The following is a 67,094-nucleotide window of genomic DNA, read 5'->3' as shown; positions in this document are numbered from 1 at the left end:
GAAATAATTCAGTGCACACAGCTGGGAACACCAGTTCAGTATTCGGGGGGTGTAAGCGGGACAGTTACATCTCACTGGTTCCCTCCCTTCTGTTTTTCTCTGATTTTCCCCTCATAAGAGAGCACACAGCTCTGATCCAAAGTGTGGGTTAAGTCCAGCTGATCTGAGGAACTGGACTAGATTGTATACAGCAAAGTCAAGTCCAGATGGATTAAAGAGTTAAATAGAAACAATGAAATTATAGAAGTAGTTCTAGAAGAAAAGAAAAGCCTTTGCGTTCTCAAGAGCAGAAACCATAGAAGAAAAGACTGATATGTTTGACTACATATTTAAGACTTTGCTACATAAAAAACTAGAGACAGAATACTAGAGATAGAAAAGAGGGAGCTTTTCTGACACCTGTCTACCCATCGAGGTCAGTATCTCTAATATCCGAAGAGCCTGTTATTCAGGGAGCCTTCTCCCCGTTGGTCGGCTGCGCTCACACCAGCCACAGTCGAGCCCCATCTGCTTTGCCCAGAACCTGGTAGAAACCAGAATCTCAGCCCCACCCCAGGCCTGCTGACTCAGAACCTGCATTTTCACAAGAACCGTAGGTGATTGGTGGGGACCTTAGCGAAACACTTCCTCTTGTCAGTGCTGCAGGTGCTGACAGAAAGCCCAGATTTCCAGAATAACCAGGAGGGAAGCGCACGCTTTCGACACACGGTTTCCAACGCTGTCAAAGAGGTCACGGGACTCTGTTTGTTGGCCAGGTGGGTGTTGGTCATTTGAAATGATGACGTTTCTAAAAGGACTGGTTTCTATGTGATTTTTCACCGCCCCATCCATGGTATAAAGTGAGGCACACCACGTGGGGATTTGCCATTCATTATTATTTTGGAGATTCGGTTTCTTCCCCACAGACGGAGTTGGGGCTGAGCAGGGGTGGGCACAGTTTGTGCCCAAGAGTGGGCCCAAGTTTGGCTCTTACCTGACCCCCAGATCCTCCAGACACGCGGACTTCATTCCCTGGGTTGTCACACTGAGAGAGAGAAAGGGAGAGAGAGAGAGAGAGAGAGAGAGAGAGAAGGCTTTCTCTCTGTTGCCACCTGGAAACCAACCCCAGCCCCCAAACTGCAGCATGTTACCCCCAAGGCTAGCCCACACCCGCCCCCAGCAGCGCACCCCCTCTCAGCTCTGGCCGTCGCTCTCCCAACTCTCCCGTCATGCGAGGGGCCTCGGCACCCCCCGTTTTCCCTCCCATCCGGGGAAAGGAGGGAGATCTGTGCAGGTGTGCGCGCAGCGGACACTCACCTCGGGTTTATTTCCACCACCGCTTCCGCCGCCACTGCTACCCGAGGAAGAGCCAGAACCGTGTCCCTACGAGGGAAAGCAGGAGTCCATGCAGGGTCTCCGAAGCACTCAGCCAGAACCAGATCATTTCCAGGGTGTTATGTTTCTCTTTACTCCCCTGTCCCCAACCTCCATCTCTTCCCGTCTTCAGCTAGCCAGTCACCGAGGGAAGTTATTCGGAGCACAAAGGTCCGTGTGGCCAAGTGTATTTGGAAATGTGGGCCAGTTTGGGGATTCCGAGCTCTTGTCTCCTCTTCCCTCCCCCACCCCACAGGCCAGAAGTGAAGAGCCTTGACCCTGGCACCCAGGGGCTCCTGTCCTCCTGACTCTCCTCCTCCCCCCCTCTCCTGGAACCTGGAAAGGGGAAGGGACCCCTAGATCCGTAATTACCTGGGAGCCTGAGTAGCTGCTTTGATCAAAATTCCTAGAATTTTCTAAGGGACGGTCCTAGATGGGGAAGCAGGTAGTACAAGGAGCAGTAAATTACAGCAGTTAACGTGGCCTGGCTCATCCTAGTCACCTCCCTCTTGTGGCCTGACACCTTTCCCAGATATCTAAGGAAGCCGACGGTGCTCCCCACGGCAGACCCCTCCGTGGGAGAGCCCACGCTGAGCCCGTGGTCCCCTCCTGGCCCCTCACCCCTTTTGTAGGGGCCCCACGTGTCCCGTATGTATCAGTGTCATCTACACCACAGCTCCACAAATGTCCTCTCTCCATGTGTGCGACAGGCTTGCCCCTGTTCCCCGGGGAGCTTCCCAAGCAGGTGTCCTTTTTTCCCATGTCCACCCCTCTCTTTCCGTCTGCCACCCCCGTCTCTTGTCAGATCTGCCCAGTGGACACTGGCACAGCGGTGGGTGAGACGGGAGGGAAAGCACCCCACCCGCGTGGAACGGAAGACACGGGAGCCCCGTGAGCTGGCAGCAGGCAGGGCACCCCTTGTGGGGACCTAGGGGGTGTGTGTAAGGAACACCGCCTGCTGGGGCCGGGAAGGTGGGGTGCAGGGGCCGAGGGGCCCAGGACGGGGCCACAGCGACGCCAGCGTTCGGGAAGACCTTGGAGGCTGTCTCCTCCGCAGGGACCGCCGGGGTCCGGGCTGCACCTCTGCCTTCAAGGGGGAGCAGGACTCACCCAGCTGGGCCCATAATTGCTGCCACCGTTGCCACTGCTGCTGCCACCGCCGCTGCCACCGCTGCTGCCACCGCCGCTGCCACTGCTGCCACCGCCGCTGCCACCGCTGCTGCCACTGCCGCTGCCACCGCTGCTGCCACTGCCGCTGCCACTGCTGCCACCGCCGCTGCCACCGCCGCCGCCACTGCTGCCACCGCTTCCCTGAGGGGCGGGAAGAGACCAGAGTGAGAACCAGAGTCGAGAACATCAGGATCATTTGCTCCCCTCCCCCTCGCCCTCCCCCTCTTGCTCGGGCACATTCCCGGCACCGTCTCAGGGGAGCAGAGACTCCATCGTCCGCTGTGCAAAATGCCCCCAGCCGCCCAGTCGCCTGTCCCCTTACCCCGGAGTTGCCAGAGCTTCCGCCTGAGCCGGACGGCGGGGGGTTGGTGCACTGCAGGGGAGAGTTTCCAGACCTCAGTCAGAGCCCCTGCCCTCGCGGCCGGGCTCTCCCGCTTCCTGTGGCTTGGCCCCTTTCCCCACGTGTTTCTCCCCCACGCCCCGTCCCACTCCCCTCCCCTCCTCCTGGTCACCTGGCCCGGCCCGTCTCTTCCCTGTCCAAGCTGCCTTGTACCTCAGTCCGCTCCCCCCACCCCGCCCCAATCCTTCTTTCTTTCCTCTTCAATTCGCCTCCTTTCTGTCCCAGGCACCCGAACACCCTCTGCTTTGCCCACACCCGTCCCCTCACCTCTGTGTGTGAGTTGCTGCTGCCTCTCACTGAGCCGTACCCGGGCTGGACCACGGTCCCCTGCGGAGAGGGGCAGGCTGAGCCGGGGACTGATGGGGACTGACCGACAGATGAGGGAGGCGTGGGGACCGTGGGCTCGAAGGGCGGGAGGTGGCGCGCATCAGGGCTGGGGTGGTTACCGTACCTGAGCGTTGGGCCCCAAGTTCAAAGATCCTCCATTGGCTCCTTGGCCCCAGGCGCCTCCCTGAGAGTGGGTTCCGAAGCTGCCATCTGAACCTCCGGGGTATCCCTGGCCCCAAGGAGTCCCCGGGCCTCCAGGGTTGCCCTGGCTGTGACCTCCAAAGCCACCCTGGGAGCCAAAGATGCCATGGCCTCCAGATGGAGGCTGGCCATCGGTTCCCTGCAAGAGCAACGCGCCCACACTTAGTGTGCGTGACCATCCGCCTGGTGACAGGGGAGGGCGGGACAAAGCCCGAGGCAGGGGGACGGAGACCCCAAGGCGGCAGGGGAAGGCCGCATCACGTGGAGGGAAACCACCGCAGACAGCCACAAGTAAGAGACCTTCCTTCCCATGGGTCACCCTTCCAACCCACTCCAAGCCTCTCAACCCGGGGGCCCACGGCCTCCCATTTCCACACCCAGCTTCCCGCTACTCACCCAAGCACCGTTGCCGCCGGGCACGCCCTGCCAGGAGCCGTGAACCGCATCTCCTCCGCGGCGAATGATGTTCTCAGCCTGCCTGCCTGCCTCACCCCCAGGGTTCCCAAGGACGCGGGCTGCCTCCTCCACGCCACGGCTCGTGGCCCCCCTGCTTGCAGAGCCGGCGGTCCCTCCGGTCCCTTCGCCAGCAGCCTCTTCGACTCCTTGGCTGATGGCATCTCCCACCCCCTTTCCGATGGCGTCTCCCATCCCGTGTCCCACGGCCTCCTCGACACCTGTTCCCGCACCCTCCCCTTCTTTCGGCAACGGGCCGGCCCCCCCGCTGCCCAGGCACAGGGCCAGCAGGAGGCAGGCCAGGGAGCCCTGCAACCTCATCTCCGCCTCGCTCCTTCTCTCCCTCCTGCCTTCTTCCCACCCGAGTTTATTTCTCTCTGCCCTGTCTCCTCCTCCCTGCTGCGTGGCCTCCCCTGTTCTCTTCTTCCTTCGGACTTCTCCCTCCCTCTAGGTGTGCAGCCTTCTCCCTCCTTTCCCAGACTCCCCTGCCTTCCCAGAGTCCTCCTCCCTGCCTCTACTCCTTATACTGCAGCTTGGGAGAAGGTGGCAGGGCTGGGCAGCCCTGTGTCCCTCCCTCGTGACTCAGGGCCAGCCACCGATAGGGTAATGAGCTGTAATTGTGAGTCCGAGAATCTGTGTTGAAACAGAGAGGGAGCCCAAGAATCAGGGAGGGAGGGAGACATGGGATGAGGCAGGTGCAAAAGTGTTCCGATTTCCCAACCTTAGGAATCTGGGGCGCAGGGTGGGGATGGGGGCATCCGAGGAGACAGGTGGTTGGCGTCTCCTAGAGGTGGTGGGATGGAGGGGACTTAGGAGAGAGGAACCACAGGCAGGACCCAACCAGGGAGGCCAGCGTAGGAACCCAGTGGGGCAGGACCCACTAGGTGGAAGCCAGCCCGGGTCAGGGGCACCAGGATGAGAGGCAGGTGCCCTTTCTTGGCCTTGCTGCCTTGGTTTTGGTGGCCTTTGTCTCTCCCATCTGTCTTCCCGCCCATACTGTCACCTAAAGGTGACTGTCCTCACCTTCCCCCGTACCTTCCAGCCCGCAGAGGGCCTGGGAGCTGTGAGACTGCCCTCAGTGGGGACCCCGGGTGCCGGGGAAGGAAGTGGCCAGCCCCAGAGCGGTCACCAGGGCGTCTCAGCACTCGGGCTGCCCTTGGCTGAGAAAGCTGGGTGCGGAGCAGGGGAGCTGGGCGGGCCAGCCACCCCCAGGGAATGAGTGGGAGGAAGCAGCTGACCCAGGCACCCATCCTGTTTACCTGGCCCACTGGGGGCACGTGTGTGAGCTCACAGCCTCCTGGGAGGCCTGGACTGCTGCTCGCCCCACCCACCCCTGTCTCCGCCGGGCCTGGGCTGCAAGGGAGGAGGGGTCGGCGTGAGGGCCCCCCACCCCCCACATCTGGGCTCAGGACACAGAGTTTGGGCGTCTTGCCCTCTCACCCCGGTTTAGTAGCACCCGGGGCCGCCTCTCTGCTCCCAGGGCCCGGGGTCCTCCCACTTGTCCCTGGCCTTGTATCACTGGGACTCATCACCGAGTTAGGAGGGGCCGGTTTCCATCCGCCTTTCTCAATGCCTCTCAGTCAGTCTCTCTCCACCCCAGCACCCGCACCCCACCTTGTAACATCCTCTCACCGTGTAAACACGGTCCCGGTCTGTCCCGGGCAGCCCTACCTGTTGTCATTACCTCTGTTTAATGATAATCATAATGGTGGCAGTGGGAATAACAATATAATCATCACGGCAACTTCAGTTTGTCAAGGGCCTTCTATGTGCCCGGTGCCGGATTAAGCACTTCAAGGCTCACACAGCCCTGGGAGCTGGTCTCACTGTAACCCCACGTAGAGACCGAGAATCTGGGGCTCAGAGGGGAGCGGTGGGTGTGGGGTGGGTGTGGGGTAGGGCCAGAGCCAAGCCCAGGCCTGCCCTAATGCCAGCACTTTCTGTCATCATCTGTCTCAGACCTCCCCCCTTGCCTGTCAAAACCTTCATTCTCATCTGGATAGAATTGGCTGTGATTTTGCCCCGGGGCCTCGTGGGGGGGGCGGGGGGGCAGGGAGCTGGAGTAAATCTGAGGCCTCAGGATCGCTGATGGACGCCTCGGCCCCTGAGCCTGCTGCTTCCATTTCCAAGGGCAGGACCGTGGGGCTGGAGTCGGCACACTCCCTGACTCAGAGACTCCCTCCCACACTTCCCTCCTGGGACGCCACCCTCACAGTGGCATGTATCCGCCCTCCATCCTAGCTCTATTACTGATATTTTTCCTTAAGCCAGCTTACTTTCTTAAGTGTATTATATGTCGCTTCTGTAGGAGGAAAGACAGGATCGCTTACCCATAGACAGATAGTACCAGAAAACAGGGTGAGAAGCAAACAGTGGTGTTACATTGTAGCTGGCTGCAGCTCCGGTTCGTCCTTTGTTAAGAAAGGAGATCAGCGGGGCACCAGGGCGGCTCAGTCGGTTAAGCGCCCAACTCGATCTCCACTCGGGTCATGATCTCACGGTTCAGCCCTGCATCAGGCTCTGCGCTAACAGCATGGAGCCTGTTTGGGATGCCCCCCCCCTGCCCCTCCCCTGCTTTCTCTCTCTCTCTCAAAATAAATAAATAAACATTAAAAAATAAATAAAAGAGGAGATTAGCAAGTATGAGGGAGGTCGAGGAACGCCAGCACAGAAATTGAGCCTTCCTCTTTAACATAATCAGGAAGCTTCGGAGAAAAGTGAGAAAAGGGTACGTCTCTCACTGTGCGGTTCAGACTTCTTCAAGGCCATGTTCGTGAACCACCTAAATTTCTCCCATGCAGTCCCATGTTCTACCTGCTGGGGAAAACTACCTTCAGACATCTCTGGGCCAGAGAAGCCGCCTGACACCGTCTGGAGGCATATTGATGAAAGAACCTGTTGTGAACCAAATAGAAACCCAAGTGCCTCCACGTGCACAATCTCACTTACGTCTTATCACCACCGTGGGGGATGGGCATTATTCCCATTTTGCAGGTGAGGTAACTGAGGCCCAGGGCTGGTAAACACACCCCTAATAGCGTATTTGAGAAAGGACCATGGCAAAATGGGGCTGTCCGAGTTCGACCCAGGTCTGTCTGACTCCAAACAGCTTTTTCTCCTACGTCACCAAGCCTCCTTTGCTCTTGTACCTCATCACATCCGCAAATCCGACACGCCCGACCTCATGTCCAGGACCTTCTGATTGCGGGTCCTCTCTAAGTCACTACTTCATTCATTCACTAAGTCCTTATTGAGTACCTACTGTGTGTTACAGCTGTTCTAGGCGCGGGGGATTCAGGGTGGAAGGAGATCATCTAAATCTGTCTCCTCAGGGAGCTCCCATTCGTTGTGAGGAGGTGGGACAATAAACACATCGGGTGGTGAGCACCAGTGGAGGAGAATACGGTGGGGTGAGGGACTAGAGAACACAGAGGGAGCATTTCAGGAAAGGCTCTGAGAGATGTGACCTATGAGCTGACACCCAAAGGAAGTGAGAGAGCGAGCCATGAGGATGTCTGGGACTAGAGTATCCCAAGCAGAGAGACAGCAGTGCAAAGGCCCTGAGGCAGGAGCCTGCTTACTCCATTTGAGGACCATTGTGGCTAGAGCAAGGGGGAAGTGGGAAGAGTTGAAGTCAAAGAGAAACCAGCCCGGATAGTGAGGATTCGTGGACCATGGTGAGGACTTTGACTCTGAATGAGGTAGAAACAGCGGACGGTTTTGACTGAGGAAGGCTGGGGTCTGACTCGGTGTTAACGGGGTCCCTCTGGGGGACAGGGGGCAGGATGTGGGGACAGAGGCCAGGAAGGAGGCTGCGGGGGGAGGACGGAAGCTGGACTCCAGTAGAAAGAGGAGGTGAAGCCCTGGGTCTGGGTGGCGTGTCTGTGGTGTCCTGGGCCTCAGACTGGCATCTGACTGGCTCGCCTGTGCACAGCACCTATCCTGGAGACTAGCTGCAAATCCTAAGCCCGCCCCTTATTAGCCGTGATCTTCACCCACCTGTGCAGCGGTTTCCGTGTCTGGAAGAGGCGGGAACGTGAGGGTGAGGTGAATGCAATATGTGTTCTTGCTAGCGTGGGGCATGTTGATGTTGGAATACTCTCTTAGCAGTTTAACTTTGAGACACATACACAGGCACACACGCACCTCCTGAAACGGCCCAAAGCAGACACTTAATTTTAGGCGCATCTGGGTGGCTCAGTCGGCTGAGTGTCCAACTCTTAATTTCAGCTCAGGTCATGGTCCCAGGGTTGTGGGATCGAGCCCCACGTTGGGGTCCGCACTGAGCGTGAAGCCTGCTTAAGATTCTCATTCTCTCTCTCCCTCTACCCCTCTCCTCTGCTCACACCCTCTCTCCCTTTCTCTCTCTAAAAATAAAAAAAAGAGGGGTGTCTGGGTGGCTCGGTCGTTAAGTACCTGACTTCAGCTCAGATCACGATCTCATGGTTGGTGAGTGCAAGTCCCACATCAGGTGAGCTCGAGCTCCACTTTGGGTGAGCCCCACTTCTCTCCCTCTCTCTCTCTCTGCCCTTCGTGGGAGTCTCTCTCTCTCCAGTCCCCCTGCCCCTCAGTCACTTGTGCCCTCTCAAAAAAAAAGCGTCTAGCTCTTGATTTCAGCTCAGGTCATGATCTCACGGTTCAAGGATTGAGCCCCAGGTAGGGCTCTGAGCTGACAGTGTGGAGCCTGCTTGGGATTCTCTCTCTCCCTCTCTCTCTCTCTCCCTGCCCCTCCCATGCTTGCACTCTCTTCCCCTCAAAATAAACTTTAAAAAAAAAAGAGAAAAGAAAAAGAAATTTAAAAAAAGAAAGAAACTTAATTTTTAAAAGGACTTATTTTGAAGTAGTCCCCTCCTCCTCCCCAAGGGTCCCCGGGAAGCAGGCCATCTGACGAGCATCGACCACCAGCAAGGAGACGCTCTTGACTAGGAGCCGGGCCACTGCCACTTACCAGCTGGGTGGCCTCGGTCCGGGAGGGGGACCATCACGGTACCTGCCTCACGTGGCCGCTTGCGAGCGCGGGATGAATCATGTGGGTGAGCGCTCGGCACAGCCGGAGTCAGCACCCAGTAAAAGAGGGCTGTGAGGGTCCCGCCCAAGCTCCCCTCCCTGTTCTTCCCCGTCTGCAGAAACCGGCCCCTCCTCTCCTCACCCCCTAGCCTGCCTCCACCTGCCTGTCTCAGGCGCCTCGTTCCGGCCCCCACTTATTCCATGGCCGAGAGGGAAACCAAGTCTGCTCGAGGCAGTAGCCTCCCCCCTACCAGATGCCGGCCACGGGTGCCTGGGCTCCACTTCTCCTCTCGAACATGTCAGTCTGGGGGGAACGGACGTCAGACGAGTAGACATGTAATTACACACTGTGGTTACACAAGCACTATGAAGACGAGATCGGTGAGCCACGAGAGAGCGTTAACAAAGGTGGCTTGTGTGGCCGAGGTAGCTGAGACCTGAAGGGTAAGGAGGAGCCAACGCAGGGGACGGGAGGGCCACAGAGAATATTCCCAGCAGAGGGAACGGCACGCCAGGCCCCGAGGCCGAGGCCGAGGTGAGCCATGCCTCTTCGAAACCTGAGAAGCCCTTGTTTCCCAGAAGCCTCTCGGGATTGACACTCCCCACGCACATGATTATCCCATATCCCTGGCACCTTCAGGACCAATGCAAATAAGAGCAGTGAAAGCTTTGCCTTCAGGAAAGAATGATGCCCTTGAATATGCCCTTTCCAGAAGGGACTCCTCCAGTGTGTATGAAACGAGCTCCAGCACGGAGTAGACCCTCAGTAGATGTGTCATATGAACGCACGCTTCTCTGTTCCTGACTTTGAGTCTCACATCGGGCTCTCTGCTGTCAGCACGGACCCCGCTTCAGGTCCTCTGTCCCCCTCTCTCTCTGACCCTCCTCTGCTCACTTGCGCTCTGTCTCTCAAAAATAAACATTTTAAAAAATCGTATTGGGGGCGCCTGGGTGGCGCAGCTGGTTAAGCGTCCGACTTCAGCCAGGTCACGATCTCGTGGTCCGTGAGTTCGAGCCCCGCGTCGGGCTCTGGGCTGATGGCTCGGAGCCTGGAGCCTGTTTCCGATTCTGTGTCTCCCTCTCTCTCTGCCCCTCCCCCGTTCATGCTCTGTTTCTCTCTGTCCCAAAAATAAATAAAAAACGTTGAAAAAAAAATTTTTTTTAAATCGTATTGATGTGTGGCTAGATGGATAGATATGTGACAGATGGATGTGTCAGAAAGCAATCAGAGTAAAATGAATTTATGCTTTTTAAAAACTATTCTAAGTAGGCTCCACACCCGGTGTGGGGGGCCTGAACTCACAACCCCGAAATCAAGAGTCACATGCTCCACCAACCGAGCTGGCCAGGCACGTACACAGGTATTCACTATAAAATTCTTTCATCTTGGGGGCACCTGGGTGGCTCAGTTGGTTGAGCATCAGACTCGATTTTGCCTCAGGCCATGATCCCAGGGTCATGGCAACAAGCCCCACATCAGGCCCCAGCTGAGCATGAAGACTGTTTAAGATCCTCTGTGCGTATGTGTGTGTGTGTGTGCGCGTGCGCCTGGGTGGTTCAGTCAGTTGGGCATCCGACTTTGGCTCAGGTCATGATCTCACAGTTCGTGAGTTCCAGCCCTGCATCAGGCTCTGTGCTGACAGCTCAGAGCCTGGAACCTCTTCGGATTCTGTGTCTCCCTCTCTCTCTACCCCTCCTGGCTCACATTCTGTCTCCCTCTCTAAAATAAATAATAAACATTAAAAAAAATTTTTTTTTAACATTCTCTTTCCCTCTGCCGCTCTCCCCAGCTCACACTCTCTCACTCAAAAAAAAAAAAAAAAAATCTTTACATTTGAAATATTTTCAAATCAAAATATCGCCGGGGAAGGGAAGGACCCTATGTGATAAAAATGATGGTATTCTGCAAATCCGGAAAAATGCAGTTAACCAGAAGGGTCAGGAAGGTCACCATGCAGGCCCCGCCCCTCCTGGTGTGGCGTTTAGTTCTCACCGAGGCATTGCTTTGTATTTGTTTTCATATTCTGTTTATATGCCTTCTATCCCCAGGAAGCCTGTAAATTCCCCAAGGGCAATTTTTGTCTCTAATTTTTGGCCCCACAAGTGATGGAATTTTGGAGCTGGAAGCCATGTTTGCAGTCCTCCCCTGCAGATGCCCCGCCCCCCTTCATATAGAAGGAAATTCTGGCCCCTGGAAGGAAAGGAAGCTGCCCGCAGGCATCTGATCCTAAGAGGAGTGCAGGTGTCCCAGCACCCAGGCCAGTGCATTCTGGAGACTTTCCAGGCAATTTGGAAAGGTCAGGTTCTATCAATAGACAGCCAAGGCCCTGGCCCCGCTGAGCCTCCGTTTCCTCATCCACACAATGGGCATCACAAGAGGACTTCTGCCTTTGGGTTGTGAGAGGCTTAAATGGTTCTAGCTCTTCACACAGTACTGGAACCTAGTAAGTGCTTAGTAAGCAATAGCTGCTACCGCACATCCGAAAGCCAGGCCTTCCGCGTCACCGTTCCTGTCTTGTAAAGAGGCCCGCCCTCCTGTCATCGGTGTGCCTGCCACCTGAGCCTTTGGTCCTCCTCCCCGTGCAAGCATCTCCCACACGCAACTCCTCCCTCTCTCCTTTGCACGGATGCCCCCACCCCACCCCCTGACACACACGGGTGCCAAACAGGAAAAGACTATTTTCAGAACATGCTTTGTAGCTCTTGTTTCTCCTCCACTTCCTATGTGACCTTGGCCATGTTTCTTAACCTGAGGGAGCCTCCATGTGCTTCTCTAGTAAAAGGGGCCATAACAGAACCTCTTACCTAGTGAGGTCACGCACCCAGCAGGGAGCCCAGCAATGCACAATAAATACAAGTTGTCCTTGTTATTCCTTCCGGGCCACACCTCCCAATGAGGACGCCACTCCCTGGGGCTGCACTAGGTTCCCGCCACCCTCTTCCTCGTGCTTCCTCCCCCACTGCCCGCTTTTTCGGCCCGAATGCTCCTCTCAGTGCTGAGCATGCGCGATGCTGCACGCCAGCGAGGCATGGCTCCTCCCTCTGAGTGCCCTCTTGCATCTGACCAGCCCGACGACGTCTCCAGCTCAGCCCCGCTGTGTGTCACCACCGCCCCCCCCCAGCTCCTTCAGCAAAGTAGCAAGAAGAGAAAAGAGAATCCTCCCCCCTCCCCTCACCCAACCCCTCCTCGGGGAGCACGGCGGACCATGATGAGAGTAAAAGCGCGTCGTATTTATTCACAAATCCCAGTACAGACCCCTTGCGAGACTCAGGAAATCTGTCCCCCCACCCCCAGCTCCTCCAGGTCCTGTCAGCTAGTATGACAACAGGAAAGTCAGTCTGCTGAGTAAGGCCAGTGCATCAGTTTAGGGAATGATGGCGATGACGCTCTGGAAGAGAGGAGAGAGGGAGTGAATGCAGGGAACGCGGCCCTGAGGGGACCAAGGCCTCTGTCCTCAGCCCCCTAGAAAATGAGAGGGACATTGACACTAGCTTCTCTGACCTCGGACTTGCTTATGTCCTAGACTCCTAGATTCAGGAAGAATAGGGAGACAGCCCTCCCAGGCAGAGGTGCCAGGGGCCTCTGTGGGAGCCCAGGGGCCCTGTCCGTTTTGCCTCAGAGGATCCCCTGCCACCCCCACGGCCCAGGAATAAACAAGGGTGTGCCTTGGGGCTGTTCCCACCCTCATCCTATGCCCCAGTCTCTTGCAGCTCAGGTACTAATTGCAAAGAGAAGAGCTAGGACTTTGCTTTGGGCCCAGAGTAGGGAGCAGGGTCCACGGGAGCCTTTATACTGGGGGGCGAGGGGGTGCCTATCAGCCAGGCAATGGACAGAGCGGCAGGCTCCCCCCGCCTCCCACCGGCATATGGCTGTAAGGCAGCAGAGGCTGGGCAGCAGAGGGACTCACAGTGCGTTGAGGGAGGAAAGCTGGTGAGAAGTGTTGGGCACAGGGAGGGGAGGGTTTCGGCAGTGCCTCCCCCGCTGGCCCCCCGTGAGTCTGTTTTGCCAGCTTATGTCCACCTCCACGGGAGTGGAAAGCAGCCAGAAGAGGGGGCGAGGGACACAGAGCAGGCAAAGGAAGGGAAGGCCAGAGCTGGGAAACAGGTCGAATGGATGGCCTCTGCAAGGCTGAGTCTGTCCACCGTGACATTGTCCGTGAACGGGCAGTGGGAAGGGATGTGACTATGTCTCCAGAGGCCAAGAGCACAATGTAGAAGCCACGTGGGCACTCACCTGCCACAGAGCTGGAAAGTCGAGGAAGGCCTTGTTGACCGAGGCCTGGAATTCAAGGACAAGAGGGTTGGTCACCAGCACGTGCCCCACCGCCCCCCCTAGCGGGGCCTCCCCTCCCTTGTGCTACTTGGGAGACTTACTCCAGATGTTAATGTTGTGGTTGCGCCCCCTCCGTGCTGGCCGGTGGAAACGCCTGGATGAGTGCCCTGTGGATGAAGCCCAGACTGTCATTATAACCCGTCAGCCCTTGAGGGGTTCCAAGTTCATCTTCCACCACTGACCTGCTGCCCTGTAGCAGGGGCCAGGGTGGGAGGCATAGGCTAACCCCCTGTCCCCTCACTGTCCAGAAGGAAAACCCAGAGCCCATGTTGCTGTGGGAATTCTGTGAGATGAGAAGAAAAGCCTGGAAGGATGTCTGCCCCCTCCTGACTAGTCTTCCCCAATTCCCTCTTATTTCACTGAATGCATGCCCTGTTGCTGAGAAGGCCCTGACTGGAAAGGGAACCCAGAGAACCCACACAGATCCTAGTGTGACCTCAGCCCGACCTCGGCTCTACCCCCTCTGACCTGATCCCTAACTTGGGTTGATCCCTGTCCTAATTTTATCCCCAGATACTCAGCAGTGCGTCTGCTGCTGTGGTCAGCCTTGAATCCCACAACAAACCTCCCCCTCCTGACCTCCTCCCAACAAAGACTGCTGTCTGACCCAGAGCCCACCCCTCCACCCCGTATACTTTCTGCAGAGTCCCTTCCTCCCCACCCACCCCTGGGTCCCTGCCTGGCAGCCGATGTGGCTGTCGGCTTCAAGGTCGAGGTCTGGGCCAGTCCTCAAGATGGTGTCCTAAAGATTCTTCGTGGAGATTGGAGCGTGGGGAATTGAGGCAGGCAGGGGTCAGCCTTCTGGTCCCCATGCCCCCTCCTTGGTGCCCGTTCTGCTGAGTGCTAGCCACAGGACCTTGGCAAGTCCCCTGAAAACCTGTGAGCTTCCATTTCCTTATCTGAGAATCAGGGAGTCAGCACCCTCACCCTGCCTACCTCAGAGGCTTGTTATGAAAATGAAGCAGAAAAGGGCTTGTCTCCAGAAGCCATTCCCCGTGCTTCCTCTGATGCTCTGGGTTTTCTCAACACTCACTCTGTTTGCACTGCCACAGATCTTGGCCCAGTAACCACTTCCTGTTCCCCAGGAGGGGCTTCGTGTGCCTCTCTTTACACCTCCTCAACTGGGAGGGCAGCTCCCTGAAGGTGGGGCTGGGCCCCTTTCACGCTGTCTGATACAGGGCTTTGCCATGAGGTGGTTTGATCCATCTGGCCAGCTGAGCCCAGAGAGGGGGCGTGGCCGTGGAGCAGCCCAAGCTTCTTTCACCGAACCCAGGCTACATGGACCACCCAAATGTCCCAAGGGTTTAACTTTCCTCCCCCCGGCCCCTTCTCCCCAGTTCCCCACCCCTGTTCACCTACATTCAGCAGCTTGTTGGCCTCCTTGCCGGCTTGGTTGACCCCATTATGAACATTCTGCTGCAACCTGTCCACCTCCTTCCCGGCCTGGCCAGCAGCATGGTGGACACCTTGGCCAAGCTTCTCCGCTTCCTTTCCAGCCTGGCCGGCAGCGTGGTTGACCCCTTGACCAAATTTCTCTGCCTCCTTCCCGGCCTGGTTGACCCCATCGTGGACCCCTTGGACCACTTTGTCTGCCTCCTTTCCGGCCTGTTCAACGGCATGGTGAACGCCCTGGCCAAAGTGCTCCACCTCCTTCCCAGCCTGGTTGACTCCCTGGTGGACCCCTGGGACCACTTTCTCTCCCTCTTTCCCACCCTGTCCTGCAGCATAGTTGGCCTCCTGGCCAAACCTCTCTGCCTCCTTCCAGGCCTCATTAGCCCCATGGTGGACTCCCTGGCCAAACTGCTCCACCTCCTTCCCAGCCTGGTTGACTCCAGGATGGACCCCTTGGACTACTTTGTCCCCCTCTCCCCCAGCCTGCCCTGCAGCATAATGAACATCGTGACCAAATTTCTCTGCCTCCTTCCCAGCCTGGTTGACCCCATGGTGCACCCCCTGACCAAACTTCTCTGCCTCCTTCCCAGACTGGCTAACCCCATGGTGCACCCCCTGACCAAACTTCTCTGCCTCCTTCCCAGCCTGGTTGACCCCATGATGGACCCCCTGACCAAACTTCTCTGCCTCCTTCCCAGCCTGGTTGACCCCATGATGGACCCCCTGACCAAACTTCTCTGCCTCCTTCCCAGCCTGGTTGACCCCATGATGGATCCCCTGACCAAACTTCTCTGCCTCCTTCCCAGCCTGGCTAACCCCATGGTGCACCCCCTGACCAAACTTCTCTGCCTCCTTCCCAGCCTGGTTAACCCCATGATGGACCCCCTGGCCAAACTTCTCTGCCTCCTTCCCAGCCTGGTTGACCCCATGGTGCACCCCCTGACCAAACTTCTCTGCCTCCTTCCCAGCCTGGTTGACCCCATGATGGATCCCCTGACCAAACTTCTCTGCCTCCTTCCCAGCCTGGCTAACCCCATGGTGCACCCCCTGACCAAACTTCTCTGCCTCCTTCCCAGCCTGGTTGACCCCATGATGGATCCCCTGACCAAACTTCTCTGCCTCCTTCCCAGCCTGGTTGACCCCATGATGGACCCCCTGACCAAACTTCTCTGCCTCCTTCCCAGCCTGGTTGACCCCATGATGGACCCCCTGACCAAACTTCTCTGCCTCCTTCCCAGCCTGGTTGACCCCATGATGGACCCCCTGACCAAACTTCTCTGCCTCCTTCCCAGCCTGGTTGACCCCATGATGGACCCCCTGGCCAAACCTCCCCGCCTCATTCCCAGCCTGCCCAGCAGTATGGTGGACCCCCTGGCCAAACCTCCCTGCCTCGCTTCCCGCCTGGTTGACCCCATGATGGACCCCCTGAATCACTTTGTCTGCCTCCTTCCCAACCTGTCCAGCAGCGTTGTTGACCCCATGGGCAAACTTCTCTGCTTCCTTTCCTGCTTGTCCGATGCCATTGTTGATCCCATGGGCTACCTTGTCCAAGCCGTTGTTGAGCCCCTGGACGCCCTTGTCCAGCTCCTTGCCAGCTTGGCTCCCCATGTGGCTAAGTCCATTAAAAACTTTCTCCACTTCCCTTCCAGCATGAGTGATTCCATTATTGATGCCTTCCAGGGCCTTGCCCACCTCTCTCTCTGCATTGCTCAGCCCTCGGTTGATTCCTTCAATGACCTTCTCAATGGGGTCATCATTGGCCGCCCATCCAGGAAGGGCCCCCCAGAGCAGTAGGAGGGAGCAGGAGCTGAGCAAACTGGCAAGGTGCATGTTGTTGGCAGGGTGGGGAGGATGCAGAGAGGAGCCAGAGAAGCAAAGCTGCTATTTATCCTCTACCTCCCTCCCTCTTCTCCACCCCTCATGACTCAATTACCCTGTGAGGCACTGACTTGGTCCCCAGTCAGGGAGGTATTTCCCAGAGAGCTTTGAGTTGAGCAATGAAGAGGAGGAGGCAGAGAGGGTGAGTCATGAATGGAGAACACTCACGTGGCATCTTCGCCTCTTGCCCATTTCAGGCCCTCCACCCCAAAGCCCAGATGGCCTCCCTTCCAACCCCCCCCCCTTTTCATTCCTCCCCCACCGTCCAGGTCTCCTCTCTCCCAACCCCACCTTCCAGCACGCCCATCCTCACAACCCAGGCCTGGCTCTTCACTCCTCTTGGGGGACGGAAGGATCCAGTTTCCCCAGGAGTGAGAGTCTGGGGCGATGGGAGGTGCAGTCAAGGGAAGGAGAGCACTCTTAGGGAGTTGAAGGAGTCATCAGACCTTGCTCTTACTGTTCCAGTAGATGCCCCCTGCCCTACACTTACCGCGTCCCAGCCCCATGGGTCTTCTCCCTGGTCCTCAGACACACCAGGTTTATTCCTGCCTCCATGGCTTTTGCACTTGCCGTCTTCCCTGTCTGCAACGCACAACTCAGATCTTCACATGGTGGGTTCTTCCTTATTCTGCTCTTGACTCAAATGTGGCCTTCTAAAAACAAAAAATGAAACAAAACAAAACAAGAACCTTCCCACAGACTGACCAGCCACCACCTGCCCTTCCTTCTGGTGACCTTTGTCATGCCCAGGCTAGACTCCCGGCTGTTCCCCTCCAACCCCTGCCACCATGTGAACGCTGGGGGCTTTAGGCTGGGACCGAGGAGGCCCCAGGGGGAGGAGGGAAGGAAGGATGAGCCCCTGGCCTCCAGCCCAGGTTCTGGCTGTCTCTCAGTTATATTGGATGATATCATCCTTTTGTTTTTATTTTTATAAGTATTTACCATGACCCAAAATTATCTTTTATATTGTCTGCATCACCTATCAGATTGTAAACTTCCAGAGGACAGGGCTTTTGTGTTGGTCACTGCTACATCCTCAATTTTTAGAACATTGCCTGGGGTTCAGTTAATGTTTCCAGGCTAAACAAGTGGATGGATTAAAAGAAGCACTCCCCAAAAGTATGTGATGTAAGTACACATAGTATGCTTGCTAAGGGAGCCTGAGTCTCAGAGGGTGCTGGAGAGAGGGGTGCCTGGGTCCCCAGAGCAGCATAGGGCCCCTTGGGGAGGGTTACAGATTTTGGAGCCAGGACACATTCTCATAACAGAACCTTGGCTCCTGCTTCCTAGGCCTTGGGCAAGGGCAGAGGACTGATTGCCATGCGTTGGGACAGGACGCAGTGTCTCCTGAAAAGCCGGTTGAGGCAGCCACGGGGAGGGGCCGAAGACCGGGGGCAGCAAGAGAGTGTCAGCCAGAACCTGGGCTGGAGGCCAGGGGCTCATCCTTCCTTCCCTCCTCCCCCTGGGGCCTCCTCGGTCCCAGCCTAAAGCCCCCAGCGTTCACATGGTGGCAGGGGTTGGAGGGGAACAGCCGGGAGTCTAGCCTGGGCATGACAAAGGTCACCAGAAGGAAGGGCAGGTGGTGGCTGGTCGGTCTGTGGCAGCATCGTTATCTGGGGCTAGTTTAGAGGCAGGCGGAGACCAGAAGAATGAGAGCCAGTGTGTGGGTAAGTTGGGTGCAGGGGTGAAAGAGATTTGGGTTTTGATGCCAAAGGGAGAGATAGAGAGGGGGTGGAGGTGGGATTCCCGGTGGGAAGGCTCACAGGAAGGAATGTACAGGGTGTGAGTGAGCGGGGGTGGCAGAGTTATGTGCGTGGGTGCCCAGGTGTGGTGAGAATCTGCACGTGTTGTCAGCTCTGTTCAAAGGCCCACCCCCTTGGAGGACCCATGGTGCCACCCGGGGTCCTGACGCCCAGGCCCAGAGACCCAGGGGCTTCTGCCATTTCTAGGCACTCCTGTAGAGGGCGACAAACCGTGCCACGTCTCCAAGCTTGAACTCATTAAATCTGTCTCCCAGTTTCACGCTCCAGGGACAAAGCCAAATCCCTGGGCAACCTCAGGTGTGGCTCTTCTGCCCTTGTCCGGTGCCTAAATGAGGGAGTTTCCCGTGCCAGGAGATTGCAGGGTGGGGAGGGGCGGGTGGTGAACTTCAGAATCCTAATCCGCCCTGAGATTGAGAGGTGGGGTTTCTCCTTTTGAAATGCACTCCATCGTATCCTTCCACCCCTCTCTCTGCCCATCCCACCATCTCCCGGCAGCCCCAGTGCTTCTCAGTCCCGTTCCCATTTGCCACTACTTGATTCAGGACTTTGGCATCTGGCGCCATAAGAGACTGGCCTGGAGTCGTCCTTCCTTTGCCGTCCTCTGTTGGCTTTGGTCATGTGGCCCTGTTGCTTCTCTAAAGCAAGTCAAAGAGGTTTCTGTGGCCCAGCGTCACAGCAAACGGTCCCCGGGAGGGAGCGGTGGGAGCACACACACGGCCTCAGAGAGCACATGCCCTGCCCAGGGCCTCCCCGCTCTGGTTAGGATCTGCAACCATTCCTATGGGCTGGCGAACACTTGTTCCTGAGGCTTTGGCAGATCTTTTTTTAATTATTCTTATTTTTTTTAATGTTTATTTTTGAGAGAGAGAGAGAAAGAGAGAGAAACAGTGTGAGTGGGGGGAGGGGCAGAGAGAGAGAGGGAGACACAGAATCTGAAGCAGGCTCCAGGCTCTGAGCTGTCAGCACAGAGCCCGAAACAGGGCTCGAACTCACAAACCACGAGATCATGACCTGAGCTGAAGTCTGACACCTAACCGACTGAGCCACCCAGGAACCTCTGCTTTAGCAGATCTTGCTCATAAAGTCGTCTGAATCTGGGTCAGCCTTTGGGAGGATAAATCTTAACTCTGTTTCTTCTTTTATTATTGGCCGGCTCAGATTTGTCATTTCTTTTTACACCACTGTTGATCCTTTATATTTTCTTAATGTTTATATTTGAGAGAGAGCGAGAGCGAGAGAGCGAGCGAGCACCAGGGAAGAGGCAGAGAGAGAAGACACAGAATCCGAAGCAGGCTCCAGGCTCTGAGCTGTCAGCACAGAGCCCCACACGGGGCTTGAACTTGTGAACCATGAGATCATGACCTGAAGTCGGTCACAACCGACTGAGCCACCTAGGTGCCCCACCCCTTTATATTTTCTAAGAAAATTTTTAATTGCATCTAGCTTTCCACATCTGTCATTGTAAAGTTGTACAAAACTGGCCCCTCTTCAGTCCTGGTTTCATTTGGGTGATCTTCCACAGCCCCCATCATACATGTTAAGTTTGTCCCCCTTTTAATTAATACCTGTATTTTGGTCTTGAGTCATTGAAATTTCCCCATCTGTACACCCAATTTATTTTCAGTTCCCCTTCCCTGAAGCATCCAAACAGGAGAGCCTCACCTTCACCCTGTCCCATGGCAGGTGCTTGGCAAACGGAGTTCCCACGAAGGCTTGGGGAAGGAAGAGGTTGTGGTGTCATTCTGCCTCTTGTGGCTTCCATACCTCTCTCTGAGATGGTGACTCCCTCCTGACCCAAACCCCCACACTCCCTAAATCTTGGTCACAGCTGTGTGTCAGCTAGCCCTGCAGGTGAAGGCCCTTGCCTGTGAATCACAGATGTGCAAGCAAGCCCCCACCCCCAGTGCTTTAGAGGAAAGGAGCCATCTGTCCATCTGTCCCAGAAGCTGCTTTGCCCTGGCACAGTTTTAGGTGGTGGAGGCCCCATGGTGAACGACAGGGGATACGTTGAGCAAGTACATTAATAACTAGATCATGACAAACTATGTGAAAAGTCACAAGAAGAATGGGATGCTGTGAGAGGATCTGACTTGGAGGTCACTTAAATTTAAGATTGGGAGTCAGAAGAAATGTGAGGATGCAGTATTTCTGTATTCACTCTGGTATTTATTGAGTGAGCACTGTAGGTGCCAAACCTTCCTCTAGTCAGTGGGATAGAAAAGTGAAGGTAGACAAGCATTCTGCCCTCCAAGAGTCTAGGGGGCAGAGACACCCGGCAAGAAAACGAATAAACAAGATGATTTTTAGGGAGAGACATTTGCTGTGAGAAAAATAAAAATGTAGGGAGTATAACGATGGAGTTTTGCGCACTGGAACATCTAACTCAGGGAGCGAAGTCGGACAAAGCTTCCTGGGAGATAGGCGGGTTGAGGGGGTGAGGGCGATGGTCGGTAGTGATTGAGGCAGGACAGAACTTCAGATGGGAGTCAGGAGGGCCTCTCTTAAAGGGTGGCGCCGGAGGGAAACCAGGAGGCAGCCGAGCAAGGACACGGCTTTCCAGGCAAAAACAAACAAACCGCAGCTACGCAGCTAACTAACCAGAGGAGGGTCAAGGAGCAGCACACAGCCAGTGTGCCCGGGGGGGGGGGGGGGGGGGGGCGGAGAGAGAGAGAGAGACACCAGGGCTTTGGAGACCAGTGTAAAAAGCTGGATTCTATTCTAGACGTCAGTGGCGGGCGGCCTGGGGGCTGCGGTGCACGCGCGCGGACGTCACACGCTTCGCACCGCCTCCTCTGTGACGTCACAGGGCACTGTGACGTCACGGCGAGACGCTCCGACCCCACTAGCTTGGGCGCCCCGCACCGCAGTAACGTCCCGGCAGCTCCCGAAGCGACCAGGCAATGAAACCTTAGGCCATGTCGAAACGCGACATCGTCCTCACCAACGTCACCGTTGTCCAGCTACTGCGACAGCCGTGCCCGGGTGAGGGAGGCAGCGGGGCGACCCCGGGGAACGGGAGAAAGGGCGGGCCGGAGCCCCCGCAGCCCCGAGCCCCCTGCGGCGCGCGTGCCCGCCGCCCAGTGTCCACGAGAGGGGTCAGGAGGCGGGGTGCGGCGCCGCTGGCCCGCGACTCTGCCACCGCGGAGCCGCTTCCCTCCGTCCCTACCCCCTGCGCAGGTGGCCGAGTGGTTTCTATAGCGATCGCGGCGGGCCAGATAGCGGCCCCCATCGGCCGTGGCGCCGCCAGAGCTTGGTGGGAGCAAGGAAGCAGGGGCCGGGACAGGGGCGGAGCCGCGTCTACGAGGGCGCATTTCTGAGAACGGCCGCAGGTTGCTGAAGAACCTCAGCCAGCTGGGTTTCACGTAGGAGGGACGCTCTTATCGCCCAGCGCGGAAAGGCCGCATGGGGGTTGGCGGGCTTTGTCCTCCTCGGCCTGTGCACAGCGAGAGCCGCGCCAAGCACGTTACAGGCGTGCGCTCATTGGAACCTCACAAACACCCGGTGAGACCAGGGTGTTTATTGACCCCACTCAGAGCGGCAGGGAAGAGCGCGAGCCGCCTCCCTCGGTCTCTCAGCACCAGAATAGTAGCGCTGGGACTCGCAGTCCCCTGCTCCGAGCCACTGGGCAGCCAGCCCTACCGCACCCAGCCATAGGTGCACCCACACTCCAGCCGGATGAACCCAGGTCTTGCCACAGGGCAACCGGCATTCCCCCGGCTGCTTCCGCTGCCTCCGTACTGACCGCGGCCGGGGTGCCAGGGCCGGAGGCGGTGGGAGGGACCCCCGAGGAGCTGCGCGGGGCAGATCCGCTGCTGCCCGCTGCGGACCTCCCGCCTGCTCAGCGCTCGCCCCGTGACCTCGGGCCTCGGTTTCCCCTCTGAGGCGGATTTATCGCTCCTGCCTCACAGCATTCAGCGAGCAGGTGGCCGCGAGAGCTCAGCACGGCACCTAGCCCATGGCAGCACCCAGGAAATGGGAGCGTCATCTTAATTAGGAGAGCACGCGCCTGTTGCCTTTGTTTCACCTACCAGGTGATGCTTCATCACTGAAGCTCCTTCAGGCTCTTCCTTCCTAGTGCAGGAGCTTCCCTCCAGCCCACGCACCCCACCCCTGGAGTGGAGGGGAGGAGAGAGAAAGCCTGGGGGCAGGTGGGAGAGGAGAGCCACCCGAGTTTTCTCCCGAAAGGCCGCCGAGTGGTCTCAGATTCCCACTCTTAGCCCAGATGAACGAATCTCCCTTTCGTGATAGCGGAAGCAGAACCCCCAGGAATGCAAACATCCTAGGTCACCAAAGCCACAGGGTCACTGCCACCAATAAACTCTTAATACCTTCATGAACTGGTATTGCCCCTGGAGACCCACAGTCCAGACTCAGACCACATGGACTGCGGCAGCCGGTAGAGGTCAGGGAGACCCACAGGCCAGCTGGCCCACGGCTCCTAGCCCCACCACCTCCCAAGTGCCTTTGATTCTGGCGCCAAGAGCAACACCCACCTTCCTCCTCCAGGGCCTCTCCAACCTCTTCTCTCTTCCTTTCCTCACAAGTACTCTTGGTAGCAACCTCTTCCCTCCGCTGAGGTCAGCACCTACTGGGCCTGGAGATCTGAGTCTTCACAGCAGCCCCCAGGTAGAAGGTGCAGATGCAACACCAGGAAACAGGCCAGAGAGCTCATTCACTTGCTCAAGACCACGCAGGTGGCTGAGCAGGGGCTGACATTCAGGCCTGATTCCCAGCTAGAAACCCTCTGCCGGCCAGGCCCCCTGACTGCGGCCTCTACGTCTCCCCTCCTCTCCTCAAGCCCTTATCTGTAGCGCAGCTAGCACACCTCCAAACACAGGGGTTTTCAAGTGCCATATGGGAGTGGGAGCGTGTACGTTTGGAGAGGTGGAAGCTGGAGTGGGTTTCCATTCGTGTTTTGATACACCTGTATTTCCTACTACTCTGAGCATAAGAATCACCTGGAGTGCTTTTAGAATCAGGAGTCCTTGGCTTCAGTGTAGACCTATTGAATCAGATTTCCCTAGGAAGAGGCCGACCGTGGGATTCTTATCATCAGAACAGCTTGGGGACCACAGGGTTGGCACAATTATCAGACAAGTTTGGGAAATAATCTTTGAAATATTAATGTATGTGGACTGTCTCCTAGACTCCATCATAAGCATCACATATATCATCTCATTTAATCACAGTGACTCTCTAAGAGTGTACTATTATTTTCATTTTACAGAGGAGGAAACTGAGGCATAGACGGTATCACTCCAAGTGATTGTTAAAAATACATGCATAATGAGTTACAATCTCTAGGGGAGAGGCCCTGGCATGTGTATCTTTTTTTTTTTTAAGTTTATCTTCAGAGAGAGAGAGTGCATGTGAACAAGCGAGGGAGAGGCAGAAAGAGAGAGGGAGAGAATTCCAAGCAGGCTCTGCGCTGACAGCAACACAGAGCTCAAACTACAAACCATGAGATCATGACCTGGGCTGAAAACCAAGGCATCTGACACTTAACCAACTGAGCCACCCAGGCGTCCCCAGGCGTTGGTATTTTAAGTAAGCCTACCCCCTGATCATTCTATGGATCAGATGGGTTGCAGAAACAGTGGGCTAGGTGGTTGGCCACTAGGGGCCTGGAACCAGCAACAGGTTCTGGGTGGCAAAAAGGGTTCATTCTCTCCCACTATGGTGGTGCAGCTCATTGTCCCCACCCTCCTCAACAGTGACCAGAGCACCACCCCCGCCTGAGCCCAAGGTTGAGGCAGAGCCAGAGCCACAGCCCAAGCCCCAGCCTGAGCCAGAGCCTAAACCTGAGCCAGTCAAGGAGGAAGCCCCGCCTCCTGCCCCTAAGAAGGTCCCTGTGGTTCGGAAGCTGACCGTGGGCATCAATGGGTGAGTCAGGCCTGGCCCTAGCCGCTCCTGAAGGCTTAGGGCCCAGCCTTTCCTCTGGTTGCTGCCTGAGGCATCTCCCCATTTCTCACCATCAGTGCTCTCATTCTGCCCATCCTGGCTGGAGAAATACAGGGAGAAGGTACAGGGGCTCACATTCTGGTGGGAATCAGGAACACGACAGTTTAGTGACACATGACATGAACAGCATGGAATTGGGTACAGTAAGGCTGGAGAGAGTAATGGTAGCCAGTTCTGAGGTTGGGACAGCTCAGTGAGCTAACAGGCAGGAAGTCAGTGCATGAAGCACACTGGCACTGGGTGGGGAGCAAGCAAGGGAGAAAAGGAGGCAGGGAGCAGGGGAAAGCTGGTAGGGGCCTGGCAGGCCATGGTAAGCAGTCCAGATTTGGTTTTACTGACTAAGAGCCATGGAGGTTTTGCAGCCATGAGACATAATTTGACCTAAGCTCTACAAGATCCATCCAGCTACAAGATTAGGGATAGGGGGATGGGCTGAATGGGTAGCAGAAGCAGTGAAGAGGCTGAAGAGGACATCTGGGCAAGAGAGGACAGTGGCCGCACTTTGCCTTCTCTCCCCAGACTGAGTCCCACCCAGTACCCTAGAGTGCACCTCCTGTTATCCCCTTTTCTCCCGTCCCCTCCTCTGCCTGCTGGCGAGGATTCTGAGGACAACCCCCACAACCCTTGTCCCTGGACAGATTTGGACGCATCGGCCGCCTGGTGCTACGCGCCTGCATGGAGAAGGGTGTTAAGGTGGTGGCAGTGAATGATCCATTCATTGACCCAGAATATATGGTGAGCAGCAGGCCGACGGTAGACCTGGGAAAGGTGGGACTGGAGTGGGGAGGGGGCTCGGGAGAGCTCCATGGAAGGCTCCCAGATGCCGTGTGGCTCCTTCACCAGGGTGGGGACACCCTTGGGATGCTAGCTCCTCCACCCTTGACACTCAAGACTGGGAGCCATCCTGTCTCCCACAGGTGTACATGTTTAAATATGACTCCACCCATGGCCAGTACAAGGGGAACGTGGAATTCAGGAACGGACAGCTGGTCGTAGACAACCAGGAGATCAGCGTCTTCCAGTGGTAAGGGAAGCAGTGTGATGCATGCCTGCAGCAGATTAACGCAGGAGCTGTAGAGATGACCAGATGAGATTCCAGCCCCTTGTGTGGGGCCCAGAACCCCCCAAATTGTGTGTGCACGTGCCTCTGGGTACTGGGCTCGAGGGGTCTGAGAAGTCCCTGGCCCCTAAAATGGTGTAAAAACACTAATCTAGAAAGGTGACCCACTCTTTTTATTTAGCACACATTTACATGTTTTCTCACAGGCAGAGCAACTCGATGTTTAACACTCAACTTCTGATTCTCCTTCAACCCCCAAACCTACTCATCTCCCTTCCCAGGAAATGGCATCACCACCTAGCCAACCGCTTCCACTTGGTTCCTACAGAGCAGCCACAGAGGCCTTTTAAAAACATCACCTGGACGTGGTGACTCCCCTACTTAAATCTTCCAGTGGCTTCCCATTCCCCTCCTGATGGGGGCCCCCAGGACTATTAGCTCCCCCCTGCCTTTCCATGTCATCCCAGCCAAGCCGGCCATCCACCTCTTGGGACCCTAAACGAGTATCTCTTACACCTGGGCAATGCTGACTCCTTAGTACCCATTTCACGTGGTTCACGCTGACATCACTACCCTTCCTGCCACTGAAAGATATGTTTAGAATCTGTAAATCAAAAGCAGTAATGTTAGATATTTAATATGCTTTCAAATATAAACTTTCAAGATAAAAAATGTAAAAATTTATAAAAGGGGAAGCCGTAACCGTTCTTTATCTTTCTAATGTAAATTAGCAGCCACAACTGGCCCTGCTGCCGCTTGAGACAGCCGCAGCCACTCCCAGCACCTCAGTGTCTATGCGCGCGGGGCAGGAGGGCTGGTGACGAGGCACCCAGGGCTGGGTGCGAGCAGGATGAGCAGGACGGTGGGTGGAGGCGGGACTGGAGAGCCCCTGAGTATATAAGCTGCCTGAGCCAAGTTTGGAATCTTAACCCCTAACACAGTTCCGGCACAGCAGTCACTGCTCAGACATCCTGTGTCCTTTCCTTGCTCAGCCTGGCGCTCCTGCCACCTGGGGCACTCTCCCTGCCTTCCCCATCCCGTCTGTCCCCTCGGTGTGCGCCCAGCACTCAGGTGCTGCCTTCCTTGGTGACTCCAGCAGCTCTTCCCTGTCCGCCCGCTTTTGTCACTGCACTGTGGATGTTCTTCGGGCACTCGGCACCAGCCATGGGGTTTGTGTGTTTTACCCTCGCTTCACCCCTTCCTAGCTGTGTGACCTTGGGCAAGAGACTGAAATGTCCTAGCCTGTTTCCTACGGTATCTGCTGGGGACGATGATCATACCCACCACAGCAGTAGTGGGGAGTACGACCGAAGTTAACAGGTGTGGGGGGACATTGGGAAGGGTGTTTTCCCACAAAGCCACAGTCGTCTCGCAGGGAGGGCCCTCTTGCTTTGTGTCGCCATTACGGCTTTGGCACCGCAGACGCAGGCCCTAGCCCTGGGTAGACTCTACTTCCTTGAAGAATGAATGGAATCCTCAAAACAGCCCTCTGGGCAGGAGGGCAGGGCCCGTGACAGCCTAGAAAAGGAGCTGGGGTCTCCTGAGATGCCAATTCAGCAACGGCAGAGGAATATGAAGTGCTCCCCTCTCCACCGCAACTTGGAAGGCAGGAAAAAGGGGGCAGCAGAGAAGAACTAGTTGGGCCAGATGATGAAAAGTGCACCCTGACAGAACAGATGACCGGAGAGAACCATGTGTGGCGGTCCAGGGAGATGGGAAGCAGCTTGTTCATTCGCTTGTTCCATTCTCACAGTGCATCCAGGGCCAGCCCGCCTGCCCTCTCAGCCGGCTCTGCCCAGGTGCCGGCTCCTCTGAAAAATGCCAGTAACAGTGCCTACTCCTCAGGTCGCCAGGGTTAAAGGAGTTCGATAAGGTAGAGCACTCAGAACACGGGTATGTGGCAGGCGTGTATAATGGTTAACAAAAAAACCCCCACCAACACTGAAACCCTCTACAGGGTGCAGGCTCAGTGGCACAGAGTGGTCTAGAAGACAAAACAGATGCTGACAAATAACCGCAGAAGAAAATATCACTGTTGTCATAAACCCCGTGAAGAGAAAAAACCAGTATACGGTTTATTCACTTATCGCTGCTTGGCTAAAGCCAAGTAGAAGACAGCAAACACTAGGTGTCTGATGTTTAAAATACAAACATTGGCTATCAAGTGGAAATGTGAGCTTCTCAAACAGCAAACAGAATCACCTTTACTTTCTAATGTAAACCACTAGTCACCGCAGGCCCCAGGGCCACCTCAGGCTTCAGTTCTCCCCTGGGATCCGTTCTCAGGGATGTAGAGTGTCTTTAGAGACTTGCCCAGCCTCTCGCACCGGGCTCTCGGTGGAGGACAAGGGACTAGGAGGGCTGTGGGGAGGTTGTCAGGGCTGGGGACCGGAAGCGGCGGGGCAGGCCTCACCCTGCCGGGGCCCACATTTTGGGCAGCATATGTAGAATGGACCTGACCTGGCTGGGAGCAGTCAGGGATGGCCCCCCCTGGGGGCGTTGAGGCTTGAATCAGGAAGGTGGCAGCTTGGACCCAGGCATAGCAGGCGGGGTAGAGTCAAGAAAAGAGGCCCGCAAGGCGGGGTTAGTGATGAAAGGCAAAACCAGCAGGATCAAATCCACTGGGACAGCTAGATATGGGGTGGGGGGACAAGACAGTTGCAGGCCAGGCAGGAAGGTGTCTGGTCAGCCTTTTGAACAGTGCAGGCCATGACTGTGAAGGCAAGGCCATGCAGCAAAAGACTGACTCCAGCGCTGCCACCCTCCACAGCAAGCAGCCCAGAGATATCCCCTGGAAGTCTGTTGGGAGCCCCTTTGTGGTGGAGTCCACGGGTGTGTACCTGTCATTAGAGGAAACTTCGGTACGTGGGGGACAGGTGCCTGGGGCTGGCTGGGTGGGGGGGGGGGGTGACATTTGAAGCACCTCCTGACATCTGTGCTCCTTCTCTAGAACCACATTGAGGCAGGTGCCGCGCGTGTGGTAATCTGCGCACCGTCACCGGACGCGCCCATGTTTGTCATGGGGGTAAACGAGACGAACTATAACCCTGGCTCCATGAAAATTGTCAGGTAACGGGCAGCAACATTCTGAAGCGTGTGGGTGGCACCCAGAGGACGTGCCAGCCTCACCCTCTTCACCCCTACTCCCAATAGCCCCCTGGTGCTTTCACATCTCCCTTCCCAAAGCCTTAACAACCATCACATTAACATTACCCTGAGACTGTTAGAACGGCACGGCTCCTGGGGAACATGCTTGGGGAGCTTCTCTGGCCACACTTGTGGTGCCTCCTTCAGCCTGAAGGCACCCCCAGTGATCTCTCTCATCCCCATCCTGACTTTCACAAAACCAGGCCTGTGTGCATAAACTGAGAGGTGAGGGGGGTAGTGCTGGCTCTGGGCCTCACCTCACGGTGCCCTTGCACACCTGGGCCATTTCAGCAATGCATCCTGCACCACCAACTGCCTGGCCCCCCTTGCCAAGGTCATCCATGAGCGATTTGGGATCGTGGAAGGGCTGATGGTGAGTTGGAGAGGGGCTGGAGCAGGAGGGATGGCAGGGAAACTCTACACCTTCCTCCCAGGACTTGCTTAGTGTGTGGTGGTAAAAGGGAGAGACTTGTTTCGGGAGGAGGAGCCAGGTGGTAGTCTCTTAAACACCCTGCAACTTGCAGACAAGGCTGGACCCTGGCCTGCACGTGGCCCTCCTGTGGTCTCTGGTGGTGGCCACACCAGTCTCCACACCTGGGTTAGAACCTCAGGCCTGGGAAAAAGAGGCATGGGAGTTTAGGAGAAGGCCTCAACAACTCAGCCCTCTTCCTCTCCCAAGACCACAGTTCATTCCTACACTGCCACCCAGAAGACAGTGGACGGGCCATCAAAGAAGGCCTGGAGAGATGGACGGGGTGCCCACCAGAACATCATCCCAGCCTCCACAGGGGCTGCCAAGGCCGTGGGCAAAATCATCCCATCCCTCAGCGGGTATGAGGGCAGAAAGTTACAACCAGGGTCAGGGGGTGCACCCAGGAGGACTGGACTGGCCCCCAATCTTTGAGATGTCCACTGAGGGGAAAGCAGAGACAACGAGGGGTGGACAGAAAAGTCCATGGGTTCTGACTCCCACCCCTAATGTGGGATTCTCCAGGAAGCTGACAGGAATGGCGTTCCGGGTGCCAACCCCAGACGTATCTGTCGTGGACCTGACCTGCCGCCTGGCCCAGCCTACCTCATACAAGGCCATCAAAGATGCCATAAAAGCAGCAGCCAAGGGGCCCATGGCTGGCATCCTTGCCTACACCGAGGATGAGGTAGGGGCTGAGGAGGGGGACCCTCGGAGGAGCCCTCTGAGGAGGAAATGTGATTGTCCACTTGCCAAAGAGCTGCTCACAGTGTATCAAGAGAGGGACTGCGGGGCTGGGAAGGTCTGCTGTCCCTGCCTCAGGGTCTTTGCACTTGCTATTCCTGTGGTCTGGATAGCTCTTCTTCCAGGTGGCCACATAGTCGGCCCTCACCTCCGAGTCTCTACGTCAATTTCTGTCCTCAATAAGATAATCTCTTTCTGGCCCTTTCCCTTACCTGAAATTTCATTTCATAGTCACTATTGGCACTGCTAGCACGTGCACAAGAAAGCACGGACTTTGGGACTATCTTTTCACCTCCGTGGCCCCAGCCATCTTCCCGGGGCCTGGCACACAGCAGGCGCTCGATACATGCTTAGTGAACAAGACAATGGCTCCCATTTTTCAACGCTTACTTGGGACAGGCCATGGCCGGGTGGCCTCCCTGTGAAGCAAGGATGTCACCATCCCTTTGCTCCCGTCATGCCATCTCTGTACACCCACCTTTGGTGCTGCCTCTGTGCTTTAGTTCCTATAGGTCCACTCTCACACAGCCACCGGGATCTCGTTTTAAGCAAATCAGATCACATCCCCCCCACTGCTGAACACCTTCCTCTGTGGCCTTAACACCACACAAGGCCCAAGGCCTCAGGGCCTCTGTGTTGTAGCTCCTTCCATCTCAGGCACTGCTGAGGGCCTGAGTTGACCAGATGCTCCTAGACATCCAGACCCAGCCTGACCACCTCCCCTCAGAGAGGGCCTGCGTGCCGGCCCGCTCTGAGTGCCCGCATCGTTACCAGGAAGTCATGTTTACTGGTGCAGCATGAGGGTGTTTGCCTTCTTAGTCCTTTGGCCACCCCCAGCAGGCAAAGCCCCAGTATGCCGTCCTCATACCATCCCCAGAACCCGGACACAGCAGGGCTCCACCAGATATTGCAAATGAATGGATGGCCAATGTGCCTAAGAGTCGGAGCCTGGGCTCCTGGAGGTCCTTGCTCGGCGACCCACACTTTATCTTGAAATTCGAACGCCCAGGTTGTCTCCACGGACTTTGTGAGCAATACCCACTCGTCCATCTTCGATGCCAACGCCGGCATCGCGCTCAACGACAACTTCGTGAAGCTCATTTCCTGGTGAGGGGGAAGGAGTCCGAGAGATTGGGGGCGGGGGGAGAGCGGGAGTGGTCGAGAGGAATCCCCTGACCCGCCTCCTCCCTCCCCAGGTACGACAACGAATACGGCTACAGTCACCGGGTGGTGGACCTGCTCCTCTACATGTTCAGCCGAGACGGGTGAAGCAAGACGACCCATCTTCTGTTCCCCTGGGCTCCGGGGCCGGAACCCGTACCTCCCGTTGCCGCCTCCCCGAAGAAGGAAGGCGCCCAGTTGTGAAATAAAAACGCAGAGTGCTCACTGTCGCGCCCGTGTCTCTGCGCCGGTCACTACGGGGTCACGGCGCGCCCCGCACTCAAACGCGTTCCGCCGGTGCCCGCGGGGGGACCACACCTCGCCGCTCCACCTGGCTCCGCGTCGGCTCACTGGGGCCGCGCAGGCTTCCGGCGCCCGGCGCGGGCCGTGACGTAAGCGCGCCGGCGCCGGCCCGGCCTCGCTCCCAGAAGGCCGCGCGGGTCGCGGCGGAGGCAGGTGGGCGCCAGCCCCGCACTCGGGCGCCAGGCCTGCCGAGGAAGAGACCCGCGCCCCGCGGGCCCCGGCGGCCGGCGCCATGACCCTGTTCCACTTTGGGAACTGCTTCGCCCTGGCCTACTTCCCCTACTTCATCACGTACAAGTGCAGCGGCCTGTGAGTGCGGGGCAGCCGCGGGCGGGAGGGCGGGGGCCCGGGCCGAGCCTGACCGCCCGCTCCTGCAGGTCCGAGTACAACGCCTTCTGGAAGTGCGTGCAGGCTGGGGTCACCTACCTATTCGTGCAGCTGTGCAAGGTGAGGGCCCCCGGGTCCCCCTGAGAATACCCTGGAAAAAATGGGCTCTGGAAGGGGCGGAACTTGGGGCGAGGTCTCCAAACAACTTTTGTATAGCAGTTTAGTAAAATTGAGAAAACTCAGTTGTGTGGTGGAGTGTTTTGTACTTGCAGGAGCCGCGAACTAACCCCAAGGTCCACACAGTGCTGCTGACACTGCCGGGGTAGCTATAGCTAGCTCCGGCACCTCCTTGCCTAACCCGATCCCCTGTGACCACCACGGAACCCAAACTTCAGACCCCTACCCCCTTGTCTCCCCTGATCCTGTCATCTTGCCCGCCTCTTGCTCCCTTTCCACAAGGGTCCCTGAACCCCCAGAGCTCTACCCTCCACACCCACGCTAATTTCCTGCATATCCCACCTGGGTTATTCCCCTCACCTTGCAGTGATCTTTCTGTTTTCTCAGATGCTGTTCCTGGCCACTTTTTTTCCCACCTGGGAAGGCGGCATCTATGACTTCATTGGGGTGAGTGGGACAAGGGAGGGGGCAGGAGTGTAGGAGAGGGGCCCCCTGGCACCTGTGCTCACTCAAGCCTCAACCTGACCCACAGGAGTTCATGAAGGCCAGCGTGGATGTGGCAGACCTGATAGGCCTAAACCTTGTCATGTCCCGGAATGCAGGCAAGGGGGAGTACAAGATCATGGTTGCTGCCCTGGGCTGGGCCACCGCCGAGCTCATTATGTCCCGGTGTGTGCAGCAGCCTGGAGCCCAGATTCCTAAGAAAGGATACCTGGGTTCTAAGGAGGTGCTGGAGGGTGGGGGCTCAGACTCTGGGTGCTGAGGGTGCTGGAGAATCCCTCCCTTTGCCTTCCTCAGCTGCATCCCCCTCTGGGTTGGAGCCAGGGGCATTGAGTTTGACTGGAAGTACATCCAGATGAGCATCGACTCCAACATCAGTCTGGTACGAAGTCCTGTTCTCCCACACACCTTTTTGCTGGTGGCTGTACTCTTCCCAAAACCTGGTCCTGACTTCCCACCTCCCTGCAGGTCCATTACATCGTTGCATCTGCCCAGGTCTGGATGATAACACGCTACGACCTATACCACACTTTTCGGCCAGCAGTCCTCCTACTGATGTTCCTTAGCGTCTACAAGGCCTTTGTCATGGAGTGAGCTGGGTGGGGTTTGATGTTGGGTCCAAATGGGGGTGGATTATCTATTCTCCTTTCCTCATTGTGATGTTTCCTTACAGGACCTTCGTCCACCTTTGTTCCCTGGGCAGCTGGACAGCACTGCTGGCCCGAGCAGTGGTGACAGGGCTGCTGGCCCTCAGCACCCTCGCCCTCTATGTCGCTGTTGTCAACGTGCACTCCTAGGCTTGATGTCTCAGACATTCACATACCCTTTCCCTGCCTCCAGGTTTCTGTGAAGTAAACAGTATTTGGAAAGTTGTTTCTGCCTCCATCTTTCTCTCTCTCTCTCTCGCTTTCTCTCTTTGGAACTATCTACCACTACCATATTCACTGGGTTCTAGAGGCCCTTGTTCTGGCTTTGAAGCCAGGTAGGCTAGGAAACTGGCCAACACTGGTTTGTCCTGTGTTCTGCAGCAGTTCCCCGGCTCTTCCTTTTTCCAGGATAGACTGGGGGCTTGGAATAGATAATCTTTGAGCAGTGGCAGGGGAACTGGTGATAGAAGGGAGCTAGAATCGAAGAATATATTTCTCAGAGGCTTTTCCTCACAGCCTGGGCCCTTCCCTGGCTGCTTACCTCCTAGACTCTCAGCCCTAATCTCCCCTTCCAATCCACCCTTCATATGGAGGCCAAGGGGATGTATCTGAAATCCCAGTTTTATTAGTGCATCCTCCTTGCTTACAACCTTCTGGGATTCCCCATTGCATACTGAACAGTCCAAGCACCTGAATTCTGGGTTTGGCCCTTGGGTGGCAGACTTTTATGAGCTCTGAGGTGCTTTAGTTCAGTTCTGTAGCCCTCAGATCAAATCCTGGCTGGAGTCTTCTTAGTATGGAGTACAGAGACCACTGCAGCCAACTAGCACAGCAGCTGAGCCCAACTTGGCCATCGTCCTGGATGCTGCCCTCCCTACCTCTTGTTTCACAAATTCTTTGGGAACTTCTCAGGTGTAGTCGGAGACCAGCCTCATTATTCAGAGGGCAGAGAAGAAAGAGGCAGCCACTCCAGTTGGTCGGTGGCAAGTTTAATAATGGAACTTAAACATACAAGGCTTATCTTGTGGCTGCAGGATGACTGGATCTCTGCACCCACCTGCCAAATCCCAAAAGTTTATATATAGAGGTTTTAACTGGATTCAGTCACATACTATCTAATACCACATCAGTGTCAAGGCTATATCCTTGGGGTAGCATGTGGGGTGGGGTGGTGGAGGAGAATGCACATTTCAAGGACTGTGGGGGGGTGAGAAGACTCCCAGCTCACAGGTCAACCGGTCAAGTTCACGTGCTCTCCATTTCCTCCAGCACCACCCCAGGCCTTCCCTGTTCTAGTGGCCAGCCCCCTGCCCCGTTCCCTCCCCATCCCAGAGGGGATGTGTCAGAAGCAAGGCTTTAATGTCATGTTTATGTTCCACCTTGATGCAAATCCTTCCCGCCCAGGAAGGTGCTCTTCAGCGCTGGTATTCCCACAGGGATCTCCCAAGGTCTAGGATAGGGTTAGTGCCCCCTAGGCAGTCTCTTCCCTCCAGGCTGTCAAGGTCCTGCCATAATGTTGCTTAACCCCGGGCTTAAGAAAGCACTAAGCACAGCTGTGCTAGGAGTCTTGATGTCTTCAGAGGGAGCATTTACCCTCAGGTGGGGAAACCACCACCTAGCCCTGCCACCTCTTCATTGTCCCTAGTCTAGACGGTCCACAGGTGTCTTGGAGGGGTGGGGAGTGACTGATGGGTCACAGAGTATATGGGCACTCCTAGCCCAGCTGGGTAGATCTTTGATAGCATCTCTCTCCCACACCTCCATCCCAAGCCCCACCTAGCCTTTGACATGTATGGAGACGAGTGAAAGTTGCAGAAATGACTATTCAACAACTATTTGCTGAGCAGAGACTCTGATCCAGGGCCACTGTCGGTGGCCAACTATCTGTGGATAATCCCAGCTTTTATGGGGCTCGGGGAGACCAGAACGGTTGGGCTGAGATGGAGGGAGCACAGGCTAGATCAGGGGGGCCTGCTGGGGGGCCCAACCTGGGGGACAGGATGGGTTCCCTGGAAGAGAGATGTGAGCTGAGAACTGAAGGATGAGCGAATGGGGCAAGGGGAAGAAAGCAGGTGGCAAAGCCTGTGCAAAGGCCTTGAGATCAGAGAGCAGGCCTGGCTTTCCAGTGAAACGAGAATTGATTGGAATAAGATTGAGGCGGCTTGTGAGGCTGGAAGCCAGCAGGGGCAGGGAGGAACCATGGAGAATTCTTGGCCAGGGAAGGGCAGGGAGTCCAGGGCTCACTGATGGGACATGTTTGGAGGATCACTGGGCCATGTGGAGTGGGAGAACCAGAGACAGATGTGGAAGCCACTGCAGATAGAACAGGCCATGGGGGCAGCGGAGTGGGGGCTGTGGTGAGGAGGAGAAGCCTGGGGTCCTGCCAGAGAGACTCCTACTAAAGAACCAGGAAGAGAGGTGAGGAAGGGGACGGGGTGGAGGGGCGGATGTCAAGGCAGTGTCGAGCAGTTGGAGAGTTAACTTTTCAGGGGAGAGGGATGTGAGGACAAGACCTGTGACTTTAGCCTCCAGAGTCGGTCCCAGTGCAGCGGCAGAGGAGTGAGCAAGTGGAACCGGAGTGGAGACCCCTGTGAAGGGAGAGGCGGGTGTGGAACGGTGCTGCTTGAGATGGAAAAGATGTTGACACATTCTGTCAAGGTGCCAAGGGGAGAATGAGAATGCAGGCTGAGGAGAGAGACCAGAGGTGGTGTCTAGGCTAGCAGAGGGGCAAAGGCATCACTCCTGAGGGTGCCTGTCTGTGGTCATGTCCAGCTCGCCTGTAAATGCTGTCACTCTAGACAAAGGGATGGGAATTCATTCCCCCCAGGAATGTTTAGTGAGTACCTACTACACACTAGGCTGTGTCCTAGGAAATGGAGATACAGACCTGAACAAATAAATAGCTGCTGAGTTGTAGGCTTGTGGGAGGTCAAAGGAGATCACGAAAAACACTTAGGACAGTGCCCGGCACAAAATAAAAGCATAGTCAATGTGAGCTGATTTATTACTATCACGCAGCACAAGTGTGTTGGAAGAAGAGCCCCAGGCAGCCCTCTTGCCAGCCTGGCGTGCTAAGGACGGCCCCACTTCACAGGAGCCGCAAGCTCCCACTCCCTCCTGAAGCCCCCACCCCCTCAGAGGACTGGGCCCAAGGACTGCTCTGCCACGGGGGGAAGCTCTCCGCGGATGGGGAAGGGGAGTGGGGATGTCCTGCAAAGTTGGGGTGCCATGGGCTGCAGGAGCAGACACAGGCGGTGCTAGGGCTCTTGATTGCTTGATGTTCCGGTGGCTGCCCAAAGGGTCCCGTGCCCCCCACCTCTGCTGTGGGGGATGCAAGGATGGCTTGAAGGCCGCGGTCCCTCTAATAGTAGAGCTCCTGATCCCACCAGCCTGGGAGAGAGAGAAAGGAAAACAGGGAGGTGCTCAGAGGTATGGATCGGAGGTTTGATACGGAGGGTCAAGCTTTGCACAGTGGCGGTATCGTAGCCAATAAGGTTTATCCAAGGCGTGATTATTGCTGATTGATACGGAGGGTCAAGGGTTTGGAGGTCAAAGACCAGAGCAGCTGTTGTGAGAATGTTCCAGCCCCCCCAACCCCCTGGCCTCCAGTCTCCACACTCACTCCCTGGGCAACAGCGAACTCCAAGTTTCCGGATCTCGTCATAGACGAAGATGAGGAGGCCAAAGGGCATGGGGACCAGCCACCACTGGTACCTGAAGGCACAGGCGGGATGGCGAGGTGAGGGCTACCCTCAAGTCTGTGTCCCTGTGCCCATCCCTCCACTCACAGCTCACAGCCCCTCACCGAATGGGCATGAAGTTGAAGATGTTGGGCATTCCGGGGCAGTAGCACAGGAAGCAGCCGATGCAGACCTGGAACACGATGGCAATCACCAGAATCCTGTTCCTGCGGGTGGGCGGGAGGGGACGGGCTCAGAATGGCGGGTTCAGAACAAAGGCCATGGGGAGCTGGGGACCAGATGGAAAGCAGAGCACTGCAGGGTCAAAGGACGTCAGCTGGAGATGTTCCAACAGTGGACGCTGGCCCCGTCCCATCTCCCCTTTGGCTGAGGAAAGCAGAGGGGCCGGGTGAGAGGCAGGTGGCGGGAGCCAGCTATAGATAAGGAATGGTAGCGCCTGGCACCCGCACATGCGCAAATTGGTGCTGGCGTTTGCTGGCTGCAGTGAGCCCTAGTCAGGATCTGGTGGGAGCTGGAGCCAGGGCTTGGAGGGTAGGGCGGGGCAGGGGCGGGGCCGGCCGGGGACACCTGAAGAAGCCCTGCTGGAAGGCAGAGAGGCGGCGTGTCTTGCGGATGAGGACATCAGCGATCTGGCACATCTCGATGCTGATGAAGAACACGGTGTAGCAGGTGTACTGCTGGTACAGGCGCTGCCCGAACGTCTGTGGGCCAGAGGGGAGCAAAAGCAATCTGAGCCCAGAGGGAGAGGCTCTGCAGTCAGCCAGGCAGTCAGGGCCTGGGACCGTGAACCCCTGACTGCTCTTTCCCTTACATCAGAGGCTGGAGTGGGGGAGAGGACGGATACGAATCTGCCAGGTTTGCAGGACCAAAGAATGTGGGGCCTAGACATCTTGGTCTCGCAAGCCTGGATGTCAACACCTGGGCACGTGGTAGGTCAGGCAATTGCTTTCATGATGAAAGGAGGGATGTAGAACCTCCCGGACACCCACAAGAAGGCACCTGGGAAAAGAATCGGGCTCCTAGGGCAGAATTTGCAAAGTCCGGTGACTCCAGTGCCCAGGCAGATGGCAAAAATGAGTGAAGTAGGCCAGAAGAGCCTATGGGGAAGAGAGCACGTGCCCCGTTTAAAAGGGACAACCACTCTTCAGACCATTTCTTCAGTGTAACTATTTATAATACCAGCTAATTGTGTCAGGAACGCTAACTCTGCTTCAGGTACCACGCGTCTCACATGTATATGTCACTTAATCCCCCCCGGTAAGCGTAGGAGGGAGACTGGGGTGCTCACACTTCAGCATTTCTGAATCCTCAGAAAGGCTGGTTATGACAGACTTCCAGGCCCCACCCCCAGAGGCCTGGGGTGTGGACTGAGAATTTTGCATTTCAGACAAGCTCCCAGGGGATGCTGTCGGCCTGAGGACCACGCTGTGAAGTCCCTGAAGTAGATATTAGTATTATCTCCACTTACAGATGGGAAGACTGAGGCACAGAGAGGCAAAGCAACTTGCCCCATGTCACACAGCATGTGAGGAATTGTGGCAAACCATGAATCCAGGCAGTCTGGTTCCAAGGTCTGCATTCTTAACCGTGATGGCAAATGTTTAAGGGGAATATCCTGACCTCTAACACCGCAGGGCACACTAAACACACCTGCTAACCGAATCGAGCCTCTCCGGGCTCCAAACCTTCATTAAAGCCCGTCACACGTGCAAACACTCTGTGTACGTGATACTGCAGTGACAATAACAGAATAGGGGCCCGGCTCCACACCAGAGATGATGTGCTACTGGAGGGCAGGGAGGGGACATCTGCAGCTGTGACCATCAGCGGCAGGAGTTTGGAGCTCAAGACAGTGGTGGGAAAGGGCCCAGAACTGGCAGAGAGTCTGGGATGCTCTGCCTGCGCTCAATCACACATGGAGGATGGAGTGTGGGCCCACCCACAAGATAGGTGGCACTGGAAATGAGGGTGACACGGGATGGGGTGGGGCGAGGGCTCACCCACTCCTGGCCATAGCTGTCCTGCAGATCCTGTAGGTGGTGATTCTCCCAGTATGGCCGCAGTCCCACACACAGCAATGGGAACCAGCCCTCCTGGGCCATGGCCGTAAAGTAGTCAGTGAAGCCGGCAAATGATTGGATGGCACCTGGGGGAGATGCAAAGAGACACAGGGAGACAGGGATGAGACACAGACAGAGACATGGAGAGAGACAAGGACATTGAAAGGTAGGGACACAGAGAGGAACAGAGACACAAACACAGGGACACAGTGACAGACATGGAGAGACACAAAGACAAGGATCCCAAGAGAGATCAATAGGGACGTAAGAGACAAGGCACAGAGAGAGACAGAGACACACACCCAGAGACAGGGTCATGTAGAGCAGGGCCAGAGACAGAGAAGGGACACAGGGAGGGATCATGGCAGACACAGACTCAGAGAACAACAGAGACCCAGGATCGAATCCAGACCCCAGGATCTAGAACAAGCCAGAGCCCCAGTTAGAGACTCCAAGGCAGGTGAGCAGCCCTGCAGGGAGCCCCGGGCTCCCTGGCCCCACAGGCACTCACCGATCTGGAAGTAAGAGTAGGCAGCCAGGGGCTCGTTGACCAATCGGTCGCGCTTTGGGTTCCGGGGACGCAGATGCATGATGTCACTCTCTGCCTTCTCATATGCCAGGGACACAGATGGGAACTGGCCAGGAGCAGAGGGAACTGGGGTTAAGGGTTTGCCTGAGCCCCTGTCCCCTACCTGTTGGGGTCCCCCTCCCCCCCCCACCTCCTGCCAGCGGACAGAGATAGGACTGAGGTTACGAGGCTGGTGACCACACAGGCAGACCTGCCTAGACAGCACGGATCAACCAGTCCATCCAACAAAGCAATGTTTGGTCCATCCCTCCAACAAACGTGTGTTGTCTTGTCCGGTCCACATCCGTGTCCACATCTGACCTGATATCCACCTCCATCAGAACATCTGGATTTACCTCCACTATTGCATGCTCTTGTTCTCTCTCTCTCTCTCTCTCTCTCCCTCCCCCACCTTCTCTCTCCCTCTCTCTCTCCCCCTTACTGTTTCTTTTTCCCTGTCTCTGGTCTCTTTCTCTGTGACTGTCTCTGCTTTTGTATCCCTGTGTTCCTATCTCTCCTTGTCACTATCTCTGCATCTCTTCTGTCTCTGTGTCCCTGTGTCCTCCTCCCTATCCCCCACGCCATCTGTCCATCACTGCAGAATGGCAGCAGAGTATACTGATCAAGAGCAGAGTCCCTGGGGCACCTGACTACCTGGGCTCGAATCCCAGTGTGCCACTTATTAGCTGTGTGACCTGGGACAAACCGCTCGACCTGTCTATGCCTCAGTTAGCTCATCAGTAAAATGGGGGTGATAAATAAAGCCCATCCCACTGAGCGTTTGTGGGGACAAAATTAATTAACGCGTGTCTGGCCCAAAGAAGGCACTTAGGCAAGTGCTGTTGAATAAATAAGTCAACGTGGCCATGCATCTGGCTGCATGCATCCCTGTATCTGTGGTTCTTTTTCTGTCTGTCTGCCTTGGGGCCTGACAGTGTTTATCTGTCAAGGCTGTTGAAGGGTGTCTGTCTGTGATCCAACTTTCACCAGATATGTGTGTTAATGCCTGAGTCCACGTGTCTATGCCTGAGTGCCCACCTGTGTGTCCACATCTGTAGTTCTGTCTGGGACTACCTATCTGCCTGCCTGCATATCCGCATCTGCCTGTCTTTGTACACACGTCTGTATCGTTGTGTCCAAGAGTGTCTGTCCGTGGGCACTGCACGGGTGGGAGCGTTGGGGCTGTAGACTCACGATGTCAGTGCAGAGTTCTATGAAGAGGATGGTGATGCAGCCGAGGGGCAGGGGCACACTGACAGTAATGTAAATGAGGTACGGCGTCAGCTCTGGAATGTTCTTGGTCAATGTGTAGGCGATGGACTTTTTCAGGTTATCAAAGATCAGCCGGCCTGTGGGGTTACAGAAGACACCTCAGACTCCTCGCTGCCCAGTTCCTCCTGTGCCCACACTGCCTCCCCCAGTCTCCAGCCCAGCTCGGACCCTGCTCCACGCCCGTCACAATGGAGGCAAAGTTGTCATCCAGCAGGATCATGTCAGCCGCATTTTTGGCAGCATCCGAGCCAGCAATGCCCATGGCCACGCCGATGTCTGCCTTCTTCAGGGCTGGGGAGTCGTTCACGCCATCCCCTGTCACAGCCACGATTGCACCCTGCAGGGAGTGGGTGCGGGTAAGGGGTGGTCAGTGAGAGGCCAACCCAGGGCCAGCCCAGCCCATGGGCCGCCTTCCTCGGCAGAGTCGTACCAGTCGCTGGCAGCTCTCCACAATCACCAGCTTCTGCTGGGGACTGGTGCGAGCAAACACCATCTCGGGGTGAGTACGCAGTGCCTCCACCAGCTCAGACGGGTCCATGTCCTTCAGCTGCATGCCATTGATGACGCAGGCACGGGCATCCCTGGGAAGGAGGTAGGAGGGCATCACCAGGGCCTCAGTCTGCCTGGGGTCTGGAGAGAACCATGGGGGGTGGGCAGAAGGGGCTTACTTCTTATTAACTTGGTCCAGAGGCACGCGGAGGCGGGCAGCGATGTCCTCCACTGTCTCGCTGCCTTCTGAAATGATACCCACACTGGCTGCAATGGCCTTGGCTGTGATGGGGTGGTCACCTGTCACCATGATCACCTGTTGGGGAGGGGACCATCAGACCCTTGTTGCCTTCGGATCAGCCCACTCTCCTCATCCTCCCTGGTGGACATCTACTGATACACTCATTCACTTATTCAACCAGTCGTGACCACCTGCTGTGTGCCTGGAAAATGTCAGGGACAAAGCAGACAGACAACAATCTCTGTTCTTGTGGAGCTGGCACTCTAGTGTGGGAGACAGAAAATAAACAAAGTAAAGGAACGAATGATACAGCATATTAGGAGAGGGGAAAAGTTAACCTGGGTAAAGGGGATGGCAAATGTTGGGTGGAAAAAGTGGTGTCAATTTTAAGTGTGTCCAGGGAAAGCCTCATTGAGAAAGTGACATCTGAGCGGAGGTCTGAAAGAGGTGAGAGAATTGGCCACATGTAGAACTGAGGGAAGAGTGTTCGTGACAGCAGGAACAGGCAATGCAAAGACCCTGGGGTGCGAACATGCCCGAACTGTTGGAGGAGTAGAGGGAAGACCAGCATGACTGGAAAGCGGTAAACAAAGAAGTGAGGCAGGGGGGTGGCTAAGCGATAAGCTTAGAAAGGTAACAGGGCCAAGCTCTTCTAGGGACTGGGTCTTAGAGACCATGACAAGGACATGGCTGTTGCTTGCTCAGTCTTGGCTCCCCAACTCTTGATTTGTCTTTCAGGAACCATCCCCCACCCCCAGAGTGGAAGTGAGGTCTCTAGCCAAGAATGGGCAAGTAAGCCCAGACCTAGCCAACCGAGGCATCCCACCCCTAGCCACAGTGACTGGTTCAGGGAGGAACATGTGACCCAATCCGGGACAACAGCAAAAGAGGCATTCTTTTTCTGTGGGGTGGCTAAACAGGTGGGATGTCGGTTGGAGCTGCTGGGGGGTGGTCATCTTTGTCGACCAAAATGGAGGGACTGCTTGAGAATAAAGCCATCCGAGGGAGAAGTAGAACCAAGACATGGAGAAAGACAAATTCCTAATGACACTGAACTCCTAGATCCAGCTATACCTGAAGCTTCATTCCCCAGAACTTTTCAGTTTCATGAATCAATATATTCTTTTTTTGGTTCAAACCACTTTCAGGTAGTTCTCTGTCACAGGGTTTGTCACCCCCAAATACTGCTAACTTCTGTTCTCACCCCTGCCTGCTCCCCTTCCTGGTTGCATACCCGGATGCCTGCTGTGCGGCACTTGAGCACAGCATCAGGGACGGTGGCCCGGGGCGGATCTATCATGGATACAAGTCCCGCAAAGCACAGGCCACTAGTTGGAAAGTTCATGGCCTCCACATCGAAGGCGTAGCCGGGAGGGTAGTCCTTCTCACTCAGGTAGAGCTGGCAGAATCCTGACCAGAAAACAGGGGAGTCAGAGAGGGGTCCAGGAAGCCCTTCTCTAGCAAAGCCAGGTGATGAGTAAAATAACAAGGCCCCTTGTACCAAGCACCTACAGATGCCTGACCATCATCAGATGGCTGAATACTTCATTCACATGATGTGAGTCTATTATTACAACCAACCTGTGAGACTGTTAGCATGCTTATGTTGCAGATAAGGAAACTGAGGCCTAGAGAGGGGCATTTCTTGCCAGCGGTCCCACACAAGTAGGATAAATGATCCAGGATTGAACCACAGGTTTGTGTCTTCCAGGGTTGAGGCAGGGGTTAGGGAAACTTAGGAATCGGGACAAAATGTTGAGGGAGATCAGAGGTCAGGACAAGGATTGGGGAGTCTTGAGTTGAGGCAAGGATTGGAGGTCAAAGGGTCAGGAGGAGGACACTGACAGGTGGATGTGAAAGCAGGTCAAGGTTGGGGCAAGAGCTGGGAAAAATCAAGGGATGTCAGGTCAGGAATGGGAAGGTCCCAGGGAGGACAGGTGGGAAGGAGCTGGGTCAAGATAGAAACTGAGGATGGACAAGGGTCAGGACTGAGACAGGGAAAGTCAAAGATGAATGTGTGCACTTGGGCAGGTCAGCTGTGAGCCAGGGATGGGAAAGGTCATGGTCAGGGCTGGGCGGGGAAGGTTGGGCAGGGAAGATTGGGCAGGGTCTGTGCTAGCTCCTCCTCACAGATTGGTTTACCATCTACTGTGGGGGTCTCACCGAGCCCTGGGGGTCTCACCAAGCACGCGTTCACCCAGGCCTCCCAGGCTAAGGTAGGCAGTCTGGAAAGCCTCCCGCCACTGCTCGTCCAGCGGCAGCTCCTGGCCCTTGATGAGGATGGAGCTACAGCGTTCCAACACGCGCTCAGGGGCGCCCTTCATCACCAGCACGTGCCGGGGGTCCCGCGGGTCCTCCAGTGTGTGGATGGACAGCTTCGGGCAAGGAAGGGGACGGTGTTAAGGACCAGGACAAGGGGGCGGGACTTAGGAGAACGGCGGGGTTGACCGCGCTGGGGCGCAGCCGGAGGAACCTTTGGAGGGTGCAGCTTGGCTGGGGGTGAGGGGCTAGCGTGCCGGACAGGTCTTTCGTAGAGACTGAGGGTTAGGGACGCAGTAAGGAGCCTGAGCGCAGAGAATGGATAGAATTTGGGTCGGAGTTGGTCTGGGACGGAATTTGGACTGCGAGCTACCCCCACGGAAGGCCTGAGAGCTGACCGTGAGCCCCCAGCTAAGGGGCTGGGGGGGGGGGGCGGGGAGAAGTGGTTGTGGGCGGGGCTTGGCTAGGAAGGGGGCGGGAACTAAGAGAGAAACCCTGCGGTAGGCCAGCCCTGAGTGTGGGTGGGGCCTGAGATGGGCGGGGTCCTCCCTGTGGGAGGGGGTCTGGGCGGGACCGGGCGCACACCTGGAACTTGTTGGTGGAGTTGAAGGGGATCTCGCAGACTTTGGGGAAGCGCTCACGGTAGCCCATGGCGTTGCCTAGGGTCAGCTCCGAGAACTTGAGCAGCGCAGTCTCGGACGCGTCCCCGATCACGATGCGCTGGAAGCGGCGGCGGGTGTCAGGGGCGAGCCTGGCTGCACCAGGCTCCCGGGATCCCCCGGAGTACCCTATGGTCTCACCTTGGGCACCGGCACCGCGTCCTGGCCCGACTTGAAGGCAGCGCGGTTGCACAGCGTTAGCACGCGGCATAGCGCCCGCCACGTCTCCGAGGACTGGTCAAACGTCTGCCCTGCAGGCCAGGCGTCCAGGCTGGGGCCGCGAGGGGACTCCTCGCGGGCCCCAGACCCGGCGCAGCGCTCTCCCATACCAGAACCGAGTCCCTCTCTCTAGATTCAGGACAGGGTCACCTCCCAGACCTGGGTGGGACCCAAACCCCTCCTCATAGCCCAGGACAGAGCCTTCTCTCCAGACCCAGTACTGAGTTTCCTAGGAGACCCAATACCAAGCCCCTTTGCAGACCTAAAGCTTCACAGACCCTTGTCCCGATCGGGATGGAGCCCCACTCCATTAATGCAGATCCCTCCCCAGACTCCCTTCAGTAACCTCAGAGCTCCCTTCCAGGTCTCAAGCGTCTACCAGATCCTGCCCCAGCCCCGTCTCGTTCCACCCCCACACCTGACTGGTCTTCCGTAGTGTCAGCCGAATGGATGTGGTTGTCAAACCAGAGATGGGACACAGTCATGCGGTTCTGAGTGAGGGTCCCTGTCTTGTCAGAGCAGATCACTGATGTGGAACCCAGTGTCTCCACTGCTTCCAGGTTCTTGACGACACAGTTCTTGCTGGCCAGTCGCTTGGCTGTCAGGGACAGGCAGACCTGGGAGAAGGGGTGAGAAGCGCAGGTAGGGAGCCCCATCCTTGCTTCTAGTCCTTCCCTTCTCTCACAGCACGGGGAGCCTGCATCCCAGCCACAGTACTGTGTACACAGCATTCCCCGGCAAAACCCATGCTTCTCCTGCCTCTGTTTTTTCCATCCTGTGCTTTCTTCCACTTGGGACACCTCCCCAATCTGCCCAGACAGACATAACTAGGCCCCTATCTAAGCTGCCCAGGCTGAGGTTCTGTAGGTTCTCTTATCAACACAACCAAACTGAGAAAACAGACATCCTCTGAACCTCCTCTGGGGCTGGTCTTGGACTGGGTGCTAACTGTTGAGGGCTGCCCACACTGGACCTCAGCCTCCTCCTGTCAAGGATGTGTCCTGTTCATCTGTGAGTCCTCAGTGTTTGGTATAGGGTATGGCCCAGACTAGCGTTGGTGAGTGTTTGCTGAATGGATGGATAGATGGAGAGACAGGGGGTGGGGAGGATGGTTGATGGGAAGGTGTGTGGGTGGGAAGTGAGGGGGTGGTAGGACAAATAGGGAGACGATGGAGGCAACCCTGGATGAATGAACACACAGATGGACGAGCCTCTCAGCTCTCTGCACCTCTTTTCTGTCTCCCCAACTCACCGTGACAGTGGCCAGCAGCCCCTCGGGCACGTAGGCTACCACAATGGCCATGAAGAAGACCATGGCCCGCAGGAAGGTGTAGCCAATGCACATGGCCACCACAAAAAATGTGGCGCCGAAGAGGATGGCCAGGCCTGCGATGATGTCCACGAAATGTTCGATTTCAATAGCGATGGGGGTCTTCTCATTTTCTACTCCCGATGCCAGCGATGCAATGCGCCCAATGATGGTGCGGTCACCTGTGTTCACCACCAGGCCCTGTGCCGTGCCTGCAGTGGGGCCAAGAGGGCGCCTCAGGGACAGGTGGGCAGCAATGGGGGTGTGCACACAGTGTGAACTGCAGAAGGGGAAGTCATGGGAGATAGAGGGTCAGGATGCCCCGAAGAGGGGGTGGTCACGTGAGGTGGGCAGGCAGTGTGGCTTCATACATGGCAGAAGAAGGGGAGTGGAGGCAGCCGTGGGGAGTGTGGAGGCAGCGTGGTCAGCCGGGGGGGCGGGCAGGGGCCTCACAGACCTTCAAGGCACATGGTGGAGAAGAAGGCGATGTTGCGGGTCTCCAGGGGGCTCTCGTGTGTACATTCGGGCGAGCGGGTCTGCGGCTCAGACTCTCCAGTCAGCGAGGAGTTGTCCACCTTGCAGCCCTGGGCCTGGAGGATCCTGATGTCCGCTGGCACTCGGTCCCCGCCTTTCATCTCCACCAGGTCGCCCACCACAAGCTGGTCTGCATTGATCTGGAACTTGTCCCCATCTCGGATCACAGTTGCTTGCTGTGGGGCAGGGGCACAGGGTTGAGGTGGGCAGGGGTGGGGGTGGAGGCCACTGAGTGCAGGGGAAGGTGGGGAGATGCAAAGAGGGAGCTGTGGAGGACCTATGGGCGGAGCGGGAGGCTACAGGCTGGGAGCAGGTTGGGCCTGGTGGGAAGGCCCACACAGACAGACTCCAGGAGCCTCCCTGCGCCCGCCCGAGTGCACACAGGGAACTGAATGGGGACCCACCTGGGGCACGAGGTTCTTGAAGCTGGCAATGATGTTGGTGCTCTTAAACTCCTGGTAGTAGCCAAAGCAGCCGGTGACCACGACCACGGCGATGAGGGCCAGTGCCAGGTACAGCTGGGTAGAGGCAGGAAGGGGGCCAGGCTGATGAGAAGGGGCTGGAAGATCCCTGTGCGGGGGCACCTGCCTGCTCCCTGTCCCCCGGTGTTCTTGGGGTCACCCCTGTGGTTTTCCCTGCTTTACTAGCCACCACATGCACTGTTCCCCGTGGCCTGTGTTCCCTGTCCCTGTGTTCTCCACGTCACACATTCAGCTTCCCTGTATTCCCAGTGTCGTGTACCTATATCCCATATTCTCTGGGTCCTGAACCCTACATCCCCCATGTCCCTATATCCTACGACTTGTGCCCCGTGTCACCATGCATCCTTTCCTGCGTCCTTTGAGTCTTGTATTCCACATGTCTGCTGTCCTCTGTCCCCTCATGTTCTCATGCCCTATAGTCCCTGTGTTACAAGTTTCGTGTTCTGTGTTTTCATAATCTGTGTGCCACCTCTATGTGCCCTGTGCCCCAAAGTGCACCCTCCTGTCCCCATTTCCATGTTAGTATGCTGTCGATCTTATGCTTCATATTCTGTGGACTCCACGATCATGTTCCAAATTCCAAGTCCCTATGTCCAACGTCTCCCCATGTCTGTGTACCTCTAAGTCCCCATCTGGTGGCACATGTCCTATGACTTTCAAATCCCTGTCAATGCCACACGTCCCTAAGTTCCCACGTCTCTTGTTCTGACCCCTGTCATATATCCGATGTCCTCTTGTCCCACATTTCAATATTCTCTGTCTCTGTGCTTCCTTGTCTGCTTCGTGTCTCTCTAGGCACTGTGTCCTGAGTCTTCTGTCCCCTATGTCCCTATGCCCTGTGTCCCATGTCTGAGTCCCATGTCCCTTGTGCCCTTGGTCTGTCCTGTGTCTTCTGTTTCCCAAGTTGCATATCTTAAGTATTGTATTTCTACGTCTTTGTATCCCCACCCGTGTCCTCCATATCTGAGATACATTCTCTGTGTCCCCTGTGACCTGTGTCATCGGGTCTGCCCCATATCCCAGTATCGTTCATCTCCCCCTCCTCTTGCCCCCCGTGACCTATGTCTTGGAACTGCATTTCCACGTGTCTGTGTCCCCATCCTGTATCCCTCGCGTCCTGAGTCCATGCTCAATGTTCTCTATCCTCCAGTTCCCTGTGTCCCACGTCTGCCCACAGCAGCTGCTACTCACATTGTCGTCGGTGGTGAGGTCCCCCTCACTGGCCTGGATGGCAAAGGCAATGAGACAGATGGCAGCAGCCACCCACATGAGGCACTGCAGACCACCGGCCAGCTGCCGGGCGAACTTGACATACTCAGGGGTACCACGCGGCGGCCGCAGGGCATTGGGCCCATCCCGCAGCAGCAGATCCGCGGCCAGGCTGGCAGTCAGGCCCTGGGGACAGGGCAGGTGGTCGCAGTGGCTTCCAAGGGCTTTCGTCTCACCACACGCTCCTTGGTGGGGGTAGCTCTTCTGTCTGTCTCTTTCCCCTCTTCTCCCCTCTGTCTTGTGCCTCTTCGTTTCTGTGTCATCCTTGCCTCTGTCCTGCCCCTTCCCCCTGCCCTCCACCGAGTCTCTCTCAATTTTCCTGCCTGGTTCTCTCTTCCTGTTGTCTCTGCTCTGCTTCTCCCTCTTATCTGCCTCTTTGTCTCTCTCTGTCTCTGCCTCTCTGCCTCTTTTTATCTGCTTCTCCTACTCCATCCCTCTCTCTATTTGGCCCTTTCTCTCTAATGCATTTCTCCCTTTTCTTCCTCTCTCTCTCTCCCTCTCTCCCCTTCTCTGCGCGCACCCCTCCCTCTGCGCCCAGCTCACCTTGGTCGCACTGGTCTGGTATTTCTGTTCCAGCTCCGCGACTGACAGCTGGTGGTCGTTCTGCGTGGTGGGGGCAGGACAGTCACTGTCCAGCTCTCACCGGCCGCACTCCTGCCCCCCACCCAGCCCCCTCGCCCCCTGCTCACAATCTCCATCTCCTTCTTCATGTTCTCCAGCTTCTCCTTCCTCTTGCCTCCTTTACTGCCTGCCTTCTTCTTGCTCATCTTGGCTGCCATGTCCCCACCAGGGCCAGGACCCAGCTCTACTGAGTACATCTCGTAATTCTCCTGGGGATGAGAGGAGCGGGGAGGCATCAGATCCCACTGAAACTCCTGCCTCCAGCCTCCAGCCTCCCGACCCCTGACTCCGGGCCCCACTCACTGCCTTCCCCATAGTGCCTGGTGCAGCCACCCTCCTTTGCCGAGACAGAGCCTAGGCTCTGGACTGGCCCTGATATACCCAGGGAGGGAGGAGGTGGAGCAAGACTGCCCCAATTACAGCTGATTGTGGGGCTCCTTGGGGTGACCTCCAGGCCTAAGCAGCTCAGGTATTACCTACTGAGCTGCCCCAACCTGCCCAGACCCATCTCAACCTGCCACTGAGATCAGGGGACCACTGAGGATGTCCATCGTAACAACAAGAACAGCAAACATACGGTGTTCATCATGTGCCAAGCACCGGGCTCAGGGCTTCCCTGTATTAACTAATGTAACCTCACAACATCCCTTTGAGACGAGTACTATTCTTTCCTCTCCCTACCATAGAGATGGGGAAACTGAGGCACGGGATGGTTAAGTCACTTGCCTGTTGTCCGCAAGCTCGGACGTGGAAGGGTCAGGACTCAGAACCAGGTAGGCTGGCTGCAGGGTCCTCTTCCAGGCCGCACTGCCCATGCCTGACTCCTGGAGGGGGAGCGTGCTCACGATGGTTGCTGTAATAGCTGTCGTTTAGGGAGGACTTCCTGGTTCTGGCTCTGCCCAGTGTGCTTTGTGTGAATGTTTCATTAGCTCCTCACCCTATAAAGTTATGTTCTCTTATTGGCCGCCATTGTACAGATGAAGAACCCAAGGCACAGAGAGGTTAAGGACTTGGTCTAAGGCTCTGATGACTAAGTACCAGGGGCAGGATTCCAGCCCAGGTCTGACCCCGGAGCCTGGCTCTCGTATGGGACCACCAATGAAGAAGCCCACAGTTCACATCAGCAGTCGGTGGCAAGTGTGAGCCAGGCCATGCAGGGACCTTGGGGGTCCCTGCAACAAACCCCTGTGCGGGCGGCATTAACATTCCCGTTGTGCACAGGGGAAACCAAGGCCTGGAGAGGTTCAAGGGGGTCCCGGAGGTGCCCCACACATCCAGCCGTAGCCATTACAGGTGCTCCCATCTCCACTCCAACCTGCCCGCGTGGGGAAACCAAGGAACAGAGTGGGGAAAAGACGTCTCCAAGGATCCCGGCTCGATCTTGGTTTTGGTGCCAGGTTTGAGGTCCCCCGGGCGGGCACCCCTGTGGGCAGCAGTGAGGATCTGGACTGCTGGAATGGCAGGTTCTTGATATCTCATGCTTGGCCTCACAGCACGGACGTGTATCTCAGGCCAGGCACGGGTATATCTGATAAGATAATTGCTCTGGCGACGTCCTTTTCTCCTGAGGCAGGTCACCTGGGAAAGTTTAAGCTGTTGAGCAGCCCAGCCTCCTCCCCATACCCACCCAGCTGGTCATCCCATCTCCTGCTACAGGGGACCCCCAGAGAGGAGACTGGTGGGGTGAAGTCACACTGAGTGCCCTTACAATGAGTCTGCTTGCACTGGGGGCTTCAGCTCTCTGAACCACACATGTGAAGCACTTTGTGTCACGTCGCTCCTCTGCTTACAACTCTCCAGGGGTTTCCCTTCTCGCTCATAATAAACTCTCAAGTCATTCCTGACAGATCTTGCCCTGGCTCACCTCACCTGGCTCAGTTTCTACTACGGTTCAACAGGCACTGGCCTTCTTGCTGCACTTTGTACAGGCCAAGGTCATTCCTGCCCCAGGGCCTTTGCACTTGCAGGTCCTTCTGCCTGATGCTCTCTTCTTTAGAAATCTGCGTGATTCTTTCTTGCCGTCAGGTCTCAGTTCAAATGTCATCTCTTCAGATAGTCCTTCCAATATTTCACCCTGATCAGGCTCCATGCCCTTGACACTGCTTTACTCACACCCCTTGTCCCAACCTGACACTTTATTTTATTCTCATTTGTTTGCTGTCGATCTTGTCACACAAGAAGGAAGACTGGGACTTGGTTGTGTTTGCTGCTATACACACGGCACCCAGAACAGTGTCCTCAGACACACAGTAGATGGTCAGAAGACACTGTTGGATGTGGAATATTCATTAGCAAAAACGGAGTACTGGGCAGGCCCTCAGGAAGTCTCAGTCACCGGGAATTCCTTGGTTCCCCTTGCTCTCTCTAGCCCTTCCACCCTGCCCACCAGCCCCCTACCTCCGAAAGCATCCAGAGCCTGGGGCAAATACGGTTCAGGACCACCACAACCTAAGTCACAGGCGGAGAGACCAAGGCACAATCACTGGCAGCAGATGGCTGACCCCCCGACACGTGCAGACCTCTGTCATAATCAGGGACTGTCTTCCTCTAGCCTCTGTTCCATTTGTCCCTTTATTTTCATTTCTTAGTTTTACTATGTTCCTTTTCAATGTTTTATTTTTAAATATTTCAGACCCACACGTGGCAGGGAGAAAATGAATACCTGCCTACCTTTCAGCTAAATGGAATGATCTTTTCAGTTGGTGGTTTCTGGAGGAATGATAGATGACACACAGAGAGAGTGAGAGCGAGAGAGAATAGATTTTTTTTTAAGCTTGGACTGAACCACTTGAGAGTAACTTGGAGACAGGATGCTCGTTTATCCGTGAACATGTAGGCACGTGTCTCCCATGAATATGGACACTCTCTTACATGACCGTGGTCCAATGGTCAGATGCAGGACGTTCACACTGACATGACGTTATGAGCTAATCTAGGGAACGTATGTGAATTTCCTATTTTCCCTCTCATGTCCTTTTCGTGGTCCGGGATCACACTTGACATTTTTAGTTGCTGTGTCTCCTCAGTGTCCTCCAATCTGTGACATTTCTTTACTCTTTCCTTGTCTTTCCAGACCTTGCCATTTCGGAAAAGTATCAGTCCGTTATTTTGTAGAATTTCCCTCAGTTTGGCTTGGCCGACGGTTCCCCATGATTAGATTCAGATCATGTGCTTTTAGCAGGAACACAGCAGTGATACACGCCCATCTCAGAGCGTCGTGGCAGGATGGGCCTCATTTCTGAGCCTTTAAGTGATCTGGACCGGGGTAGACATTTGGAGGATATCCAGAGGCTTAGGGAATGACCAGAGGGCTATTCTATGATCTCTTTATTTTCCACGCAAAACGCTGTCACAGGCACAGCTGGCACTCGGTAATGAAAACACAGTCACCACCTGAGCCCCCCACCACATCCGCAGCCGGCCACTTAAAGAGGCTGCTGGCCCAGCCCCATGGCCTTGTCCGTTCCAACTGCTCAGTGTCCAGCCATGTCCACAGTTAAATACTTTCACTGCCCCCCCGCCCCTGGCGTCACTCCAGATCTGCGTCTTGTGGGAGTCTTTCCTTGTGCATTTATTCTTTCATTGTGCATCCAAACGACTCTGACCCTGTCTCTGGGGGACACAGGCTGTGGCCCACAGGCAGGATCTGGGTAAAGCAGGAGGTGTGCTGTTGGGACCCGGAGTGGAGTCTATCTCAGTCTGATGGGCACCTCCCGGAACAACTTGGGGGCAAAGACGTCTCACAAGAAGGTTGTAAGTGTGACACCATCTACTGAACACAGTAGGTGCAAAATTTCTTGGAGCCAGAGACACACAGATCACTGGAGACTTCTTCAAGAACAATTAATGGTCAGAAGTGATTTTTTTTCCCCCTGAGAAAGAGAGGGCAGAGGATAGACTTTTAAGTGGATGGTGAATGTGGAGTGGGTTTTAGGGGGTCTCCTGGAATCGTGACCACACACACTCTTAGGGACTCAGCACCCTACAAGTCCTGATGGGCTCAGACCCCTGGCTGCGCCTCCTTCCCACATGCCTTCCCCTGTCAGGCTTTGGGATGCAGCCCACGCAGCCCTTCTGTTTACCAAAATTGTCATTTCAACATCTTGGCACCTGAAGCTTCCTCCACCGGAAACACTCCCCCTACACCCTCCCCACATTCAGCTACGTGTCTTTTGTGCTCCGGCACAGATGTCCTTTCCTCTAGGGAACCTCCTTGGACCACCTGCCAGCTGGATCAAGTACCTCCCCTGGGCTCCCACAGGCCCCTGGGCCTCCCCATCCCAGCCCTGACCCCTCTGGCCCATAATTCCTCCATCACAAGCCTGGCCACTCTCGGCCGGTCTCATTTCCCCCCTGCCTCATGAGAACAGGATCCACGAAGTCTCAGTCACTGCCTTGTGCCCTGTATCACCCAGCCCAGGGAGTGTTTACTGAGTGAAAGAACTCACTGTGACCGTGACGTTTGGTCTGTGTTTGGTCTCTCAGATAAGATAGTGGATTCAGCAATGCCCTTCGCCTCATGGGCAGGTCACCCTTCCCCCCCACCCCCACCCCCACCATCTCCAGGCCTTGGGAAGACTGAGAGAGGGGCAGAGCAGGCAGAGAACCTTGCTTCTTGCTCCCTTTCGGGCTGGTATAGGAGCCACAATGGGTTTGGCAGAGACAAGGTCTGGCCCCAGCCTGGCTAAGCTGGCAGCCACATCTCCCGTGTTCTGCTCCTCTCCCACTTTCGTCCAGGTGTGGGAAGGTTGACCATCCTCAGGAAACTGCCAAGCTGTCCTTATCTGGGATCTTAAAATCACATCCAGAATCCAACCATGTCTCCCTACTCCGCTCCCATGCTGGTTCCATCTCCATTCCTTCCTGCCTGGACATCGCAGCCGCCTCCCTCCCAGTCTCCCTGCTCCCATCGTCTGCTCCCCACCCACAGCCAGAGGGAGCCCGTGAACCCCTGAGGTCTGGGCTCTTCTGGCTGAACCCTTCAGTAGCTCCACCTGACTCTTGAAAGCAAAGTCCGCACAATGGTGCCCAAGGCCAACGATCTGGCCTGTGGCCTCCCAGACCTCTGCTTCCCCCACTCCAGCCACACTGACTCCCTGCTGTGCCTCAGACCCGGCAGACAGCCTCCTGCCTCCTGCCTTAGCATGTGCCCTTTTCCTCCTCTGGGAATGCTCTTCCTCCAACACCTACATGGCTCCCTCTCTCCCTCCATCAGGTCTTTGCACAAATGTTACCTTCCCAGTGTGAGCTCCTTGACTAGCTGAATTAAAAATATGACCTGTGGTCCCCCTGTACCTCTGTCTCGGTTACCTTCTCACATACTATGTAATTGCTCTTATCTATTGGGTTTCTTGTGTGTTTTCTGAATCCCCCTGATAGAATGTGAACTCCATGAGGGCAGGGATGTTTGTTTGTTTGTTTGTTTGTTTGTTTGTTTGTTTGTTTGTTTTAGAGAGAGAGCTACAGGCGGGAGTGGGTACAGGGAGAGGGATAGAATCTTAACCAGGCTCCAGTGGAGCCTGGGGCGGGGCTCGATCTCACAATTCTGAGATCACGACCTGAGCCAAAATCAAGAGTCAGCTGCTTAACCCAATGAGCCACCCAGGCACCCGTGTTTTGTTTTGACTGATGGGAAACAGCAAATAGGCACTCAATAAACTTTTGTTGAAAGAAATAAAATAAATCTCAGGGTCCCAGAGACATGTATGTGGCAGCAATCCTAGCCACAAATACTAACATGGACACGTGGTCCTGCCTTGGGATGCTGTTCTTTGTCCGCCAAAGACGCGCTACCCCAACATAAAGCAGAGGGGCAGACTCAAACAGACACAATGACAGGAAGCCCAGGGCAACAGTGACACTCGTTGAGAGCTCACTGCCCTAGCCCTGCTGTAAGCCCTTGTGTGAGCTCATTTCATCCCCAGAACAACCTTATGAGGAAGGTACTGTGCTTATCTCTATTTTCCTGTGAAGAAACTGAGGCCCAGAGAGGTTATATGACTTGCCCAAGGTCACAGAGCTAGGAAGTGGCAGAGGCAGGATTCGAACCCAAGCAGCCTGGCTAGAAAGTCTTCCTGTGTGAACACACAGGATCACAGCAGACACCATTTCACAGAGAGGCCTCACATTAAAACTAAACTCTGCTTGATGACTTATGGGATATTTATTGAGCACCTACTAGGTGCCAAGCACTGGGATTTGCAGTGAAATAAACAGTCACGGTCCTGCTCACACCCCAGAAGGAGGGGCAGCATTACATATTTACTGGCAAACTGGGAGAAGAAAATGAAGGAAAATAACAGGGTACTAAGGAGAGAGGCAGAGGGGACGATGCTGAATTAGACTGGGTATCGCAGAGGGGTCTCTGAGGTCCTTAAGATCCTAAGGATGAGGAGACGCCAGGAGTAATCTAAGGGAAGGAACAGGAGAACAAAGGCCCTGATCTGGGAACAAGGTAATATTGAGGGTCAGCAAGGAGGGGAGGCAGAGAGGCTGGATAAGGTTAGTGAAGGAAGGGTAGCAGAACGTGAGGGCAGGGAGTGGTTCTTGTGGGGCCTTGTGGACCAGGAGGAGGAGTTAGGATTTTTTGTCTAGGAGCAGCTGAAGGCATTTGAAGTCTGATCAGAAGAGGAGCATGTGAGGATTGAGTCTCAAGGAGATGCCCCCAGTTGCCATGTGGAGGACGCTCAGGGGGAGACTGGGATGAGAATCCGGGGCAGGAGGCTGGGGAAGGGCCTTGGGGAGAGGAGGGGGCAACTGGGGGAGGGAGGCTCAAGGAGACCTCCTATGGAGACATGGGCTGGGGCCAGAAGTATCTGGCCTGGGGGTGGTGAGGCACCCGGAAGAAGAGGTAGGTTTGGGGAAGTGCTAAAGCCTGTGTAGGAATAAGGGGTCTTGGAGCTTCCGGGAGAGGCTGCAATGGGGAAGTGTGATGAGGGCCTTGTGGGGCAGAAAGGGTAAAGGGAGATAAGGGAGGTGAGAGCCTCTGGCAAGGGTGGGGAGGAGAGCAAGGAGGAGAGGGCAGGGCCTGGACTTGTTCTGGGAGCCACGCTATTAAAGAAGATAAAAGCACAGTCTGAGAGGTATGAGGAGAACCAGGAAAGGGTGGGCAGTGGGGAGTCAGAAGACAACCAAAAAGGGAGCTTCTAGAAGGGGGATGGGTTCAGCAGTGTTTTGCCTTCTTGAGTGTGCCCAGTGCCCAGCACAGAGCCCAGTACACAGCAGATGGTTCACTTTCTGCTGAATGAAGGCATGCATGGATGGGCTAGTTGAAGACAAAGCTCACATAGATACAAACCCTGAGGACTTAAGGGCTGCATTTTGTGATTAGGACAGGCCAGCACCCCACTCCCCACCCCTGGATGGGCAGCTTGAGAAAAGTGGAGTTAGAAAAGGTATTCTTGGGGCGCCTGGGTGGCTCAGTCGGTTGAGCGTCTGACTTCGGCTCAGGTCATGATCTCACGGTTCGTGTGTTCATGCCCCGCGTCGGGGTCTGTGCTGACAGCTCGGAGCCTGGAGCCTGCTTCGGATTCTGTGTCTCTCCATCTCTCCGTCCCTCCCCTGCTCATGTTCTGTGTCTCTCTGTCTCTTAGTAATAAATAAACATTAAGAAAATAAAAAAAAAGAAAAAGAAAAGGTATTCTTGGGTGGAGAAGTATACAAAAGCTCATAACGGGGCTCAAAAGCCAGGGATGAAGGTGTGGAAATTAATGAAGGCAAACTTCGTTTAAAATGTTAGGCCAGAAGGGGGAGCTCTCTCACTGTACCACTCCAGGTTAATTACAGGAAGAAGTGTCAATTACAGACCCCAACAGGAGACTCCTCCACAGCGACAGGAAAGAATCACAACTACAGGCCCCAGGGGGAAAAGATGCACAGTGCATCTCCTACAAGAAATCAACCACCCCTGCAACTCAGCCAATGAGAAACACCTTTTCTCCAATGGACTGGTTCAAAACAACCCCTCCCAACTTTCTCCTCCTTCTCCATAAAATAACGGTCCTCTCCTTTGTTTGCTAGATTTGCCTATGGTTTTGTCATAGTTTGCATGTCCCAAATTGTAATGCTCTGTGTTTCCTGAATAAACCCATTTGCATTGGTAAAATAATGTTTTATACTTAAAGTTAACAAGGGGTACAAGCCTCTTGATCCAATCGTCCAATCCCGGAGCCAAAATTCGTAGGTGGTGGGGGAATGGGATTTCTTTGGTCAAAGTTTCTTCCAACTTCCAGCCAACTACAAAGGTGGAATCAAGAAGTGAGGCTAGACCACCTTAATCAAGACAGTAAGAACGTCTCTGTCCACCACCGTCAGCCAGTCCATAAAGAGCAGAGGAACGGGGCAGAGCCAGCATAATCAGGACGGTGTAACTAACCAGGACACACCCATTGTTCACTGTCAGCCAATCACGAAAAGAGGAAAAAATGATGGGGCTGAACCAGTGGCATCAGCCCAAAGCAAGTTCCTTGGCTGAGCTCTTGGCCTTCCAGCCAATCAGGAGCCAGAGCAGAGAAAGAGCACCCCCCACCCCCCACCCCAGGTTCCACCTGGGCTCTCAGGAGCCTGGGAGTTCCAGGCTAGCTGTGGAGGCCTGGGAGGGAAGGGATCCTAAGTGTGGAAAGTGGCACGGAGCCTCCTCCGCATACATGCACACCTACAGAGAGTCTAAATACGTCGTGGAGGAGCTGACAGCGCATCTGGTCCCGTCCTTTCTTGTTTAGCTTCCTTCCATAGAAATACTAGCACCACTTCAACTTTTAGAAACTGCTGTAGGCCCAGCCGCTGCCCGTTCCATTCTCTTACCACAACTCTTCCTTCATCAGGTAATGAGCAGGAACCTGGGCTTTCCCTTAGTGGCTCCTGCCTCCCAGCCCTGGCCTTTCCCCCCTACCTTTATCCCCACCCATCAGCTGGCATCCTGAAACCAGGTCTACCCATCACTCCCACAAACCAGGGATGTCAAGGAAAATGACACAAGTGAGGGAATGGAAGTGGGGAAATTTTCACAGCTAGCCCTGGTTCTTACTTGTGCTGACTCGCCATGAGCATAGCCGCTGTCTATCTTATTTTCCTGCCCTTAATATCTGGCTTACTAGCCCAGGGCACAACAAAGCACTTTTCAGCCAAGGGGCTTACCAGCCAGGGAAGTTCTAGCCATGATTCAAGCCAACAGTAATTCAGGACCCAAGAGACCCACCTGCTGAGGGACATGTAAGCCACCAGCCTGACCTCCTAGTCACTCTGCACCGTGGGGTATATCTTCACCATTTCAAGGCCTTCCCTTTCCCCTGCTCTGCACTTCTGTAACTCCACAGTGCAAGGCTGGTAATAATACATACATACATACATACATAACCATCAAGAGGGGCACCTGGCTGACTCAGCTGAGAGAGATACAACTCTGGGTCATGAGTTCTACCCCCACACTGGGCATAGGAGCCTACTTTAAAAAAGAAATCAGGACATTTTTCAACTAAATACATTTTACTTTGGCTAAATACACATGCTTTCTGATTTTTGCAGTGTGTGTGTGTGTTTATACATTGTGCATAGAAGGGAAATGTATTTTGTTGTGGTTTCATTCTTCTTTCCACTCTGGGCCCATGTCTTCATCTGGGTACAAACTCTTGTTTGTCAGATTAATGTGAATAATAGAATGGGGCAGAACAATCTTGTCTAAGTTGCCACTATTCCCAGTTGTACTATTACATACATAGTACTTCTCTTTAACTAACTTTAAAAAAAAAGGTAAATAAATTGCTTTCAAAAGGAAACTTTACTCATCACAAGAAAAAAAGTTCTGTATGTGTATGGTGATGGAAGTTAATCAGACATTTTGGGGTGATCATTTTGCAATATGTACAAATATTGAAACTAGTATAATGTTATATGTCAATTATACCTCAATAAAAACAATTTTTTAACAAGGGAACTCTAAATCACTTTATAACCAGTATCTTTCCAAAAATTTTAAATAATTTAAAAAGAATGGTATAGGGGCGCCTGGGTGGCGCAGTCGGTTAAGCGTCCGACTTCAGCCAGGTCACGATCTCGCGGTCCGTGAGTTCGAGCCCCGCGTCAGGCTCTGGGCTGATGGCTCGGAGCCTGGAGCCTGTTTCCGATTCTGTGTCTCCCTCTCTCTCTGCCCCTCCCCCGTTCATGCTCTATCTCTCTCTGTCCCAAAAATAAATAAACATTGAAAAAAAAATTAAAAAAAAAAAAAGAATGGTATATTTCACCATAAAGAGAGAATAACCATAAACATAAATACAGAAAAACAAAAACTATGTTATTAAATGTTAGGTACTTTCACCTGGCTGTTCTCTCAGCTTGCCAGCCACCCAACACTGATGTCTTTTTCATTCCAGGTGTGACGACTTTTTTCTTTGGCTGCTTTGAAAATGTCATTCTATTGTTTCCTGGTTTCTAACTATTTATTTTTTTAATGTTTATTTATTTTTGAGAGAGAGTGCGTGAGTGGGGAGGGGCAGCGAAAGAGGAAGACAGAAGATCAAAAGGGGGCTCTATGCTGACAGCAGTGAGCCCAACATGGGGCTCAAACTCACAAACTGTAAGATCATGACCTGAGCCAAAGTCAGATGCTCAACTGACTGAGCCACCCAGGTGCCCCTCTAATTATTATTAGAATATAGTCCTCAGTTGATAACACTATATTGTACAATCGAAATTTGTTAAGAAAGTACATGTAAATATTCTTACACACAAAAATGGTAAATAAATGTCAAGTGACGATGTGTTAATCAACTTGATGGGGGGGGAACTCTTTCCATATATATGTAATCATCACATTTTACACTTTAAATACCTTACAGTTTTGTCAATTATTTTTTTTATATATATGAAATTTATTGACAAATTGGTTTCCATACAACACCCAGTGCTCATCCCAAAAGGTGCCCTCCTCAATACCCATCACCCACCCTCCCCTCCCTCCCACCCCCCATCAACCCTCAGTTTGTTCTCAGTTTTTAACAGTCTCTTATGCTTTGGCTCTCTCCCACTCTAACCTCTTTTTTTTTTTTTCCTTCCCCTCCCCCATGGGTTCCTGTTAAGTTTCTCAGGATCCACATAAGAGTGAAACCATATGGTATCTGTCTTTCTCTGTATGGCTTATTTCACTTAGCATTACACTCTCCAGTTCCATCCACGTTGCTACAAAAGGCCATATTTCATTTTTTCTCATTGCCACATAGTATTCCATTGTGTATATATACCACAATTTCTTTATCCATTCATCAGTTGATGGACATTTAGGCTCTTTCCATAATTTGGCTATTGTTGAGAGTGCTGCTATGAACATTGGGGTACAAGTGCCCCTATGCATCAGTACTCCTGTATCCCTTGGATAAATTCCTAGCAGTGCTATTGCTGGGTCATAGGGTAGGTCTATTTTTAATTTTCTGAGGAACCTCCACACTGCTTTCCAGAGCGGCTGCACCAATTTGCATTCCCACCAACAGTGCAAGAGGGTTCCCGTTTCTCCACATCCTCTCCAGCATCTATAGTCTCCTGATTTGTTCATTTTGGCCACTCTGACTGGCGTGAGGTGATACCTGAGTGTGGTTTTGATTTGTATTTCCCTGATAAGGAGCGACGCTGAACATCTTTTCATGTGCCTGTTGGCCATCTGGATGTCTTCTTTAGAGAAGTGTCTATTCATGTTTTCTGCCCATTTCTTCACTGGGTTATTTGTTTTTCGGGTGTGGAGTTTGGTGAGCTCTTTATAGATTTTAGATACTAGCCCTTTGTCCAATATGTCATTTGCAAATATCTTTTCCCATTCCGTTGGTTGCCTTTTAGTTTTGTTGGTTGTTTCCTTTGCTGTGCAGAAGCTTTTTATCTTCATAAGGTCCCAGTAATTCACTTTTGCTTTTAATTCCCTTGCCTTTGGGGATGTGTCGAGTAAGAGATTGCTACGGCTGAGGTCAGAGAGGTCTTTTCCTGCTTTCTCCTCTAAGGTTTTGATGGTTTCCTGTCTCACATTTAGGTCCTTTATCCATTTTGAGTTTATTTTTGTAAATGGTGTGAGAAAGTGGTCTAGTTTCAACCTTCTGCATGTTGCTGTCCAGTTCTCCCAGCACCATTTGTTAAAGAGGCTGTCTTTTTTCCATTGGATGTTCTTTCCTGCTTTGTCAAAGATGAGTTGGCCATACGTTTGTGGGTCTAGTTCTGGGGTTTCTATTCTATTCCATTGGTCTGTGTGTCTCTTTTTGTGCCAATACCATGCTGTCTTGATGATGACAGCTTTGTAGTAGAGGCTGAAGTCTGGGATTGTGATGCCTCCTGCTTTGGTCTTCTTCTTTAGAATTCCTTTGGCTATTCGGGGCCTTTTGTGGTTCCATATGAATTTTAGGATTGCTTGTTCTAGTTTCGAGAAGAATGCTGGTGCAATTTTGATTGGGATTGCATTGAATGTGTAGATAGCTTTGGGTAGTATTGACATTTTGACAATATTTATTTTTCCAATCCATGAGCAGGGAATGTCTTTCCATTTCTTTAAATCTTCTTCAATTACCTTCATAAGCTTTCTATAGTTTTCAGCATACAGATCCTTTACATCTTTGGTTAGATTTATTCCTAGGTATTTTATGCTTCTTGGTGCAATTGTGAATGGGATCAGTTTCTTTATTTGTCTTTCTGTTGCTTCATTGTTAGTGTATAAGAATGCAACTGATTTCTGTACATTGATTTTGTATCCTGCAACTTTGCTGAATTCATGTATCAGTTCTAGCAGACTTTTGGTGGAGTCTATCGGATTTTCCATGTATAATATCATGTCATCTGCAAAAAGCGAAAGCTTGACTTCATCTTTGCCAATGTTGATGCCTTTGATTTCCTTTTGTTGTCTGATTGCTGATGCTAGAACTTCCAGCACTATGTTAAACAACAGCGGTGAGAGTGGGCATCCCTGTCGTGTTCCTGATCTCAGGGAAAAAGCTCTCAGTTTTTCCCCGTTGAGGATGATGTTAGCTGTGGGCTTTTCATAAATGGCTTTTATGATCTTTAAGTATGTTCCTTCTATCCCGACTTTCTCAAGGGTTTTTATTAAGAAACGGTGCTGGATTTTGTCAAAGGCCTTTTCTGCATCGATTGACAGGATCATATGGTTCTTCTCTTTTTTTTTTTTGTTAATGTGATGTATCACGTTGATTGATTTGCGAATGCTGAACCAGCCCTGCATCCCAGGAATGAATCCCACTTGATCATGGTGAATAATTCTTTTTATATGCTGTTGAATTCGATTTGCTAGTATCTTATTGAGAATTTTTGCATCCATATTCATCAGGGATATTGGCCTGTAGTTCTCTTTTTTTACTGGGTCTCTGTCTGGTTTAGGAATCAAAGTAATACTGGCTTCATAGAATGAGTCTGGAAGTTTTCCTTCCCTTTCTATTTCTTGGAATAGCTTGAGAAGGATAGGTATTATCTCTGCTTTAAACGTCTGGTAGAACTCCCCTGGGAAGCCATCTGGTCCTGGACTCTTATTTGTTGGGAGATTTTTGATAACCGATTCAATTTCTTCGCTGGTTATGGGTCTGTTCAAGCTTTCTATTTCCTCCTGATTGAGTTTTGGAAGAGTGTGGGTGTTCAGGAATTTGTCCATTTCTTCCAGGTTGTCCAATTTGTTGGCATATAATTTTTCATAGTATTCCCTGATAATTGTCTGTATCTCTGAGGGATTGGTTGTAATAATTCCATTTTCATTCATGATTTTATCTATTTGGGTCATCTCCCTTTTCTTTTTGAGAAGCCTGGTTAGAGGTTTGTCAATTTTGTTTATTTTTTCAAAAAACCAACTCTTGGTTTTGTTGATCTGCTCTACAGTTTTTTTAGATTCTATATTGTTTATTTCTGCTCTGATCTTTATTATTTCTCTTCTTCTGCTGGGTTTAGGCTGCCTTTGCTGTTCTGCTTCTATTTCCTTTAGGTGTGCTGTTAGATTTTGTATTTGGGATTTTTCTTGTTTCTTGAGATAGGCCTGGATTGCAATGTATTTTCCTCTCAGGACTGCCTTCGCTGCATCCCAAAGTGTTTGGATTGTTGTATTTTCATTTTCGTTTGTTTCCATATATTTTCTGATTTCTTCTCTAATTGCCTGGTTGACCCACTCATTCGTTAGTAGGGTGTTCTTTAACCTCCATGCTTTTGGAGGTTTTCCAGACTTTTTCCTGTGGTTGATTTCAAGCTTCATAGCATTGTGGTCTGAAAGTATGCATGGTATAATTTCAATTCTTGTAAACTTATGAAGGGCTGTTTTGTGACCCAGTATATGATCTATCTTGGAGAATGTTCCATGTGCACTCGAGAAGAAAGTATATTCTGTTTATCCAGCAAGTCTGTCATTTAGAATAGAAGGAGAGATAAAGGTCTTCCCAAACAAACAAAAACTGAAGGAATTTGTCACCACTAAACCAGCCCTACAAGAGATCCTAAGGGGGACCCTGTGAGACAAAGTACCAGAGACATCACTACAAGCATAAAACATACAGACATCACAATGACTCTAAACCCGTATCTTTCTATAATAACACTGAATGTAAATGGATTAAATGAGCCAACCAAAAGACACAGGGTATCAGAATGGATAAAAAAACAAGACCCATCTATTTGCTGTCTACAAGAGACTCATTTTAGACCTGAGGACACCTTTAGATTCAGAGTGAGGGGATGGAGAACTATTTATCATGCTACTGGAAGCCAAAAGAAAGCTGGAGTAGCCATACTTATATCAGACAAACTAGACTTTAAATTAAAGGCTGTAACAAGAGATGAAGAAGGACATTATATAATAGTTACAGGGTCTATCCATCAGGAAGAGCTAACAATTATAAATGTCTATGCGCCGAATACCGGAGCCCCCAAATATATAAAACAATTACTCATAAACATAAGCAACCTTATTGATAAGAATGTGGTAATTGCTGGGGACTTTAACACCCCACTTACAGAAATGGATAGATCATCTAGACACACGGTCAATAAAGAAACAAGGGCCCTGAATGAGACATTGGATCAGATGGACTTGACAGATATATTTAGAACTCTGCATCCCAAAGCAACAGTTTTGTCAATTAAACCTCAATAAAGTTGGGGGGAAATATAGTCTTAATTATTTTTGTTCCTTTGAAGTCCAGGTATCTTTTTTTCTGTGGCTACTGTGATGGTTAGTTTTATGTATCAAATTGTCTAGGCTATGATGCCCAGTTGTTTGGCAAAACACTAGTTTTGATGTTGCTGTAAAGGTATTTTGTAGATGTGATTAACATTTACAATCAGTTGACTTTAAGTAAAACAGATACCCTTCAGAATGTGGGTGGGCCTCATCCAATCAGTTGAAGGCCTCAAGAGCAAACACTTGCAGTTTCCTGGAAAATTAGAAATTCTACCTCAAGACTGTAAACAGACATCCAGCCTGAATTTGCAGCCTGCTGCGCTGCCCTGTGGTTTTTGGACTTAAGAGGGCAACATCAACCTTTCACTTGAATTTCCAGTCTACTAGCCTGTGCTAGAAATTTCCAACTTGCCAGTCCCCACAACCACATAAGCCAGTTCCTTAAAATAAATCTCTTTTCTCTCTCTTTCTGCATCTCTATCTCTGTGTTCTACTTCTCTGGGGAATCCTGACTGATACAGCTGCTTTAAATTTTTCTCTCTGGACTTTTCCGAACTTCTTGAATTTATGGGTTCACGTTTCTCATGATTTAGGAAAATTTGTCAGCCATTATCTCTTCAAATATTGAAATTTTTTAACCCAAGGACTCCAGTGGCAGCCATGGCAGTTTTTTCCCCTTCCTTTTCCTCTCTGTGCTTCAGGTTGGATGAGTTGTATCAAATTGATTTTGATTTTTCTGATCTTTTCTCCTGCACCCAGGATGTTGCTAAGCCCAGGGAAATAATTGGACTTCAGATATTGTATTTATCAGCTGTGAACTTGGGGGAACTCCAGCTCTCAATCTGTCACACCAGCCCACTTGGCCTTGGAAAACTTTGCTGTTTTCTCTTTCTTCAGAACAGTCTCTCTGTCACAGGCTCGGTCCTTAATCCATCTGGACAGACATTTGGAAAAAATCTCGAGAAAGAAAAGCTGCTGATTTCTGCTTACTTAAGAGAGAGAGTTCCCTCGTTGGATTTTAAATTCTTCAGAGTTTACTCTTTAGATTCCATAGCTCGTTGATGCCTTTAAAATGTGAATTATTAGTTTATCCCTTTATCCATGACTGTTACGGAAGGAAAATGGTCTTCCATGACCCTAAATCATACAGGTATGGAATTTGGACATTTTAAGATAGAAGTCACATCTTGGGCTCTCCTGCTTACACCTCCAACGGCTTCTCTTCACACTTGATATCCACACTCCTTACCATGGGCATGAGCACCATGACCTCATGACCCTGGGGGGTCTGTTCCTGATGACCATTCTATATGGACTTAACATACTCCCGTGGCTGTCCTCCAGGCATGCTGGCTTCTCCCCTTTTCCTACTCTTCCTTATCTCAGGAAGTTATACTTGGTATTCTGTCTGCTTGGATTTCTCTTCTCCCTGATATTTTCATAGGCCTCTCCTTCTCATGCTTCAGGCCACAGCTCAAACGTCACCTCCTAAGAGAGGCTTTTCCTGAACACATGATCATGTATACCTCCCATTCCCCAGCTTCTCTGTTTTATTTCCTTTAAATTATTTATGATGCTCTGGAGTAATTTCATTGATTTGCACTTTCTTATTTATGTCCTAGCTTCTGTCAAGATAACATGTATTTTGTGAGGTAGTGGTCTAATCTGTCCTGCTCAGCATTGCATTCTTAGTCTCTAGAACAATACATAACACACAGAAAGTGTGCAATAATGGTTGCTGAACAAATAAATGAAATTCCCAGGATACTTACAGGAGCTGTTAGTACACAGGGCTGTGGAAGGGCATATCCCAACCACACACACAAATATGCACAATCATGCAGAAGGCATCGTAGGTACTGATCTCAGAAGTGCTGGTGGAGGGGGCAGGGCAGCTCACTAATGTCCAAGCCTGAGTCCAAAGGTTCCCAGGAGAGCAGGAAGGACTTGGTACTGTGAGGGCACAGAGCATGCCAAAGAGGTGTCCTGGCTCATGGTTCTTCTATTGTCTGGTGTCATAAAGATGAACAGGAACATTAACAGACTTGGAATGAAGGCCACAATGCTGAAGCACAAGGCCAGCAAAGCATTTTTCTTTGCTATGACTTTGTCTTCCAAACTATTTGCTTCCTGTGCCTGTGGAAGTGAAGACAGGCTGATATTTTCCTAAAAAGGGGTGAAACAGGGTAAGGAACCACAAGAGAGAAGCTGGAGACTATAATGGGGATTGGGGGTGGAGGGATTAGGTGGAGGAGAGGAGGAAGCAATGAAGCAGGGTGGGGCAGGGGGTCCAGGCAGGACCAGATGGAATGGGGTATGGAGGGGATCTTCAGGAGGAAGCAGAGTCAGCAGGGTGGTGAATGGGGTGGGAACAAGGCCCAGGGTAGCAAGGAGGGCGGGTGCTGAATGGCTGGGGCTAGTATCTGGCGGGTGGGGTGCTGGGCAAGGGGTGCCGGGGTGTGGAAAGGGGGATGGGGTGGGGTTAGGGGTACTCCCCAGAGTGGGGGGACAATGGTTTATCCCCACCCACCAAGCAGGAGAACACTAGTATTCCCAGTGGGAAGAAGCAGAAGACAGAAAAACGGGAAAGCGGTGTATAGTCCTTTGCAGAGATGTTGAAGGCTGTCTTGTAGATGGGCTGCATCACAGTGACCTTGAACTCTGGGTCTCGGACATCAGTAGCTTGGACTCTAGCAGACAGAATAAGGTCTGCAGGGAAACCTAGAAGGGTCAGCAGATGCTGAGTAATGGGGGGGGGGGCATAGAAGAGACCACATCAGCAGGAGGGCCCTGGAAATACCCACCCCACAGTGACCACGGCCACCATTGATGGAAACTGGACCCCGTGACACTCCCTGATCCCATATAATACCCTTGGTGACCCTATATAGCACTCTCTGGGTAACTTAGAAACCCTGTGTGCTTCCTCTGTCTCCCTAGACCCACCCCTGCTCTCCAGTATGGCACTACACCCTGTGCCCGTGCTGTCCAGTCAGATCAGCCAGGTACTAGCATATTACTGACAGTTCCCCTTCCAGTCTAAACAGTGCTCAGTTTAGATGTTATTAAATGGTCACTTTAGCCCAGTGATTCACAAATTTGAGCATACATACATCAGAGCCACCCGGAGGACTTACTAAAAACAGATCCCTGGGGCCTGTCCCCAGAGTTTCTGATTCTGTGGGTCCGGGGCAGGGCCCAAGAATGTGCATTTCTAACAGCTTCCCAGGTGAAGCTGCTGCAGCTGTGAGTGAGCCACGACATTCTGAGAACCACTGCTTGAGCTTACTGCTTACCCCCCATACCCCTACCCTCTCTGTCACTCCTGTAGCCATCCATCTCTACCCGATATTCCCCATCCTAGAGCTCCATCCTGCTCTTGCTTCACTCCTCTCCCTGATCCTGATCCTCTCCCTGATCTCCAGAGCTCCCTGTGTCCTATAACCCATCCCTCTCCCTATACCCCACTCTATAAACTCTTCCCTCTCCCCATAACCCCTTCCG

General features: G+C 53.8%; 5 protein-coding genes across 9 annotated transcripts in view; 2 read left to right on the top strand and 3 right to left on the bottom strand.

Moving 5' to 3' along the window:
• The window catches only part of DMKN (dermokine), a 14,716-nt gene extending 10,412 nt beyond the window's left edge, over window positions 1–4,304 (bottom strand). Inside the window, exons 1-8 of the mRNA XM_047078243.1 lie at window positions 3,848–4,304; window positions 3,375–3,590; window positions 3,191–3,250; window positions 2,846–2,896; window positions 2,464–2,664; window positions 1,726–1,782; window positions 1,297–1,362; window positions 974–1,024 (exon numbers count right to left, since the gene is read on the bottom strand). Of these exons, the coding sequence (XP_046934199.1) occupies window positions 974–1,024; window positions 1,297–1,362; window positions 1,726–1,782; window positions 2,464–2,664; window positions 2,846–2,896; window positions 3,191–3,250; window positions 3,375–3,590; window positions 3,848–4,225 (1,080 nt within the window). The 5' untranslated portion in view covers window positions 4,226–4,304. The remainder of the gene's footprint in view (window positions 1–973; window positions 1,025–1,296; window positions 1,363–1,725; window positions 1,783–2,463; window positions 2,665–2,845; window positions 2,897–3,190; window positions 3,251–3,374; window positions 3,591–3,847) is intronic.
• A 7,817-nt stretch (window positions 4,305–12,121) lies between these two features.
• On the bottom strand, window positions 12,122–31,160 carry SBSN (suprabasin). 4 transcript variants are annotated; one of them, XR_006961838.1, is made up of 5 exons: window positions 30,980–31,160; window positions 17,005–17,167; window positions 13,286–13,351; window positions 13,146–13,190; window positions 12,122–12,300 (listed from the first exon to the last, which is right to left on the bottom strand). XR_006961838.1 is itself a non-coding variant. In XM_047078240.1 (4 exons), the coding sequence occupies exons 1-4, from the start codon at window positions 16,464–16,466 to the stop codon at window positions 12,277–12,279; spliced, it is 1,998 nt and encodes a 665-aa protein (XP_046934196.1). In that variant the 5' UTR covers window positions 16,467–16,681; the 3' UTR covers window positions 12,122–12,276. The 4 variants fall into 4 exon arrangements, 1 of the variants encoding a protein (XP_046934196.1); XR_006961839.1 differs by having other exon boundaries at window positions 31,046–31,160; XR_006961840.1 differs by lacking the exons at window positions 17,005–17,167; window positions 30,980–31,160 and adding an exon at window positions 14,181–14,504.
• Window positions 21,165–31,035, top strand: GAPDHS (glyceraldehyde-3-phosphate dehydrogenase, spermatogenic). Its single transcript, XM_047078242.1, has 11 exons — window positions 21,165–21,259; window positions 23,992–24,160; window positions 24,877–24,973; window positions 25,156–25,262; window positions 28,069–28,159; window positions 28,249–28,367; window positions 28,737–28,818; window positions 29,125–29,276; window positions 29,440–29,602; window positions 30,668–30,765; window positions 30,855–31,035. The coding sequence occupies exons 1-11, from the start codon at window positions 21,193–21,195 to the stop codon at window positions 30,925–30,927; spliced, it is 1,218 nt and encodes a 405-aa protein (XP_046934198.1). The 5' UTR covers window positions 21,165–21,192; the 3' UTR covers window positions 30,928–31,035.
• Window positions 31,161–31,249: 89 nt separating the features above from the next.
• On the top strand, window positions 31,250–32,999 carry TMEM147 (transmembrane protein 147). The gene is made up of 7 exons (XM_047079194.1): window positions 31,250–31,431; window positions 31,500–31,569; window positions 32,014–32,073; window positions 32,159–32,295; window positions 32,425–32,509; window positions 32,596–32,717; window positions 32,801–32,999. Exons 1-7 carry the CDS (start codon window positions 31,355–31,357, stop codon window positions 32,922–32,924), a joined length of 675 nt encoding a protein of 224 aa, XP_046935150.1. The 5' UTR covers window positions 31,250–31,354; the 3' UTR covers window positions 32,925–32,999.
• A 3,032-nt stretch (window positions 33,000–36,031) lies between these two features.
• ATP4A (ATPase H+/K+ transporting subunit alpha) lies at window positions 36,032–48,772 on the bottom strand. Of its 2 annotated transcripts, XM_047079193.1 has the most exons (22): window positions 48,761–48,772; window positions 48,526–48,666; window positions 48,380–48,439; window positions 47,759–47,962; window positions 46,490–46,603; window positions 46,009–46,261; window positions 45,495–45,763; window positions 44,661–44,859; window positions 44,165–44,274; window positions 43,950–44,084; window positions 43,288–43,480; window positions 42,340–42,515; window positions 41,044–41,180; window positions 40,806–40,956; window positions 40,544–40,712; window positions 40,298–40,452; window positions 39,047–39,170; window positions 38,476–38,621; window positions 37,043–37,176; window positions 36,580–36,681; window positions 36,397–36,488; window positions 36,136–36,164 (listed from the first exon to the last, which is right to left on the bottom strand). In XM_047079193.1, exons 1-22 carry the CDS (start codon window positions 48,770–48,772, stop codon window positions 36,136–36,138), a joined length of 3,105 nt encoding a protein of 1,034 aa, XP_046935149.1. The 2 variants fall into 2 exon arrangements, with proteins under 2 accessions (XP_046935148.1, XP_046935149.1); XM_047079192.1 differs by lacking the exons at window positions 36,397–36,488; window positions 48,761–48,772 and having other exon boundaries at window positions 36,032–36,164; window positions 48,526–48,654.
• Between the last annotated feature and the right edge of the window lie 18,322 nt (window positions 48,773–67,094).

The sequence above is a fragment of the Lynx rufus genome, unplaced genomic scaffold (genome assembly GCF_022079265.1).
Source record: "Lynx rufus isolate CCGP_SWC_20201006 ecotype Redwood Valley unplaced genomic scaffold, mLynRuf1.p SCAF_16, whole genome shotgun sequence".
NCBI classification, from domain to species: Eukaryota; Metazoa; Chordata; class Mammalia; order Carnivora; family Felidae; genus Lynx; species Lynx rufus.
This window is presented reverse-complemented; position numbering and strand designations above follow the sequence as displayed.

Excerpts from the sequence above, each read along its gene's own strand:
- SBSN (XM_047078240.1), bottom strand. The coding sequence starts at position 16,466 with ATGCACCTTGCCAGTTTGCTCAGCTCCTGCTCCCTCCTACTGCTCTGG. Across the intron at positions 13,352-14,603 it reads AGGCCAACAAGCTGCTGAAT|GGCACTCATCCAGGCGTTTC; the intron begins GTAGGTGAACAG and ends CTTCATCCACAG. Across the intron at positions 12,301-13,145 it reads ACTTTCCAGCTCTGTGGCAG|AGCGTCATCGCCATCATTCC; the intron begins GTGAGTGCCCAC and ends CCTCTCTTCCAG.
- GAPDHS (XM_047078242.1), top strand. The coding sequence starts at position 21,193 with ATGTCGAAACGCGACATCGTCCTCACCAACGTCACCGTTGTCCAGCTA. Across the intron at positions 25,263-28,068 it reads GAGATCAGCGTCTTCCAGTG|CAAGCAGCCCAGAGATATCC; the intron begins GTAAGGGAAGCA and ends CACCCTCCACAG. Across the intron at positions 28,368-28,736 it reads GGCTCCATGAAAATTGTCAG|CAATGCATCCTGCACCACCA; the intron begins GTAACGGGCAGC and ends GGGCCATTTCAG.
- TMEM147 (XM_047079194.1), top strand. The coding sequence starts at position 31,355 with ATGACCCTGTTCCACTTTGGGAACTGCTTCGCCCTGGCCTACTTCCCC. Across the intron at positions 31,570-32,013 it reads TATTCGTGCAGCTGTGCAAG|ATGCTGTTCCTGGCCACTTT; the intron begins GTGAGGGCCCCC and ends CTGTTTTCTCAG. Across the intron at positions 32,074-32,158 it reads GCATCTATGACTTCATTGGG|GAGTTCATGAAGGCCAGCGT; the intron begins GTGAGTGGGACA and ends CCTGACCCACAG.
- ATP4A (XM_047079193.1), bottom strand. Across the intron at positions 46,262-46,489 it reads TCAAGAACCTCGTGCCCCAG|CAAGCAACTGTGATCCGAGA; the intron begins GTGGGTCCCCAT and ends CCTGCCCCACAG. Across the intron at positions 45,764-46,008 it reads CTCCACCATGTGCCTTGAAG|GCACGGCACAGGGCCTGGTG; the intron begins GTCTGTGAGGCC and ends GCCCCACTGCAG.